Source organism: Gavia stellata, chromosome Z (genome assembly GCF_030936135.1).
Source record: "Gavia stellata isolate bGavSte3 chromosome Z, bGavSte3.hap2, whole genome shotgun sequence".
In the NCBI taxonomy this organism is placed as follows: domain Eukaryota; kingdom Metazoa; phylum Chordata; class Aves; order Gaviiformes; family Gaviidae; genus Gavia; species Gavia stellata.
The window spans coordinates 34,869,270-34,941,358 of record NC_082637.1 but is presented as its reverse complement, the minus strand read 5'-3'; positions in this window follow the sequence as shown (position 1 = coordinate 34,941,358).

Here is a 72,089-nt window from a genome sequence, read left to right as displayed (position 1 = left end):
GCCTAGGGGTGGCGTGCCAATGTCGGGGGCAAGATCGATAGCCCAGCTCAAGTGCATCTATTCCAATGCACGCAGCATGGGCAGCAAACAGGAGGAGCTGGAAGCCGTTGTGCAGCAGGATAGCTATGACGTAGTCGCCATCACAGAAACATGGTGGGACGACTCGCATGACTGGAGTGCTGCGATGGAGGGCTATAAACTCTTCAGGAGGGATAGGCAAGGAAGGAGAGGCTGTGGGGTGGTTCTGTGCGTCAAGGAGTGCTTTGATTGTATAGAGCTCAATGATTGTGACGACAGGGTTGAATGCTTATGGGTAAGGATGAGGGAGAAGGCTAACAAGGCAGATATCCTGCTGGGTGTCTGCTATAGACCACCCAACCAGGGCAAAGAAGCCGATAAAGCATTCTACAAGCGACTGGCAGAAGTCTCACAGTCGCAAGCCCTTGTTCTTGTGGGGGACTTCAACTTACCAGATGTCTGCTGGAAGTATAACACAGCCGAGAGGAAGCAGTCCCGGAGGTTCCTGGAGTGTGTGGAAGATAACTTCCTGACGCAGCTGGTAAGCGAGCCTACCAGGGGAGGTGCCCTGCTTGACCTGCTGTTTACGAACAGTGAGGGTCTGGTGGGAGAGGTGAAGGTCGGAGGCCGTCTTGGGCTTAGCGACCATGAAATGATAGAGTTCTCAATTCTTAGCCAAGTAAGGAGCGGGGTCAGCAAAACCACTATGATGGACTTCCGGAGGGCAGACTTTGACCTCTTCAGGACACTGGTTGAGAGGGTCCCTTGGGAAAAGGTCCTGAAGGGCAAAGGGGCCCAGGAAGGCTGGACCTTCCTCAAGAAGGAAATCTTGAAGGCGCAGGAGCAGGCAGTCCCCATGTGCCGTAAGAAGAGCCGTCGGGGAAGACGACCGGCCTGGCTGAACAAGAAGCTTTTGCTGAGACTCGGGGAAAAAAATAGAATTTACCACCTCTGGAAGAAGGGACAGGCAAGTGAAGAAGAATACAAGGACCTCGTTAGGTCATGCAGAGAGGAAATTAGAAAAGCGAAAGCCCAGCTAGAGCTCAACCTGGCCACGGTCATAAGGGACAACAAAAAATGCTTCTATAAATACATTAACAATGAAAAGAGAGCCAAGGAAAATCTCCATCCTTTACTGGATGTGGCAGGGAACATTGTCACGAAGGATGAGGAAAAGGCTGAGGTACTTAATGCCTTCTTTGCCTCAGTCTTTAATAGCCACACCAGGTATCCTCAGGGTATCCATCTCCCTGAGCTGGAAGACAGGGATGGAGAGCAAAATAGGCTCCCCATGATCCAGGAGGAAGCAGTTAACGACCTGCTATGCCACCTGGACACTCATAAGTCTATGGGGCCTGATGGCATCCACCCAAGGGTGCTGAGGGAGCTGGCGGAGGAGCTTGCCAAGCCGCTCTCCATCATTTATCAACAGTCCTGGTTGACAGGGGAGGTCGCAGATGACTGGAAGATTGCCAACGTGACGCCCATCTACAAGAAGGGCCAGAAGGAGGATCCGGGGAACTACAGGCCTGTCAGCCTGACCTCGGTGCCGGGGAAGATTATGGAGAGGTTCATCCTGAGGGTGCTCACGGGGCACGTGCAGGATAACCAAGGGATCAGGCCCAGCCACAATGGGTTCGTGAAAGTCAGGTCCTGCTTGACCAACCTGATCTCCTTCTATGACCAGGTGACCCGCCTAGTGCATGAGGGGAAGGCTGTCGATGTTGTCTACCTGGACTTCAGCAAAGCCTTTGACACTGTTCCCCACAGTATTCTCCTGGAGAAGCTGGCGACTCGTGGCTTAGACAGGTGCTCTCTTCGCTGGGTTAAAAACTGGCTGGATGGCCGAGCCCAGAGAGTTGTGGTAAATGGAGTGAAATCCAGTTGGTGGCCAGTCACAAGTGGAGTCCCCCAGGGCTCAGTTTTGGGGCTGGTCTTGCTTAATGTCTTTGTTGATGATCTGGATGAGGGGATAGAGTGCACCCTCAGCAAGTTTGCAGACGACACCAAGTTGGGAGGGAGTGTTGATCTGCTTGAGGGTAGGAAGGCTCTGCAGAGGGATCTGGACAGGCTGGATGGATGGGCCCAGGCCAATTGTATGAGGTTCAATAAGGCCAAGTGCCAGGTCCTGCACTTGGGTCACAACAACCCCATGCAACGCTACAGGCTTGGGGACGAGTGGCTGGAAAGCTGCCCCGCAGAAAAGGACCTGGGGGTGTTGATGGACAGCCGGCTGAAGATGAGCCAGCAGTGTGCCCAGGTGGCCAAGAAAGCCAAGAGCATCCTGGCCTGTATCAGAAATAGTGTGGCCAGCAGGAGCAGGGAGGTGATCGTGCCCCTGTACTTGGCGCTGGTGAAGCCGCACCTCGAATACTGTGTTCAGTTTTGGGCCCCTCACTACAAGAAAGACATTGAGGTGCTGAAGCGTGTCCAGAGAAGGGCGACGAAGCTGGTGAGGGGTCTGGAGCACAGGTCTTATGAGGAGCGGCTGAGGGAACTGGGGTTCTTCAGCCTGAAGAAGAGGAGGCTGAGGGCAGTCTTTATCACTCTCTACAACTACCTGAAAGGAGGTTGCAGAGAGGTGGGTGTTGGTCTCTTCTCCCAAGTGACTTGTGACAGGACAAGAGGAAATGGCCTCAAGTTGCACCAGGGGAGGTTCAGACTGGATATTAGGAAAAAATTCTTTACTGAGAGAGTGGTAACACAGTGGAATAGACTGCCCAGGGAGGTAGTGGAGTCACCTTCCCTGTAGGTATTCAAGGAGCGTGTGGATGTGGCATTGTGGGACGTGGCTTGATGGGCATGGTGCTGTGTTGGTTGTTTTTTTGTGTGGTGGTTTTCGTGTGTGTGTGTGGTTTTTTTTTTTTTTTGTTTGGGGTTGGTGGGTTTTTTTTGTTTGTGGGTGTGGGTGGTTTTTTTTTTTTGGTAATAGTTGGACTTGATGATCTTACAGGTCTTTTCCCACCTTAGTGATTCTGTGATTCTGTGACAGTTTTTTTCACTGTAGAGGTGATCAAACATGGCAACAGGTGCCCAGAGAATCTGTAGGATCACTGTCCTTGGAGATACTCAGAGATACACTGAACATAGCCCTTAGCCACCTGCTCTAATTGGACCTGCTTTAAGCAGGGGCTGGAGTTGGTGACCTCTGAAGATACCTTCCTACCCACATTACGACTCTGGTGGAATTTCACTTGCAACTTTCTATAACTGAAAAAGGCCTAATAGCTTGAATTATGGACCAAATATCATACTGCAAATCAAACTCCATAGTCACATCTTTTGATTATTTAATTTACCTCTAGGTAGCGAATGGCAAAGTTTTCCTCTCTGTTCAATCATTTACATTACCATATTAATATTTTAAGGCTTCTTTTCTCTTTGGTAATTATTTGGTTTTTACTGTAATGTGAATGTATAGCTACAGAAAGGCATTGTTATTGACTTTTTTAATTAATAAGTTAATTATTACTACATTTACACTATTGTGTTAGAGGTAAAAGGTTAGAATGGTTGACATGGCTTGCCTTGACAGTCAGAGGGATATTAGAAGGGGAAAGAATAGACTGTTTTGGAAAACCGTAAAGCACCTAGAGATGATTTTCAAAAAGACAGAGTAAGTGTACTCAGAAGGAGATACAGTGAATACAGAGTATAGAAAACAGACTATATACATCATGCAAGATCATTTTGCATAGTCTTGCACATTCCCACTCCTGTCTCTTCAGCAAAGTAAACATGAAGATATTGTGACAAACATGAGTCAGGCAGCAGATACTCAACAACCAGACCGTCATACCCAAGGGGTACGTCCATGTTTCTGCATTCTCACTATGTTGATATTAATCCAACATCATTAGTCACTTTAAAACAAGTTTACTTAAAAAAAAATAAAAAAAAACCTAGGAAAAACGCATGTAAACTTTTGTCACCCTTCTCTCAAATTTATACTAGGAGCTTCACTCCACTTCTAAACTTTCAAAACTAGAAGTGATATATCATTCTCAAGTTGTAACTCCTTATTCCACTTCCCAGCACACATTTTCTGATATGTGCCAGAGAAAAATTGCTCAGTAAATCTTATGAGTCAAGTCTTGGTTTCAATATTTCATAAGAAGGTCTGATCAATGCAGGAATGCAGCCTTATTGTTGTTTCGTAACTGGTACTGATAATTTGACCATGTTATGATAACCTCTTTCTTTTGTTTTTCTTTAATTCTTATGATCTTCCTGTTGCTTTGAAATTAGTCTGAAACATCCTCTACAGTAAAATTTCAATCTCTCATTATATCCAATAGGGTCGACTCCTAATCTTGCCAAAACGGTAACAAATTTTCTTTCCACTGGATTTGGAAGTGAAGACACCTCCATCTCCAGAGGAACTGAAAGTGAACCATCTTCATGGAAGTTGGATGACCTCTGTTTTCCAAGGTTATGAAACTAGTTAGCCAACTGTTAGGCATCAGAGATATTAAAAGAAGCCAAGGGAAATGCCACTGATTTCAGTACATGTAAATAATTAGCCAAAAGCATTTGTGCCTCCCTGAAGGGCTAACTTCCTACAGCACTTCCCTAGCACACAGATATATCTTTTAAACTCTAAAGAGAGTGATGCAGCAGTGTGCCATGTAATTGAGTGTTCTCCAGAGCTGTGTGCTGCTATGGCATAAATAAAGATTGTCTTAGAATAGAGACTGCAGGTGAAGAAGGGAATTAAGGTTTCTGCAAGTACAGAGGGGGTCTGGTTGAGGAAAGAAAAAGGAGAACATGAATAGCAGGAGACCTTAGGGGAGATATTCTGTGGGAGTAGGTAAAAGACAAGACTATAGATTGTTTCAAAGGCAGCAAAGGTGGAGGAAGGAATAATAATAGAATGGAATGGTAAAAAGAAAGATAACAGAAAGATGCCAGCACAGTTTTCTGTCCCAGATACTAGACAAAAAGGTAGAGTTCTCCTTTGAATGCAATGTGAAGATGTGTTTGATTCCAAAGTCTCATTCAATTTTGAATGTGACAACTTTGTAGAGTACCAAATCTTAGACAAAATGTAGCAATCTTACAAATCTTACACTAAGTCATTAAACGTACAACTTCATTTAATTAACACACATATATGGGTGAACCAAAAAGGTTTTTTTGTTTGATTGATTGATCATGATTATCAGTACTGTTGTGGTGGGGTAGATTTGTTTGGTAACTTCTTTTTTTTTTTTTTTTTTTTTGAAAGGAGATTCCACAACTGTGTGTAGTCTGAACTGTGGCAGTAATACTGCTCTTGATATACACAGCCACATGCCTCTCTGGGTGTAATAACAAGTCAATGCCAAAGGAAAACAGGGAATATTGTTAGGATATTGCCTCCAGCATCTAATGCCCTAGGAATCCATTTACAATTGGAATCCACTCCATTACTTATATTTTAGCATTTATTAGGAACTTCAAGATCAATTTATCAAATGCAGGCTGCTGGAAAAGAAAAGAAGACATTGCTTGACGTTCTCTGCTATATTATATTGGGATATCAGCACTTAAATGCCTGCAATATAATCTGAGCCTTGTAATTAGTGATCATTCATTACAAGCTGAAAACACCATAGAGTGCACTTGCTGCCCAAAAGGATTTGACTGCAGCTAGTGTTGTTTTATGATTCCAATAACTAAAATCTATTGACTGTGATTTTATTATGGTTTGTAAAGAAAGAAATGGAGTGTTTCTTCCATTTTTGTCTAGCCTCAGGCATTTGCTGTCTGTCTTATTTTCTGTCACCATTAAAACTGAAAATCTGGAGAGAAGTACATTTCTTTGTATTAGACGGCTGATGGAAATGAGTAATGTGCAAGCAATTGATGATATTAAATTAACATATTTAATCTTGAGTATCAAGCTGTAGTGCCCTGTTCATTAATATACTTAAAACCATATGGTTGCTTTTGTTTTTGGTGTCAGTTTGGTTGGGTGGGCAATGCTTAGGCACAACATAAGATACACTTACTGATTCTTAAAAGGTCTTTATTCACACTTGAGCCAAAGCAGCTGGTAGAGGGCTAAAGAGCACTCAAGTCACCCAAATCTCTGGATATTGCTTTCTGCTGTACCATCTGTATCCTGTTAAATATTCTTGCCTTTTGCCAAGTTTGGCCAATTTATATGTTAAATCGGTTGCTGAAAACAGGATCCAAGATACTTGTGCAGGAAAAAAATAGTATTGAATTGCAAACTCTTATACATTAATCATTTGTTTTGGAAAAATCCAATTCAAGTTCTGCTGCACAAATAATGGCAGTTAGATGTCAGATTTCTCAGTCTCCAAGACAAAAATAGGAGGACAAGTGTGACTTCATCACATTTTATTCCTAGAGAAGGGTACCATCTTCAGCCCTGAGAGGAGGTGCCGTCCAGTGTCTTGTTGGAAGAATCAAAAACCACCAGTACTGTGAAGCAGCTGTAGAATCAATTGCAATTGCAAATGCTTTTTTACCCAGTATATGCTATAACCAAATGAGTCCTAAACTGTCTAATCACTGACATTTTACTGCCTCGTAACCAACTAAACTTTGAAGCAACCCTAAGTACCATAGATTTAATGCTACTATTTGATGGTGGTAATCTGTAAGCAAGTCAGTGTTTGAATTTTCTATTAGTTTAATTTATTGAATTAGGAGACAAAAATCTAATCTCTGGATGAGATAGTTTTCCTATAAATTTGAGATCTGCTGCATTGTGTCAATGATGTTCCATTCACTGATTTTATGTCAGTCATCTCCATGCAGAAGTTGGAATTTGACTATCTCACTAAAACCTACTGAATGCACTAAACGTGTCTTTTTTTCTTTCAGAGGACACTGCTTTTGTCTTTAAAAAAACCTGTTGATTCCTGGCAAAAAGAGATTTTAAAAAAAATGCTTTAAAATATGCTGTCTGATTTTTTATCCCTTTGTTCTTCTTCTACCTAATTCTTCTTTTTATATATTTTACTTTTATATATTAAGCTCTGCCATTGAAAAGACATTTACATTTTGACTGCAGGATTTGTGTATATATTGCCAGCAGTAAGACCTTGCCAAATTTCTTATATGATAGTTTCAGAGTCCCGTTGTTCTCCCTCCCCACAGTAATACCATAAAGCATGATTTTTTGCCACATCTCACTCTTATCTTGAATGAATGTGTATTCATTTCAATGAGAATGCTTCCCTGTTGAGATTTGATGATATGCCAAAGTAGCCTAACTTCAATGCTAAATCAGTTACTCAAGAAAGTAACCGTGGGCTAAATAACAATATAAATAATTTCTGATATAAGCAAGTGTGTCAGAAATAATTCCTTATGAAAATATTTGAATATGATGTTGCACATTCTTGCGTCCACAGCTCTCTATTTGACCTGTCGTAGCTACAAGAAACAAAGCATTCAGGTCTAGAACACAAAGGCTACCATTACTTCATTTTTCAATAAAATTTCAAATTGATTCACTCAAACATTTCTTCATTTTTAACAAATTTTTCCTTTTTTTGTTACAAGAAATAAAAAGGTTTTGAAAAGGAGGAGGGGGAAAAGGTTGTCTTGTTTTAAAGGTTTATTGAAAAAGAGATAAAAATACAGTATTATTTTTTCCACAGTGAAGTTTCACAAACTCTTCCTAAATGTACAAATCAGTCAAGCCTGTACTTGATTGACAATACATGAACTGGGTGGGTCTGAAATGTAATGCCTTTGTTAATTTACTTGCACTTTTAAGTGCTTGTTTTGTTCATATATATATATATATATGTTGTAAGTGAAAATCTTGCTTAGTTGGCTTTCCTAAGTGTGTGCTCTTTTTGTAGAATATAGGCAATAATCTTACTAAAGGGCTAAGCTATTCTTTCTAGCTTGTCTAATTTCATTGCAACAAGTGGTACACAGAAGATGTGTTTTGCCTATTGGATTTCTGCACTGCACTTAACAGGCTTCTTGGTTACAGTTCATCCAGGTGAAAATACAAATCTTGAAACATAGTTACAAGTAATGACTTCAGAAAATAGATAATTAACTTATGGAACAGTAATTAAAATCTAGTAAGATCTCCATACAAACTATAAGCAACCAAGAAGAGAAGATAGCCTTTCCTTTTTAAAACTGGCTTCACACTAGGAAAAAAAAACGAAAAATACATATTTTTAAACAGCAAGTGTTGAATTACTCATTCAGCTTTCCAAATAACAAGTCAGAGATTTCACTGGTGGTGCCAGTGCTTCATGTCAAGTGCTATATCAGAATTCAATAGAATGACACCTCTACTTCATTATTAGGTCTCAACTACCTAAATTAAATTGGAGTTGTCAGCTCCTCTGATTGGGTGATGACGGCTAATTTTTCCAAATTGTTCATAACCTATTTGATATTTATTGAAGAATTAGGATGCACTATGAATGCCATATCTGAAATGAAACCACGCCAGGATTTTTAATCTTATGTATTTCTGCTGTATGAATTTTCACTAGTAATATACATTCATTTTTTAGAAATGATAATAATATTTTCAAAAAACAGATGAATACAGGAATGATTTAAAGTCTATCTCTGCTTCATTAACTCTGTGGGACAAGGATGGGGCTTAACATGAAGAAACTATTAACACTTTATAATTATCTGGTATTCAGTGATCTAGCTCACAATGATTGTGTTTAAGTAATGTCTACTGTAGTTTTACTTGATTAGCTTTAGGTGGTTTTTAAACCAATCTCTTAGATTTACCTTAAAATAAACCAATAAATAAATAATCACAAAGAAGTCCTAAACTGCTTTTGAGCAACAGTCTTTTTGAGTCTGAACATTTCAAAGTAGATTTCAATGAGAGCAAATAGATGAAGGATGAGGGGATGCGGGGACATAATTTTTAGCTCAGAAATATCTAGAAAAACCTTTGTTTACCAAATACCATAATCCTAAATGGCTTTGCTAATGATTTGGTTTCTGACAGCAGTCTTACTCTGTGTGCTGCATACCAGTACTTTTCTTTCAGGATTCCACAGCTCAGTTGTGGTTTATATGCACAGGTTGCTTAGTACTTCAGTAATATTCAGAAGAAAAATAGTTATGTATGAAGAGATGACTTAGTGTTTCTCTGTCACCCACTGGTAGCAGAAACCTGGGCATTCCAGATTACTATGTGAGATAAAATCAGGCAAATAAAAGACGAGGCTTCAGGTATTCAAACACTGTCAGGTCTGCAAGCAGTACAGCAGAAGTGTGCCAAATATGTTAGGTTTACTGTGCATATGTAAATTACCTTAACAACTCTGTCACAGCAGTTTATTTTCATGATACCCAGTACCCAGAGTGAAAAGGTAATGAATTACTACTAAAGTAATTGTCCATTGCTGAAATGAATTACCTCTGCAGGTCAGAATGTGTTTCTCAAACTGTAGTTTTGTAAAGTCTTGTCTTTTAAAAGAGGATTATAAGCAAGATGCAAATTTGTAATTCTTTCTCGCAGAAATCTTGCGTGAGATACATCTGTCTTGCCCTGGGATTACAGTTTTCATGTATTTCAGTCTGTATCTCTTTCCTAGGCCTCTAACAAGCTTAATTGCATCATAATCTTTCTTCTGCATTTCCAGAGTTTTAAACTTGAAAAACCGATACACCAAGGGTCTCATCAAAAGTATGTAGCTTAGAAAGATATTCTCAGAGCACTTGTCTTCATTTAGATAGTGACAGGACCATGGAATCTCAAGTTTTCAATGGTGAGAAAAGGAAGAATGCGTTCACACATACAGTGATCTTAGCTGCTTCACGTTACTAAAAGCTTTGATATTAAGGAGCTGTGCAAACTAGTTACATTTTTCATAATAAAATTGTGAAATATTTATATCAGTTTAAGGGATCATAAGAAAGCTATCACTATTATGAAAATGTTTATTTTATTCTCATATGCATGCTGTTCTAATTGCACTGAGCAATTGCCAGGTGCTGTGCAAGTGTAGGAAGAGAAGATTGTCTTTTCTCAGTTGGCCTTATGCTTTGAATTGACCCAATGTCATTGTTCTCTGCATGTACACTCTCACGGTCTCTCCACTTCAGGCTCCAGTGAATTACTCACATAGCTGCGCAAGTCATACACGCTAGCCTGAATACCGAAAGCAGTGGAGAAGTAACAACACAGACTGTACAGTCTAATTCATCTACCTAACATCACAGCTAGATGTCTTGTAGAAACTATGCTGGCTAACTTGTCTCACTGTCACACTGGAGCCCACTGGGTAGATACCTAACTGCCTCACAAAGATTAGCTGCTCAGGTAAAGTGCTTTAACTTCTAGTTTAAGTAACAAAGTTGGAAACCCGTTACTTACTCTCCTAAGTACCTCTAAACCATCAGTGACTATTAAATATGAGTCCACTTCAAGTCCTTCATCCTTCCATCTCTTTATTTTGCACCTGTTCTCATTCTCCTTCTTTTTCTCTCTCACTTGTTAATTTTATTTTTTTTTTCACTTTATCCTTTGGACATAATAGCAACTGTATTTGTCATTCATTTTCCATGCTGTCACTTTCTTAATGTTTTTGCACAACCCTCTGTGATTTGATCAAATGGCCATGAGGGAAGCGGATGAACTGGCACTCATTCAAAATTCTTCCTGCTAGCCTTCAAGCGTGATAAGACAGAGGGAGGGGAGGAGAATAGCTGCTGTAAAATGATATCCTGCTTTTCTGTGTTTGTTTCCATCATTGACTTCCATATCAAATTCATTTGTTCATAAGCTAAACACAGATTTTTCTAACTGTCAGAGCTACATGCTTGTCCTTTCTCTGAAAATCAAATGGAGTTCTTCTTGTCTCCTACCTCATCACTCACAATAAATATTCTGGAATTAAAACTTAACAGGCAGCTTGTGATAGTGCATGGAAAAGAATAATATATTGTTTTGTCTTTGCAGGGCTGACAGCACTAAATTTGTTGCTAATAAATTTACAGCTGCATTTCCTAAGATACTGTGGTGGTTTGACCTTGGCTGGATGCCATGTGCCCACCAAGCCGCTCTCCTCAGCACAACAGGGGAGGAAGAAAATAAGATGGAAAAAATGTCATGGATAAAGATAAAGGCCATTTAATAAAGCAAAATCAAAGACCATATGCAGAAGCAAAGGAAAACAAAAGATTTATTCTCTACTTCCTGTCAGCAGGTGATGTGCAGCTACTTCCCAAGAAGCAGGGCTTCAATACATGTAACACTTGCTCCAGAAGACAATCGTCGTAACAGATGCCCTTTCCCTCTCCCTCCTTCCTCTTAGCTTTTATTGCTGAAAAACACCTTATGGTATGGAATATCCCTTTGGTCCGTTTGGGTCAGCTGTCCTGGCTATGTCCCCTCCCAAGATCTTGCCCACCGCCAGCCTACTGGTGAGGGGGGAATGTTGGAGAGAGCCTTGAAGCTGTGTGAGCACTGCTCAGCAGTAGCCAAAACACTGGTGTGCTATCAACACCTTTTCTAGCTGCCAATACAAAGCACAGCACTATGAAGACTGCTATGGGGAAAATTAACTCCGTCTCAGCCAGATGCAGTTATGTATAGCAATAAACCAAAATATTTTCATTCTACTTTCTTTTGACCCAAACTGGGAGACAGTTCAATAAACGTATCTTGTGCCTTGAAGAGATTTTTCTCAGAAAATATTGACCCCAGATATGAATATTCCAGAGTCTTGCTTCACTCACTTCTTCAGTATCATGATGAACTGCCAGTGTGAAAACTGAGATATGATAGTGACGAAAATTACTATGATGATGATGATAATAATAATAACAATAGTAGTAATAATAATGACAGCGCTAACAGTAATAAAAGTTTCTCCTATGGCTGGAGATTTTCCTTAATTACTTTAATTCTCAGAGTTTCACAGAAAATGTTTTTAAATGTGTACAAATGTTACAAACTAGGCAGCATCTTGATCTGCTGGGAAAAAAAAAAAGAGCGAGCAACAGCTTCTTTGGGAGCTAGTTTTTTGATAAATTTATTGAGATTCTTAAGTATATTTATCAGTCCCAAGTGAGTGAAATAAGATCCAGTTAAGAAGTTTAAACAGTAGAATAAATCCTAAGGAAGAAAATAACTTCTTTAAAATAGAAGGGGAATCTAGTACTAAACATGTCAGTAACTTACATGTGATAAAACAGTTGAAAAGAAGGAAGTGAACTTAAAGTGAAGGACATGCATATCAATGATCAGTAAGATAGTAGGTCAGAGGAGATGAAGGACTCATTCATTCCTTTTACATGGAACTGAAAGTCTAGAAATGCTGACCATGTAATTTATTTTGGACAGAAAAGAAATGTTAAGGAACAAGAAGGTAAGATTACAGAGTATAAATGGGAGGAGGCCATGATACTTGACAATACTTAAACAGTAATTGTAAAAAGAAAATAAAACACAGCATCAGGAAGAAGGTGATGGATGAAGGGAGCAAAATAGGGAAAGATAGTTGAATAAAAATACTGTTTAACTAGTCCAGGTGAAATATATGTCATCAAGCTGTGGTACCATATCTGTCACTACTATTCTTTCTTTCCCGTTGTACTGGTTTTGGCTGAGATACAGTTAATTTTCTTCATAGTAGCTCATATGGTGCTGTGTTTTGTATTTTTGATGAAAATAGTGTTGATAACATAGTCATGTTTTAGTTACTGTTGAACAGTGCTTACACAGCATCAAGGCTGTTTCTGATTTTCATGCTGCCCTGCCAGTGAGTAGGCTGGGGGTGCACAAGAGGTTGGGAGGAGACACAGCTGGGACAGCTGACCACAACTGACCAAAGGGATATCCCATACCATATGACATCATGCCCAGCAATAAAAGCTGGGGGAAGAAGGAGGAAGGGGAGACATTTGGAGCAATGGCGTTTGTCTTCGCAAGTAACCATTACACGTGATGAAGACCTGTTTTTCTGGAGATGGCTAAACACCTGCCTGCTGATGGGAAGTAGTGAATTAATTCCTTTGCTTTGCAGCTTTTACTTTACCTATTAACCTATTTCACCTCAACCCAAGAGTTTTCTCACTTTTACCCTTTCAGTTCTCTTTCTCATCCTGCTAGGGGGTAGAGAGCCAGCATCTGTGTGGGGCTTAGCTGTCAACTGGGCTTAAACAACAAAGTAGTCCAAAAAAGGACTTTTGGAACCCAACGTGGTGCTTAAAGGGTTCGAGATAACGACAGATTTGATTGGAGTGTGCTAGACCAAATTTATAGCTGTTTAGCTACTAATTCACAGGTTTCTGTGCTTGCCATGGAGCTTGCTTGCCTGACTGTACATTGAAGTCTAGTGCTTGTTAGTGGATGCTTTTGCTGTTTGCTGTACTCCTTACCATCTTACTCTACTGTGCCCGGGAATGTTTTAATAACAGCCACAGCCATGCGTCTAGGCTGGCAGATGGCCAGGGCATTACTGCTCTTCATGTGCTGCTGTATGGGACAGGCTGAAACACCAGTGTGAACTTGAGTTGAAGGGACTTTGACCTATGGATAGGTCCGCATGGAACGAGGTACACTCCGAACCATCTGTGGCCATGGTTACGTGCACATCACAGCAGATACACACCTGAAGGGATTGTGGCCCAAGGATAAGTCCATGCTGGAACTGGTACACCTCAAAGTGTCTGTGGCTGTGGATAAGCTCATACTGGAACACGTTGAAGCTTCTGTGGCCATGAAAAAGTTCGCACTGGCCCCTGAAAAGACTGTGACCCATTGGAGTTCTATCAGATGATGTGACAATCATCATAAATATTATATTCTAGCATGCACAGACTGATAAGGAATAAGGAGCATTCTTCCAGTGGACGTTTGTGTCTAAGTTCCTGGATTTGTACTAGTTTTCTAACGACTAAAAGACAAGCACAGCTACAGAGTGCTCCAGGAAGCATGTTAATTTTTTTGTAGCAATTCAGGTACAGTGCATCATCCGTGTTACCATGGAAGATCAGGCAACTATTTTAACAAACAAATGTTCCTACAGATATATTTGATACCACCTTTTGGTATGGCATGTGGTCTTTTTCCACATGATGTTTTCTGAAGGTGAATTTGAAGCATACATAATGGTTTCATCTTTATACTTTATTTAAAAGCAACTTTGATAACTTTGCTTTAAATGACATTGAATGCATTTGATGACTTAATGCAACATGTCATTGCTAGATACAGCAGCAAGTTTGCCATCACTAAGAAGTTTGGACGTTACCTGAGAATTTCATTTTTCATGGTGTTTTTATTATGTTATCTACATATCTACAGTTCTGTAGTTTCTTTCTTTTCTTTTTGTAACATCTATCACATTAACCACAGATGTTTCAGGTATAGAAACTCATCCATCAAATTTTTTCAGTGGACAACTATATTTTGCTCTACAACTGGATATTCTACTTTTGTCTCAGCATATTATTTAATTTTTTTTAAAAGTTAGAACATTTCACATGACTGACGCAGCTGACATATTAGATAAAATGGTAGAACATTTTTACAGAAAAGCTATTGTCCCTTGTGAAAAAAGAACCATCCATTATTATTTTAAGATCAAAATCTTTACATTCCCCCCAACCAGGAAACCAAGTGCTTAGGTGATGTAATTCAGCACATCTCCACTGACTTCAGTAAAGCTCTACCAATTTTACACCAATTGTGAAACCACTTTCTGCATTCCTATTGAGTGGATTTAATGGGGATTATTGTCCGTTTCCAATGTAAATGCTGAAATAGTGCTTATTGTCCTTTTTAGCTGAATCTTATTGAGCACTTCTGTTGCATCGTCTCCCTTTTTGTCATTTGTGCTGCTCAAGAAAATCTGGTGTGGAGAAAATAATTTGTGACTAAAAGAATGACAAAACATTTATTTTAAGAAGAAAGAGCTCTCGGTGATCATGAGGAATAGACTTCAAAAGGATCACTCAGCTTCAGCACATATAGGCCATCTTTTTTAAAAGGGTCTAAGGGCTGCCACTCAGAAGTGGACTATTTAATTGTAATATGGAGGAAAAGCTGCATTCAGAGAGTTACAATTTTTAGCAGAAATTAAGGGTTTCAGAAACCATGGCAGGAGTCAAGGTTTACTGAAACAACCTCTTAGCTTTCACTGCAAGTTTAAACAGCCACAGACAAATTAAGAGGTCAGCATTACTTTCCATAAAGGAGCATGTGCAAATATTTATTTTAAGTGTCAGTAATAATGAGTGTAAAATTAACTCTAACTTTTAGAAAAAAGGATACAGAAAAATTAGTTTTCTCAGTCCTGGATTCCAAACTCTTAAGAATAATGTAATGGAAGAAATCAATCTCTTGCAACTATCAAACAATCCTATAAGCCCAAAGCAAAAGGCACTTACATAGACTTCAGGTGCAGAACACATTATTTTCCATGGCAGAAGTGCTTTTTTAGTGATTTAATTTTAAATAAAAGGCTCTAATATGCAAAGATGAAAAGCAGGAAGGAAATTGTTGAAACTGAAAGATGTTCCAGCACATAGCAGAGTGTTCTGTGACAGACTATGTATTATGACTTAGTATTTTGGACTGCTACCAATTAAACAAGATGAATAATGAAATAATAAGGTCCCAATTAGACATGATCATTTTATGTGATTCAAAATGAATAGTGATTTATGAGTTTCCTTCTACTACTTAATAACATCAGGTGAGTGGGTTTTTAGACGCTTTCCCTTTGGCATGATCCTAATCAAAGCAAATACATTTCCGTTCCCTCCATAATCATCTACACATTGGCAGTGGATAAAATTGTTATTTCTGTACCAAATGAAAAGATGTGTCCTCATTAATGTTTCTGAAGGAAAGAGCTGTGGCATTTAATGATCACTAAACTCAGCGAATACTGAAGTTTATAAATACCTGACTGATTTATGGGTGTAACTCTCCTTAAACTTCCAGTGGGAGTTGGTCATTCAACTGCTTTTTCTGGATCTGGCTCTCAGGTCTTATGTGATTTGCAGGAGAAAGGCTTTATTCTGTGTTAGGCTCCAGGGACTTGTTCCTGTTACCAGATCTTCACATTGCTCTGAAATGATCACATCCAGGAACAGCCACAGAACTCCTCAGGCCAATCATTCATTTGCATTACAGGCAATGTCAGTTTTGCTGTCTCAGGACCTGACTATGTTTTTTTTTTACCAGACAGTGAGGACATTGAGAAAAAAGGCTGAAAGGAAGGGAATAGTAGATTCTCTTGTACAGAAATAATATTTGAAAAATAAGCAAAATGTTATTTTTTTCCTATGTAGTGTTTAAGATAATGGTATGCTTAATGCAGATTAATAATAAAAAGAATGTCAAAAGACACTCATGAGAATGTCATCATTTAAGTTCACCATTTCTCCATTTCTTCTCGAGCTTATTTGTAGCACCTGACGAGCTATTTAATAACATTCAAAAGGTCTTTTTCCTACCAAATCTGTAAGGCTGTGATATATTCAGGAGTAAAGAGAGGCAATCAAATTGCAACAGCATAAGGCAATAAAGTAGCTGCATTTAAATGTAGAAGAGCAAGAGATTATCTATCTTCTTGTTGGTTTGCCATAAGCTTTATACCATTGACAATGCTTGTTTACTAAAACTAGTTTATAGTGCTTGTTGATAGACGTAGGATCCTTTCCTTTCTTGCATGGCTCATTCAGGTGCCAATAAAAACTCTCTTTTTGCATCATGAGTATATTAAGGTCTAGTTTTTTCCATGCGTATTGCTTCAAAGGAGAGTGAGGAAAGGCTCCAGTTTAAGAATAACTTGAGAAGTATGGTCTTTTTGTCTACGGGAAATCTTGCTGAGGGAATGCTTGAAATGCCCTATCAGGTATTTGTTCTTTAGCAAGTCTGCCACACAAAATCATATTACATCAGTGCTGTGCTAATTATTTCTTCCAAGGTCATTGAAATCGGTACATTTATTCAGGTAGTAATATCAGTGCTACAGTTACTGAACTACAAAATAAAAGTAAATTATTAATTTAATTTGTAATTTAAAAAACTCTAGGAAACAAATATGAAAATTATATAAACCTGATTGAATTTCTGTATCTTTGCCGTGTTTTCTTTAAGATACACCTTTCTTTTCTATATGACTATCATGTGACAATACTTATGAATTATCCTTTTTATTTAATAAAATTCTACAGCATCCTGCACTGAATACTTCCTGGATATCTCCTGACTAAGTATACACTGTATTTAAAGAAAAGAAGTGGATTTTGCCTTTTCAGTTGCATTTGCATAGAACAGATTGCTTGCATTTTCAAAGCTTGCATAGGGACCTGCAGTCTTTGCATCAGAATTGTTTACCTTTTTTCTTTCAGCCTCCTGCTTGCCTCTCCCCTTCCCCCAAGTAATCCTGCCAATATTTTATAATTTGCATAATAGGTAGGGAGATTGTTGGTTATTTAGCACATATGTGGTTGATTTTAGTTTTAAAGTTTTTATTTATAAATTACATTGACTGCATTTATATTTCATAATTGAAGTGTATGAATTATGTAGTCTGACACCATTTGGCTAGATATGCTTTTCTTCCCTACTGGGCAATACACTCCAGATTATTAGCTGTTTCAGCAGTTAGCTCAAATGCTGATAATTCTGGGCTGAATGGCTGTGGTTGATAGACTCTCTTCTTGCATAGTTCCTCATGCTGTCTATCCAATGTCTGGGAAGCCTTCCTGGGCCATTTTCCCAACATATGGTCCACAGTAGGCTTTCTGTGCCCATATGGTACAGGTGTTCAAGACCATTTCTTCTGGCTTCCTGCCAAATTTTACTGAGCTATACAATCAGATTAGGCAAAGTCATTTCACTGCTGGAGTTCTTTTTCCTTTTTTTTTACGTTAGTATGAGCTTATGATTGGATGTAAAATGAAAATAAATGAACACTATACATATCTCAGTAGACATTCTCTTACTTTGTTTAATCTTGTTTCTGGCACATACATCAATATATTTCACCTACTGCCACTTCATAAAATTCAAAAATGCAAACCCCAAAGTTCCACATCATAGAATTTAAGAGATTTGGCTTTAATTTAAATCAGCAAGAGAACAAAACCTATAGAGGTGAATTCTTTAACAATACAGATTCCAGAAACTGTACATGTAGAATGTGTTGTTTTGTTGCACAAAGCTTCTTAATGTATTACCAGTTATTTCAGTTATTTTCATCGCAGTTCCATTCTGGATGTCCTAGTCTTGCTTTGGCCCATTGCATTGCACTAAAGTAACTAGTACCAGGTAACTTCTTCCTAGTCACAGGCCAGAGCAACACAACAACCCCAGACAACACTACAGGCTTGGGGACGAGTGGCTGGAAAGCTGCCCCGCAGAAAAGGACCTGGGGGTGTTGATGGACAGCCGGCTGAAGATGAGCCAGCAGTGTGCCCAGGTGGCCAAGAAGGCCAAGAGCATCCTGGCCTGTATCAGAAATGGTGTGGCCAGCAGGAGCAGGGAAGTGATCATGCCTCTGTACTCGGCTCTGGTGAAGCCGCACCTCGAATACTGTGTTCAGTTTTGGGCCCCTCAGTACAAGAAGGACATTGAGGTGCTGGAGCGTGTCCAGAGAAGGGCGACGAAGCTGGTGAGGGGTCTGGAACACAAGTCGTATGAGGAGCGGCTGAGGGAACTGGGGTTCTTCAGCCTGAAGAAGAGGAGGCTGAGGGGAGACCTTATTGCTCTCTACAACTACCTGAAAGGAGGTTGCAGAGAGGTGAGTGTTGGTCTCTTCTCCCAAGTGACTTGTGACAGGACTAGAGGAAATGGCCTCAAGTTGCGCCAGGGGAGGTTCATGCTGGATATTAGGAAAAAGTTCTTTACTGAGAGAGTAGTGAAACATTGGAACAGGTTGCCCAGGGAGGTGGTAGAGTCACCCTCTCTGGAGGTATTCAAGGAGCGTGTGGATGTGGCATTGTGGGATGTGGCTTGATGAGCATGGTGCTGTGTGGTGTTGGGTGGGTTGTTTTGGTGTGGGTTGTGGTGTGTTTTGTGGTTTGTGGTTGGTTTTGGGTTTTTTGTGGGTGTGTGTGCTTTTTTTTTTTTTTTTTTAATGGTTGGACTTGATGTTCTTACAGGTCTTTTCCAACCTTAGTGATTCTGTGATTCTGTGATTCTGTGATTCTGTGATCTTTAACACCGTTGACTGCTGTTCTTCTAGCATCTTGTCACACTTTGATTTTTTCATGTCTGGCTTTCTGTTTGCTCTACCTCTCTAATCACTGACTTAAACCACTTTCAGAATATCTTTTCTGTATATTATTCAAAGCTCTCTGTCTTTCACATATCTCTACACCTTAGTAGTAGGAATTTTCCTGTGTAGAATTAGCTGCTGTTTTCTATCTTGGATCAGGATTTGGGGTGGTTTTGGTGGTTTTGTTTGGGGTTTTTTTTTTGGTCTTTTTTTCTTCCCTGCAGCAGACATGAAAAATCATTTCCTTTAATAAAACACTGTAAGGTTTCAAAATACTATTTTTTCCATTTAAAAATAAAACAAAACAAAACCCCAAAGTACTTTAAAAGAATTTAAAGAAGAAATATACACATACCTGTGCGTCCAGTATATCAAATAAAGTAGTGGATAAAGAGCATCCCCTGATTCAGAATTATAATTTAAAATATTCCATCCATATTCATCAGGCTACTGGCTATTCTGCAACAGGCAGTAGTCTTGAAGCTAAAATCAACATAGATCTGAAGAATTTTACTACTGAAAGATTTGTTGAAACATAAACATTTCTGTAAAACTTATCAGTTTCAATGAGAAAAATGCACACAGTTTTGATCTGCCACACTATTTTTACATCTTATATTTGTTATGACTTTTGGGGTCCTGTTTTCAAGGTCTACCTGTGGTATTAACGGTATTTCTACTGACTCAAAAAATTGCTGCTGATCATTTCAATATTATTAATCCCTTATTTCTTCTGTTTGTGTTTTCTTTATGGAAAAACACATCCTTTTCTAATATCAATGTCTAGCTAAATTTAGAGCATATAAAATTCAGTGTGGGGTGCTATAACAGGATGCCTAGGACTAGACATCTTTTTCTGTGAAAAGATTTTATTTAACCATTATTTGTTGTATACTCATGCCAGTGGATTTCCCACTGAAAGTGCTATCAATTAGAAATAAATTCATGGATATCACTAATAAATTAAAATATCTTTTGTTTAACTTAATGAAAATATATAGCTGCCTTATAATCACTGAACTTACTTACTAAAAAATGAACCACATTGTGAGGTAAAGAATGGCAGAATTACCTTTCTCCTGTGGAACGCTTAATATGTATTATTCAATTCTTATAATCAGTACCAAACATTTCTGTCTATTTTCTAAATTTTGTTCTGCAGATAAATGAGTGAAATTCCATCTGTGTTGCTAAACTTCGATAAATCTTAAGTAAGGATTTTTGTTTCTGATCCTGATTGGCTGACAAAGTATATTTGTAGTTCAAGTTCAATCTCTATTTGTTATTTGGAAATTAGATATTACACTTCCAGAATTATTTTTTTTTTTAATCTGATAGATTTTAGTGGAAAGTAGTAAGAAACAGGGAATTATTTTCCAAAAACGGAAATCACCTATCACAGAGATAAATCATATGTATAACCCATTTCTGTTCAGTCATGCAATCATAGTTTTCTAATCTAAGGGATACTTTCCTTAAGATGTGTAAGGTGTTCTCCTTTCTGCTAGCATGATAGACTTTAGTCAGTTTTGTCAGTTATGTTGAGGTACATGAATCTGTTTCCTCTTACTTTAAAAGACAGCTTTCTTGCTTCATTTTACTAGAATCTTTGTGAATTCAGTTCATCTCCAGTATTCAACACACTGACATGTCAGACTTTAAAAACAAAACAAAACAAAACACAACACAACACAACACTTTCGTCCTGTTTCGATTGTCCTTATCAATATACAGTATAAGTAATGGGATTTCCCACAATAAGGTATACGTTATACATATATTTTTTATATCAGGTCATGTAGGGGTGAGAAACATTCTGTCATAACCACCTGTTGTGTGTGTGATATCATTCAATGGACGGATCACGAGCAGTCAATTACTGGATTATTGAAGCCATGCACTTCTGAAATCCCAGTTTCCTTTTTCACAGAATATATGCTGGTAAAACTTTAAAAATAATCTTTACAATTAATAAATAGTAAGAATTAATAAAAGAAAAGAATGCAACATTTTTCTGCACTGTATTTGCTTTAGAACTGATAAATGTATATGTTACCATAATTACGTTTTTAGGAGTAGAATAACAAAGCTGCTCCTAGGACTCATGATAGCTATGCTGCTGACTAATTTATGAAAAAAAATACATGCAAAAGAATGGAAAGTAAAGATGACAATTATGATGCGAATTCAGGAACAGTAATTGACCAACCTCCTCTCCTGGGCACTCTCAGTGTCTTGTCAGACGATGCAGTTGCTGGTTACTGAGATCTTTTCTGGTTACCTTTTTAGCTTCCCAGCTCTTTGTAGGAATCAAGATTTGTCACTGACTTTAGATCTCAAGAAACTGTCCTACTGAGTGGATTCTATAGCTATCCTCTTCCTCATATCTGAAATCCATGGAGGAAATGCATGACTTACTGTGCTTGGAGTAAGTTTCTCAAATCTCTGATATTTTGTGCAAGTTCTTTCCAGAAGTTCTTTTAGCTATTGCAGACCTTGGCCTTCTGAACTTATTTTTCCAGAAGCCAGGTAAATGATCTGAGCAAACAGGTGTATTCTAATACAGAAAAGCTTTCCATAGTCAGAAAACACTGTAGTTTTACTTAACTGACTAAACACAAAGGTCATTTGGAACACATAAATGTATAGAAAAGCAGTACTCCACAGGTTTCATGTTGTCCTTTAATCTTTGCCTGAGCAAGTTCCTGGTGCAGCTCCCCTCATTCTGAACTAGAAGAAAAGATCCTTCCCAAATAAACTCATTACGACCTTCTTGGAACATCCGACCTTTTCTTGCTCATTCTTTGGCTGGGGAGCAATTATAAAGTCATTCCAGGAGGCTTCTTAGACACGGCAGTCTATATCTGTTAAATCAGTTCTACACAGTAAGAACTAGGCAGCTGTATAGCATATGTATTTTTAAGTAAAGGACCATTGTCTTTTAAGCCCTAAACTTGGATACCTCATAATACGGTTTCAACTGAACAAAGCTAGCAAGTAAGATCAAACCAGGCATTCCTTTAAGACGAAAATTATATTCATTTTCCCTTTTTATAATCCTCCGTACTCACAGCTGTCCTTTGCTGGTTCTGATTATAGCATTTTTATAGATACGATTGAGTCTGTTCAGCTCAATAAAGAAGGGTGGTTTTTTTCTTTTCTGGCATAGTATTCCAAGGAGTCAGTGAGCTGTGTTGACTGAGAGACAGCTGCAAAGCCAAGACAGAGAAAACAGGAGAATTACACAGCCACAAACAGTGTTGAAGTAAGACAACCTCGTTCTGTAGAGGTATTAGATAGACTCAGCCAGCTGCTGAAACCTAATCCTAAGTATAAAGAAACACATGTTTAAAAAAAAGTGGACAGTGCAAAAGTAAAAGGCCATGCATACAAAACAGCATGGGCTAAGACAGAAACAGCATTTACCATTTCATATACAATTCATAAGGCAAGATTTTGCAACATTTTTAAAGGAAAATTCACCTGTGTATCAGAAGACATTTAAGTAGTTCTGCATAATTGCTTTGTGTGACCTGCCTTCTGTTAGCCAATCACTTAAAAATGTTTTAATACATTGATGGTAAAAGAAAGAAGTCTGCCACTGACTTGTCAACTGTGATGGGTACTTTTTGTTGCATGTACACGTTACTCTGCACCATAGCCAAAAAGAGCTGCATTTATTCTTTGCATCTTTCCTTATCTGACTTTACAGTGAATGTTTCCTTTTTATATGCCTATGCTCGATCCCTCTGGCAGCAGAGTGCAGGCCACAGTTTGCTTTCACATGGAGGGGTATCCAGTACACCTGGAATCGACTGCCCCAGGGGTGGAAACATAGTCCTACCATTTGTCATGGATTGATACGGACTGCACTGGAACAAGGTGAAGCTCCCAAATACCTGCAGTATATTGATGACATCATTGTGTGGGGCAACACAGCAGAGGAAGTGTTTGAGAAGGGGAGAAGAATAATCCAGATTCTCCTGAAAGCTGGTTTTGCTATAAAACAAAGTAAGGTCAAAGGACCTGCACAGGAAATTCAGTTTTTAGGAATAAAATGGCAAGATGGGCATCGTCATATCCCAATGGATGTGGTCAATAAAATAACAGCTACCTCTCCACCAACTAACAAAAAGGAAACACAAGCTTTCTTAGGTGTTGTGGGTTTCTGGAGAACGCATATTCCAGGTTATAGTCTGATCGTAAGCCCTCTCTATCGAGTGACCCAGAAGAAGAATGACTTTGAATGGAGCCCTGAGTAGCAGCAAGCCTTTGAACAAATTAAACAGGAGATAGTTTGTGCAGCAGCGCTTGGGACAGTCCGGACAGGACAAGATGTGAAAAACGTGCTTTACACCTCAGCTGGGGATAACAGGCCCATCTGGAACCTCTGGCAGAAAGCGCCTGGAGAGACTCAAGGTCGACCTCTAGGGTTTTGGAGCTGGGGATAAAAGGGATCTGAAGCCCGTTACACTCCAACTGAAAAAGAAATATTAGCAGCATATGAAGGAATTCAAGCTGCTTCTGAAGTAGTTGGTACTGAAGCACTGCTCCTTTTGGCATCTCGATTGCCTGTGCTGGGCTGAATGTTCAAACAGAGGGTCTCCCCTACGCATCATGCAACTGATGCTGCATGGAGTAAGTGGGTCGCACTGATAACACAACGGATTTGCATGGGAAACCACGACCGCCTGGGAATCCTGGAAGTGATCATGGACTGGCCAGAGGGACGAAACTTTGCAGTGTCGCTAGAGGAGGTGACTCGTGCTGAAGAGGCCCCTCTGTATAATACATTACCAGAGACTGAGAAGCAATATGCCCTGTTTACAGATGGATCCTGTTGTATTGTGGGAAAACATCGAAGGTGGAAAGCTGCTGTGTGGAGTCCTACACGACAAGTTGCAGAAACTGCTGAAGGACAGGGTGAATCGAGTCAGTTTGCAGAAGTGACAGTCGTCCAGCTGGCTTTAGATATTGCTGAACGAGGGAAATGGCCGGTACTTTATCTCTATAGTGACTCATGGATGGTGGCAAATGCTCTGTGGGGGTGGCTACAGCAGTGGAAGCAGACCAAGTGGCAGCACAGAGGTAAGCCAATCTGGGCTGCTGAATGATGGCAAGATACTGCTGCTTGGGTAGAGAACCTGGTTGTAAAAGTACGCCATATAGATGCTCACATACCCAAGAGTCGCACCACTGAAGAACATCGGAACAATGAGCGGGTGGACCAGGCTGCTAGAATTGAAGTGGCTCAGGTGGATCTGGATTAGGAACGTAAGAGTGAGCTATTTATAGCTCGATGGGCCCATGACACATCAGGACATTTAGGAAGGGATGCAACATACGAATAGGCTCGTGATAGAGGGGTGGACTTGACCATTGATGCCATTGCACACGTTATCCATGAATGTCAAACATGCACCATAATCAAACAAGCTAAGCGGCTAAAGCCTTTTTGGTGTAAGGGCGATGGCTGAAATATCAATACGGGGAAGCCTGGCAGGTTGATTATATCACACTACCACGAACCCACCATGGGAAGCAGCATGTGCTTACAATGGTGGAAGCAACTACTGGATGGTTGGAAACATACCTCGTGACCCATGCCACTGCACGCAACACTATCTTGGGCCTTGAAAAGCAAGTTTTATGGTGACACAGCACCCCTGAAAGAATTGAATCAGACAATGGGACTCATTTCTGAAACAATCTCATTAACACCTGGGCCAAGGAGCATGGCATTGACTGGGTGTATCACATCCCCTACCATGCACCAGCTGCCAAGAAAATTGAACAATACAACGCACTGTTAAAAACTACACTGAAAGTGATGGGTGCTGGGACATTCAAGCATTGGGATACACATTTAGCAGAAGCCACTTGGCTAGTTAACACTAGAGGCTCTGCCAGTCGACCTGGCCTTGCCCAATCAAAACCCCTGTGCACTGTGGAAGGAGATAAGATCCCCATAGTACATACAAAGAACTTGCTGGGAAAACCAGTCTGGGTTATTTCTTCCTCAGGAAAAGGTAAACCTATTCGCGGGGTGGTTTTTGCTCAAGGACCTGGGTGCACTTGGTGGGTAATGCAGAAGGATGGCGGAGTCCAATGTGTACCTCAAGGTCATTTAATTCTGGGTGAAACTAATCCATAATTTGAGTTATATGTTACAGGAATTCCTATAGCAGGAACCACCTAAACCAATGAAGGACAAGCCTTACAAGAAGCAGTGCAAGTGCAGCAGTGACCTGACCTGAGCTGGCTGTGGTGCCCAATAACTCCATGCAATACAACATCTCTCTTGTCCTGAGTGACCACCATAACAGATGGAGCCCAAAGTCATGGACTAAATGAACTCAATGGACATTTGTGGACATTTTACAGCTATTTCACAGGGGTGGTCCATAGACTAAGGGAATGATATCTGTGTACTATAACAAAGGATGGGAAGGGTGATGGTAGGAAATGAGAACGTTTCGGATAGTGTGAGACCTGAGCATGATGTAAATGGTATCGAATAAGGGGTGGGGAATGTGCTGGTTTTGTCTGGGATAGAGCTAACTTTCTTCATAGCAGCTGGTATGGGGCTGTGTTTCGGATTTGTTCTAGAAATAATGTTGATAAAGCAGGGATGTTTTAGTTACTGCTGAGCAGGGCTTTCACAGCGTCAAGGCCTTTTCTGCTCCTCACCCCACCCCACCAGTGAGTGGGCTGGGGATGCATGGGAAGTTCAGAGGGGACACAGCCAGGACAGCTGACCCCAACTGACCAAAGGGATATTCCATACCATATGATGTCATGCTCAGCATATAAAGCTGGGGGAGGAAGAAGGAAAGGGGGGACATTCGGAGTAATGGCGTTTGTCTTCCCAAGTAACCGTTACATGTGATGGAGCCCTGCTTTCCTGGACATAGCTGAACACCTGCCTGCCGATGGGAAGTGGTGAATGAATTCCTCGTTTTGCTTTGCTTGGCTGCGCAGCTTTTGCTCTACCTATTAAACTGTCTTTATCTCAACCCATGAGTTTTCTTACTTCTACTCTTCTGATTCACTCCCCCAACCTACCTGGGGGGAGTGAGCGAGTGGCTGTGTGGTGCTTAGTTGCTGGCTGGGACTAAACCACAACAATGCCCCTTTGAGCGTCTCTGGTAGTGATGGTACTTCCTGTCCATGCGTTACAATATATACTGCAATCTTCTGTCGCACTATCTTTAGGCACAGACAGTGCTTTAATCTGCTGGCACCTAAAATATATCCACTTTGTGGATTCTTATTCCCAAACAATACACAAGAGAGTGGTCAACTTCAAGAAATCTGCTCATTTTTTTCATTCAAAGATTTTATGGTTTTTTTCATACTTAGTCTTAAAAAGAAGATTTTTGTTGTTTTGCAAAAGCTTCAGTGTAAACAATAATCAACAGGGCATCAAAATATAAAAGACAAAATAAGCTCTTCATTTAAAAGAGGCTGAGGTGTTTATTGAATTCTGAAGAAAGAACTTGTTATTTTCCAGTTTACACAAAGACATCCCAAATATCACCTGCATATCCAAGTTTTGATTCTTAATTGACAAAAAACAATAAATATGTATTTGTTCAGCTATCTCATTTCAGGAGTGTGAAAAAGAGGAAGGGGGAGGCATGGGACCCATGGTAAGTCCTCAAAATTAAAAGGAACAAGACAACTCAAAACTAGACATTACTTCTACAAAATGCAAGTAAAAGCATAAATGTAGCTTATATATCCTCTTCAGTTCACCATTCCTGACACAGAACCATTTTTTAATACGTCATCTGGAAAAGATGCTGATATAAAGGCATTTGATGACTTTCTTTGTCATATTCTTTATCACATTCTTTCATGCCTTATATCAGTCAATCGGATATTTTCAAGTGGCAGCAAAACTAAAACACTCAGATAAGCAGAGGTAAGGAATGAAGAAAGCAAAAATATTGAATAATTCTGCAATATTACGGAAGCATGGGTTGGATGCACTGATTTTCTCTTCAAAACTTGAAAACTAGAAAGAAACATTGCTTTAGAATTACTAAGGGTGGAATGCAGCTTTTATCTGCCTTCTTAATACATAGATAAAACTGACAACACTTTCCATAAACAGATTGTACCAATCTGAACTAATTCTTATGAGAAACAAAATGGACTTTTATTTTGGCTGGGTTTGAGGCAACATGTAAGTAAATAATGACTCCAGGCACAAAACAATAAGCTGGTCCTAAAACACAGCGTGTGAAACAACAGCCTTGTCATTGGCAGAACTTTCGTATTTTATTGGTAAAAGGTACTTTTAAGTCAGCTTCAAGATAAATGCATGTCCCTCAGAACAGTGGGAAGAAATTAGCAAAGGGTGGTCTTCCTTCAGAGGACTTCGGTAGGGGCTGGAAAAGAAGAGTGTTGTTACTGCCAGGACTGTGCTTGGACACTGATTAGCCTGTAATGACTGTCAAAGATGGGAAAGACTGCCATGCCTCAATATAATAAAGTGAAAACTAGTAAGCATAAACCTAGAGAAATATATTGTCTGCTGCTTCTCTTCTGGCCAAGAGTAAAAAAATCTACAGATCAAAACCTCTCAATGCAAAGTACACAGCTCTATCTCTTGAGGATTTCTTTCATATACCATAACCTAAAGTTCTATGATATTAATAGTGCAGTGAATATGTCTTTTTAAAAAATGTCTGTGAATAACCTGTTGGGTAAGCTGAGCGTTTGGTACTCAGCCTGTTCCTCATGGAAAATAAGGCAGACTCCCCAGATGTAAGAGAACAAAAGGATTGACGATCCTACTTTGTTTTCCTGTCAACGAGTCTATCAGACCACATCATAAAAATATAAATTAAGGTATTATGATCCTGAAATATTGCTCAGGTGTTCATATATTAAAAGTAAATATATTCTTACAATGAATACACTTTTAAGCAAGATGTTTTTAAAATTGAATTTGGAGTCCTTGCTTCAAGTGTAAAAGTAACATGGAATAAACCATAAAGAATTGATAAACATTGCTTATAATTTCTTATCAAAAACTGTATCTTTTTATTTATTTAAAGTATATTGTAAAAGAAATTTTAAAAAGTCTGCATGTATAATTAGGTATCAGTAATTGTACTCAAGACATGGTAGATTATCAGATTTATTCTAAAAATCATGTGGGATAGAGAAGGAAATTGCAACTGCACCTTGAATGTATTCCCAACATGTACAAATATATATGTTGTATAGAGGTATAAATTACACTTTGCCCTGATATGGATTTCATGCTCAAATTCCATATCACAGTTAATGTAAAACTTTTGATTTTAGAGTTTTTGCTTGTTCTCTTTTGAAAAATTGATGTAAAGGTGTTTTGTGTTCTAAAACATAACAAAATTAGAAAAAAATGGTTATATTCTGAGCATTCTTAGAACTGTGCAAAGCTTTCTGTTTTAATACTGAATTTTGGGACAAATTAAGCCTTCACTGAGAAACAGCACTAACACTGTCTTCAAAAGAAAATTCCTTTCTATTTATCTGAGTTATGAATATTTAAAAATCACATATGGCAGGATTTTTCCTAAGCACTTATTATTGGCTTAGCTGTTCCAGTGGAATTAATGGTAAGATGCCAGTTAAATTCAGTGCAAGCAAATTTAAAGCCAAGATTTTTAGTGTCGTTCTCCACAGACTTGTGCAGAAGGTACAAGTAGATTTTAAACTGCTGCTGCAAAATAGTGGATTCTTATGTGGAATGAGTTGGATTTTATTCCATCAGAGTTGGTAGCATAACAGCTGTCTTTCTGTCAGTGTAAACTAGCAGAAGCCATTTTATGTCTTTTTGTAATGAGACAGCTGAAACTATAATAGCCATGAGTGAAAACACAAGCTCATGTATTCAAGTAGAAGCTGAAATATGCAATACAAGAAGTTTTTGTAAGAATCAGCACAGCAGTGGCTGAGATGAAGTCACTGATTATACCAGAAAGAGTTGTCAATCTGATAGAGAAGGTGCCAAACTGGGAGGAGCAGATGTGTGCACTGCCATTCAGAGATCTGCAAAGCCTGGAGAAGCAGGCAAACAGCAACCTTATGAAATTCCACAAAAGAAAGTGGCACACCCAGCAGCTGAGGGGGAATAACCCCATGCATCAGTACACACTGATGGCCCATCAGCTCGTGTGCAGCTTTGCAGAGGAATACCTTGTGGTCTTGGTGGACAGTAAGCTGACCATGAGTCAGCAATATGCCCTTGCAGCAAAGAAGGACAGCACTACCCTGCTATGGTGCCCCTGTCCTTGAAGATATTGAAACCTGCCTGGACACAGGGCTGGGCAACATTCTCCTCCACATGTCTGGGTGAGTCTAGACAACCTCCAGAACTGCTGGCCAGCCTCAGTCACTCTGTAATTCTGTGATAGGTCTATCAGGAAAACCACCACCTAAAAATATCAAAGAATTAAAAGGCACAGAATCATTGCTTCGTGATTCTGACAAGGAGGACTTTTAAGCTTCTTGCTTTATAAGATATAGTTGGAGCCACTAGTGAAGTGAATGCCACCCATTGCTTGGTATCTCACGTGATGATGGAGCAAGAAGTTTTTATTCACACTTCATTGCTGTCCTTTTTGTCTAGAGATACATCTATTCCACCATCAGCATATCTTTTTATTAAAAACAGAAAACCCACAAACCTGAAGTAATTGCTCAGATCAAGAAGTGATAACAATATTTAGTTTGTGTGAGAAAATATCAAAGTATTAAACAAAATGGAGAGTTTGGACAAATCAAAACATGTTTGATCTACCTTCATCTGCCCAGCTGACATTCAGACTATTGCAGCCATGTTTACTGTATTAGAGCTATAATAACCTTTCTTAGAAATATGTAAAGCTGTATCTTTTTCTTTTTTTTGCTGTCTATTTCAATGTTCTCATGTTTTGCTTTCTTCTTTCTTGTGTTCTACAGGCATCTGAGGTGCAGAAGAGGAGGGGAAGAAAGCAAAATGGAGAACATTACAGATGTGCATATAGTCTGTAAACAATTATTTTAAACATATAGGATATCTAGAATTTCACACTATGCTGTCAGGCTGGATGAAGTGTTTTTCATTAAAAAAACTGGAGAATTTAAAATCTCCATTTAAAATAAGCTAGAGTTGTAATTTCACTGTATAAAGTTTATCAGAAGCTTACTTTTGGCAAACTTCTGAAAAACAATTGGCAATGACAGCATTGGAACAGACTGCTGCTTTGTTTACCTTTAGTAAATACTGTATTGACATGTCCCTGATACAAGCATCCTGGCCTGTATCAGAAACAGTGTGGCCAGCAGGAGGATGGAAGTGATTGTCCCACTGTACTCAGCACTGGTGAGGCTGCACCTCAAATACTGTGTTCAGTTTTGGGCCCCTCACTACAAGATATTGAGGTGCTGGAGTGTGTCAGGAGAATGGTGACAAAGCTGGTGAGGGGTCTGGAGCATAAGCCTTATGAGGAGCGGTTGAGAGAACTGGGTTTGTTCAGCCTGGAGAAGAGGAGGCTGAGGGGAGACCTTATCGGTCTTTACAACTACCTGAAAGGGGGTTGCAGAGAGGTGGGTGCTGGTCTCTTCTCCCAGGTGGCAAGTAATGGGACAAGAGGAAGTGGCCTTAAGTTGCGTCAGGGGAAGTTTAGACTGGATATTAGGAAAAACTTCTTCACTGAAAAGGTTGGCAGACACTGGAACAGGCTGCCCAGGGAGGTGGTTGAGTCAGCATCCCTGGAGGTTTTTAAAAGATGTGTGGCTGAGGTGCTTAGGGACATGGCTTAGTGGTGGACTTAGCAGGGTTAGGTTTACGGTTGATCTTAAAGGTCTTTTCCAACCTAAATGATTCTATGATTCTATGATTCTATATAGTTTCAATAGCTTGATAATAAACAGTAATTTGTTGTAAAGTTTATGAGGGCTTCTATCAGTTTACATTTATTTCTAACCAAAACGGCATGAAAATTACCTACTCAATTGAAAAATACTGTATCAATTTTTAAAATATATGTCATAGCTTGATTTACACTAACTGATGCTTCAGTCAGTTCACATTACAAGAAGGCAAGCAACATATTCCTACCCCATATTCACCAAGCAGAAGATTGTTAGTGAAGAAACATCTAAGCAAAATAGGATAATCTCTTGGCTTGTTATGGCATTGATTCTTTTTGAATGCGCTCTTTGTGTTAGATGTTTAACTTCATACCTTATATACCAAAACAAAGACTATCATGGGGGACTTTGGATGGTATTTAAAACAGTATAAAGTTTATGCAAGATGATTTTTTGCAGACCACCAGCCACTGATGCCATCTGCAGGAGGTAGGAAGATTATTTTTTTTTTAGTTTTCATGAGATAAAGTATTTCTTACAGTTGATAAGGGTACAGATTATAAATATAAGTCAATTAAAATGTAGAAACACAGGAAATATTTTAAACTGTTGTGATTCTTTGGGGGGAAAAAATACTGGTTTATTTCTGATGCTAAGAAGGCATCCTTGATAGGTTCCTTTTCCTCTGTCCTCTAATCTTTTCACCTCCCCTAGGAAAGAAAACCTACTCGTTTTCTATAAATATGGATTAAAAAAAATCCAGTGGCTCTAAACTGCTATGTATTTTTCCCTTTACAGAAATGGTATATTATGTCCATTAAATGCTTTTCCCATGAGCAATTTGAATTTTTAAGTTCTTATATAAGCCCACAGAGAGTGATGCAGCCTTTAGTCTAAATTACAATGAATATGGACTCCCTTTGTGATGCAAAATAATCACCATCACAGGCCTTCTAAGAGAAGATGTCAGCAGCTTCAAGTCACAAGAGGTTTGTCCTTTGCTGGAAAGCAACAACAATGCTATGCCAAAGCTTTGAAGGAAGCTCTGCATAAGGAAAGGGAAATGCTCAAAAATGTTACTAAACTGTTCTGCAAATCCACCAGGGAAAATAGACTTCTGCCACAAATAATTTTCAGCAGATACCTCTCATAGCTTTTCTTCCATCTCATAGGCTGCTGATCAGTAAGGAGAGAAGACACCTGAACACAAGGTGATTTAGGTCTCGTGTTTGACACCATGCATTTTTCTTTCAACCAAATAAGTAATGAAATACCCTGAAGCAAACTTTTCTGTATCGTGTTTTGATATATGGAGACAACAGTGATTCCATTGCTGCTTTCATTTCATTAAGCTGCTTCCAGAGAGAGAGAGAGAGAGCAAATAGCTCAGTCTTTCAGCTTCTAGCAGCAAAATACAACAGTCAAAGTATGTTTCCCCTGCAATAGTAGTAAAAGTTCCACGTGCTCATTAATATGGAAAACTCGCAGAGTTAAAACATTAATTACTTTGGCAGTGTTTCTTCCAATGGTATCTTACATTTGAATAATCTCACATACAGACTTTGATACTGCCCAACACTTCCCCAAAATAAACTTTGTGAAAGCAAAAAATCAGAGTGAAGAGTTAATAAAATATATAGACAAGATGCAGGTTGTGGGAGGGGGGGTTTCCTTCTTCCCCTTCCCCCCTGCCCCATGTATCCGTTTGTCTTTCATTCATCTTGTCTGCCTTATATCCTTTAATCCTTTAAGGTCTCATATCCCCCCAAAATACTGACATTTTCAAGTTCATCTGTTTTATGATACTTCAAAAACTCCTTGACATGATTTGGTGTGATTAATGGCTGGCAGTATCTGAAAGTATGTAACAAAGGGACTGCCCAAAGGTAATCACAGGAATCAAAAGTCTGCGTGGTCCTATTTCAGCTGAGCTGTCAATACAGAAATCACCAATGAATGGAGTGTTTAATTATAACTTGGGGAGTTAATTTTATGTTGTACAGTGATTTTGACATCTTAGTGCAGATAGGATTTTTCACAGCCCATGCCTTGCAAAATGGGCATAATTCTCTCAGACTGGAAAATTTATCTGTGATTTGGTTGTTTTTTAAATTAATTTTTAGGTTTTGTAATAAGAAAATAAACTGGTGGAATTCTTTAATCATTTAGAAAGATAGCATCAGGATGAAGTACACAAAATCTTAAACTTGCAGCATGGTACACAGTTCTTGTCTGCCTCATTCTTGTCAGGAAACTAGATGTTGAGATATAAATTTATTTTACTCTGTTTCAAAAGGCAGTAATCTTATATATTTCATTATGCATTCACATGATTAGAAAACATCCTGGATATTTAGGGTGTCATTGAGCTTGTAACAATCAGACAGGAGTGCCTGAGAAAGTAGGTCATGGAATAAACCCCGTAACATTGAAAATGTTATCTAAACTAGACAAACTGCATCTCCAAAAAGAGTTCTTCCCTTACCTCTGAATCCTTTATCATCAGTGACATTAGTACCACATGAATGTGTGTACAGTACTCATAGCTTTTGAAAGACAATTAAGGCAATTATTTGTGTAAGGCTTGGTGACCTATTATTTGAAAAAAAATAGTGTGTGATTGTCAGATGTAGATGCAATCCCAGAGAGTGTAATGTGTTGTAAGCAAGCCATAAAATAACTACTCCTGAGATAATCTTTCTGTAATACAGAATCGTGGAAAAATATATCTTGGAAATTTTTTCTGGTGGTCATCTGGTCCCCTGCTCAAAGCAAGCACAACTGTTCAAATCTCTGACTACCCATAATGCGCAAAAAATTTCTCATGCTACCTAGGTGAAACTTCCCTTTTGTATGTTCTCCTTCCGCTTTTCACTGTACAGCTCCATCTCCTCTATACTCTCCCATTAGATAGCTGAAGATAGCAATCATATTTCCCCTCAACCTTCCCTTTCTTAAAGGCTGAACACACCCAGGTCCTGCAGCCTCTCCTTGGATGTCCAGTGCTCCAGCCCTGATTGCCTCTGTGGCCTCTGTGGGACTTGCACCGGTATGTCAGTATCTGTGTCATGTAGGGGAGCCCCAGACTGGGCACAGCACTCGGGAGTGTCTCATGGGTCCCAGACTGCGGGACAAGATCCCTTCCGGGACCTGCTGGCTGCACCCTTGCTTTTGCAGCCCTGGATGGGAGGGCGACATTGCTGCACAGGGGCACTGGCGACCTTCTGTCCTCAGAGCCTGTTCTGCAGAGCTGCTCCCAGCCAGTTGGCCCCAGGCTGTTCTGCTGCAGGGCTTTGTCCATCCTAGGGGATGGGCTTTGCATTTGCCTTTGATGATTTTCATGGAGTTCCTGTCCACTTGCTCCTCCGCCTTTCTGGGCCCCTCTGCATATTAGCCCTGTCCTCCAGTGTATCGACCACTTATCCAGACGAGGTATCATCCACAGATTTGCTGAAGGTGCAGCTCATGCCATCAGCTAGGTTGTAATAAAGATAATGAAACAGATAATTAAATACTAGTGAAATAGTATTGATCCCAGACCAGCTCTCTGACAGACTCCCGTTGTAACTGGCCTCCAGCTGGACTGTGCCACTGTTCACAGACCTTTGATCCTACAGTCTTGCCAATTTTCCATCCACGTTACACTCTATCTACCCTATTCAGATCTCAGCACTTTTACTTGAAAGTTACTGTGTGATACTATATTGAATACTGTAGGATGCTATATTCTGATTTTCTGAGAGACTGAGCAAACAATAGTTAAGCTAAAATTAAAAAATAATTGGGACATAGACAGAATTTTCACAAAATATATATGCATAAAAATACGATCTTCTAAGCATCTTTCTATTTGCTCCTGTGAAGGACCTTCAATATCAGTGTCACAGGAATTAGAAAAGCTTATGCATGTTTTTTTCTTTTTGACTGCTGAGGTGATTCCTTGTCCTTCATTTACTGGGAAGCCATTTCTAGTTCTCTGAATTCATCATCTGTGTGCTTCATGATTGACTTAGCCATTTCAGGAAGATATTTTCTGCAGGATAGATACCAAAAATGTAAACTTTGTAATGTTAAAATAGCATTACAATGCTGACAACTGCTGAGGGTGTCTCCCTTTGTGACTTTAATCTTCCATTTGCCTCAGTTTTCTATCTATAAGGTTTAGATAAAAATTTCCTTCATCACAGGGTGGTAAGAATGTGGATGTAAATACTGAGGAAGAGAAGCTGTAGATATTAATGCAAGGAAATCTAGTAATTTCAAAATTCCATTGGCAAAACAAGTTTTCTCTTAGAAATTGTAATTATCTTTGGATTCTCCAGCAGAAGTATTGCTGTTCACAGTTTGCATTCATCTATATCATAACTCTATACACATCTTTTTGGGAGTTGGGTAACAGTATTCTAAAAAATATGTAAACAATTGCATTCATTAAAACAAGCTTGAGAGGGCAACATCCAAACTGCTGCCTGAGCCCTGCAGTAATACTCTCCGTCCTTGAAAACAACCTATCAAGTATAAGAAGAGAGACATGAAGCAAGAAAACTTTGTGGCAAATTTAACTGGAAAGTAATTGTTTTCTACATGGATATAAATGTTCAATAATCTCTTACAGAATTTGAAAGTAAAACATTCACTAAGCTAGTTCTGAATGACAGAACCAAAATGCTTTTCTTTTTCCACTGCAAGTGCACAACATTAAGATAATCTAACGCTAAACCAATGTTCCTGAAATATGTGAAAATAATTACATGTTCTGCCTGAGCTACTAAGCGGAGAAACATCCTGTCTCAAGGTTCTGTAGAGCATGTCAGTTTCCAGTTTCCATGTTCTCAGCTTTCTGTGCACAACCTGCTTGAGAATGCAGTGATTTGAAAACAAAAGCATCCTCTAACAACAAGGGATCCTGAAAATTGAGCAGATGCCAAACTACCCTGTGGACATGCTTATTAAAATAAAAAAAAATACTGGTGGAAATACACACTCCCTCAGAAGTCACAGCAAGGAACTAAAAAACCCCACATCTTAATGAGCCTAGATCTTGCTAATTGTACCTTTTGCATAGACATTGTACCATTTGTGTAGATGTTTGCATAGAGCGAGGCAGAGTTTTCTGCTTAATATGATCCATGTTCTTCCATCATGGAGATTAGGCTTCCATTTCTATGGGAGAGTGTTTCATCCATTCTGTTCAGATCAGTTTTCTTTATGAAAGAACAGATTTTAATGCCTCCAAAAGGCATTGTATCTAATTTGTGGAATAACCTGAAAGTAATATTTAAGAGAGCTTAAGATTAAGTTTAGGATAAGGTTAAGTTTAAGATAAATTTAAGTTAAGACACATAAGTTGTTTTATTTCTGGGGAAAGAGTTCTTACAAATTCTTGCCTATTACAAATCCAGGTGGTCAGTTACCAAAGCACATCCTTCTTTCTGTTTTCAGTGAGGTCAAAATCTTCTTATATGTCTAGCCAACAAGGACATGTTATGTTGCATAGGGCTGGGGCAATTAGTTTTCCAGCTTTAGTTTTAGCGTTGTTCAAGGTTTGTATTACACACTATTTGTCTCCCTTGCTTTGAAACACATTTCTCCTAAAAATAACTTATTTTTGTTCTTTTCTCTTTTATTAGAGAAGTAACAAGAGACATGGTAAATTAAGCAATATTCCTTTTGTATATACAGTGCCAGCTGTTTAACTTGCTAGTCACCTATACCTAATTCCTGTTATTGACCTTTCACTGGAGACTGTCGCACTCGTAGCATAGCTGCATAAATTAAATGGATGAGTGCTGTTACTGCACTCTGTCTCTGAATCAGACAACAGAAGCTGACTTTGCACTGAACAGAACAGGTTGCTCAGTCTGTCTTGATTAAGGGTAGGTCTTTGAAGAGGCTAGGCAGTACTAGTTAGATGGCTAGTGCAGGTCCATGCCAGAATGACTGCATGTCCTCATTTTCCTTCTATTTTAAAATTTTAATTTTAAGTAAACTTTTGCTCTTCAGTATGTTACATACTTTTCTTCTATAATTAATGTTACTTCTGAGTGGTAATTAATCTGAGAAATAATCTTGCAGTACAAACAGTTAGTTTACTGTGGTGTTTAAATAACTGCGACATGTAGAAGGGAAGAACCTGGATCAGAGTAAACATTCCTAATCTGTCTCTTGAATTTGAGGAACAGCTATTTCATCAGATGGCAGGTAAAGTGAGCACAGTTAACTCCATCTTTGGTAAACAGGCAAAAACTTGTTCCAACAAGTGGTGTTCCTCCTGGCTCTTGATTGTTCTGTTCTGACACCTGAAGAATAAGGGTTTCATTCTTTCTGTTGTCTTCATAGATTCAGCCTGATTTACATGGGAGCAAAGACTAGGTAATTGTAACTATAAAGTCACAACTGTATTATCTGGGTGATTACAGTTTGTGTATTCCTCTCATTGTATGTTTGCAAAGTTTGAAAAATGCGACTTTTAAAACCGTGTTATTGCTTTCAGAAGTCTGCATCAGTTTCCCTCTCCCCCACCTTTGTTCCCACTATCCCTAACTCATTATTTGTCTTTAATTAACACTGATGTCAAAACCCAAGATACTCTGAGCAACATATGTGTACAGAGAAGAAAGGAAAAGATCTCTGAACAGTGAAAAACTTTCTTGGCCATCAGTACACAGTCTGCATAACATACCATTATAACAACTCACATAATCTGTGGTGGCTTAAACACAGGGATTTAGAGCTTTAGGCTTCATGGAGAAATCGGACAGAATAGCTGTTGTAGATTATATTGTTTTTTAATAGCTATTCCAACCAATGCATCCATTTTAACTTCTTGTTCATCTAGGTTTAAAGCCATCTCTTAATATCTTGAATTGCAAAGTTTTTTCTGTAAATTGATTAAACATATTGAAGACATTCATGAGTAAGCAATTATTTTTTCATTTTTTTTTGGTGTCTCAATGCAAACAGTAATTTTCTGCATGAAACAGTAACAGATGAAAAATACAGAAATGCAAATTAATACAGGATGAGATAGATTTATGAAGAAGCTTCTACTTTTGTTATTATCATGTATCTTATGCTGGTTCTCATTTTGAGAATGATAGTGTGCATTCACTGGTTTTAGCCATTTTACATTCTGTCTTGGTCTGGACTTAAAGATTCTCTTCCTATGTAGCTGGACCACTAAGGCTTTTTGGCTTTTTTGAGCTTTTTGGCTTTGATCAGGATTTTTTTTAATTTGGTTGTCCAACATGAACTCTTGTTGGCCCCATAGCACCTTCCTCTGCACTATTCTGCTTGACATGGGATTTGCCTTCTGAGTTGCAAGGGGAATAGCTGGCCCTCCACCTGTCTGGAGCTCCTATTGCTCACCCAGTCTGTCTGATTGCTCGTCAGCCTATAGCCTTTCGGAAAGTAACAACAGTTTTAGAGTAAGCTCTGCTATATAATGTCTATAGTAGAGAAAAAAAAGTTAAAAAAGAAACAATAAAATACAGGCATAGCACTCTCCACCTGCTGGGTATACATATAGTTCGTATACAAAGTTCAAACTGAAAGCTTTCCTACTGTCCTTGTGTGTGCATTACTTCAGAATCATGCTATCTCTTCTTTCACGACGTTTGGCACACCACAGGAAACAATCATGTACTCGTTTGCAAGTCCTAATTAGTTCTATCGTTTCTCAGAGACTGAGAACTACTGCACTTATTGCTTAACAACAGTAATAATGTACATACATTATATTAAAAATATTTTCTTAAATGTATAGCCATGAAGTACAACATATTTATTTCATGGGAAGGCTTATTTCTGTCTGTCGGCAAGTGCAATGATTAAATCCATTGGCCATAAGTAACCTGTTTCTTTGTGTGTATTCACTAAACAAGTTTAATAATAATTGCATATACTGTGCAATTCACTGTTTTATTTAGGAGGTCTTTTTTATTTCTCTAGTGTACCTTTTCAACATGATACTTGTTGGAATTGTTTACTATGCACTGTTTAAGGGCCAGTAGGTAGAAAACATACTTTAGTTAAAAAAAAAAAAAAAAATCATTTCTCTGTCAGCTATATATTCATTTGAGGAGTTTCACAGTACCAAATTTTATGAAATGACATGGAGGAAATAGAGCTTAGCTTAGACCTGTTGGCAGTTCCTCACCTATTAGTACATAACAATTTTTGTTTCCTGTGCTTTGTCCACGTCATTGTGGAAATGATCAATAACATCAACAGCTGTTCCTCCTGTTGTTTTAGTCACAATTAATATGCATTTTATTGGTTATTAAAACAAGGCAAACAAAACCCCTCTGTGTCTATGTCATTGGAAGAAGAGAGTGCATGGAAAAACAAAAAAAAAGGACAATCATCATTTTGGTTAGGGATTTTGTAAGCAAAGGCATGGATCTTTATGAGACTATGTAATATTACATTCAAAAGACTGACCAGAACCATGCATCTGAGTAGAGACTCTTGCAAGCATTACTGGCTACAAATGCATTACAGTTCTGGAACTGACAGTTCTGCCAGTTATACAGAAATTCTGAAAATGTCTCATCTGGGTTACGAAGCAACTTTGAGAGAATGTGCATAGCATAAAATGATGTGTGTACTGAAAATCAGGGTCCTGATCTTAGTCTATTAAAATGAGTATCAGTATTCACATTCACTTGATAGGGAAGAAGAGAGCACTGTCATCTAAACAATAAATACCCAGGTCCAAACAGTGTCATAAAGTTGGTTAAAAAAAATAAATCTGGATGGTTGATGACATCTGAGCAGGGTATTCCAACAACAGCAGCTGTTTCCACAGTAGAAAAGGATTAAGCCTTCTCAACTGCTTTTGCCTGGGCTAGTGGACTGGTCTCAATCATGACATCTGACAATTCTTCATAATAAAATAAATAGTCTCATGTCATATGTTGATTTAACAGTATTAGTGTACACTTGAGGGAAAGCTGTGGCACTTAATGTTCTTTTATTTTGCTGTTTACAGTCTGATTTGTTCACGAATGTAGGTGAGCTGCACCAAGCAACAGCATACAGTGCAACTGATTACTGACAAAGCTAATAAATTAAAAAGAAACGTACACCTGTGGGCAATTAAATTAGACTTGAGGAAAGTTGTAGAGATTAATGCATGCAATCAAACTATGTGCCTTAATCACTTCCACTGTCAACTGTAATTTATGGCAGAGCTGCTTTACAATTCACTTATCTAATCTTTAAAGGCATACATATGCAGAAAGGAAGGATACTGCATTTTGGGTTGGCATCTAGTATATTTTGACAGATAACAGTTCCACAACAACAACAACAACAAAAAAACCTCAGAACAACCTCTTTTACCACTGCCAAACAACACTGAAATTCTGTGTTTAACACTAATCATCTGAATGTATACGAACAAATTTGACAAGGGTCCTGAATTAATATAACATATAGGGAGATGGAAGCAGAGATGTTTGCTAGAAAACCTGTTAGAAGTCAGTCATTCATTCACAACACTTTCTGTGCAGTACTATTTATTTACTGACTTTTCTTTTAGCTGTCTTTTGTTCAACCTAACTTTAAAAGTATCATACCCATGCTTGCTGTATAGGTAGTTGTGCCAGAGAAAAAACTGATGGGATATATGTCTCATAGAGATGACAAAAAAGGAAGTTTCAGCCTTCTAGAGTTAAAACACCTTCATTTTTAAAAGATTTTCTTTGAGAAGCCATTTTAGACACCAATAATTAATGCAATTAATTTATAGAAGTACACATGTAGGTTTCCATGACTTTTGCAAAATTATTTGTGCAGGTGTATACCTACACAATCACTTCTTTGCTACAACTGCTGTTAAAATAGATAAAATAATTGAAATAAATGTTAATCTGTGGTATTTCGACACTGGAAGACTGGAGAGAAAAAGATGTATCTTCACAGTTCCGTGACAAAAATATTCATCACTTCAAACAGGCTTATAAAGAATAGAAATTGTATACTGATACATTTTAAAATTGAGGCCTGGACATGCAAAGGTTTTGAGGCAACTAAGATCCACATAACAGTTAAGACGTTTATTTCACAAAATGTGACAAACACATCTGGATCAAAGAAGCAGATTTAGGTTGCAAATTCCGTTTTATGTGGATGCTTACTGCAGGGGATGCTTAAATTCAGGATAGAAACAGGATTTTGAACACACATTTGTCTCTCCTTGAAGTTTGGACATACTTCACTGAAGGCACTGGCGTTCCTGATGGGCATGGCTTTTTCCCATTAACTATACAGAAAACCTATGGACATATAGGAGATCTGTGAACTCTGCTCCCTTGTCTTAGTATTTCAGATTTTGAGCTATGGCATCCTTGCTGTACCAATAGGTACAACCACTTCACTGTGTCTGAACCTAGGTTTGTTCTAAACTTTAACTAAGAACATAATGTTTCATGTTTCAGAATTTTTGCTTGAGACATTGAGGTGGGTTGACATTGACCGGATGCCAGGTGCCCACCAAGCCATTCTATCTTTCCCCATCCTCAGCTGGACAGGGGGAGAAAAATGCGACAAAAAGCTCGTGGGTCGAGATAAGGACAGGGAGATCGCTCAGCAAGTACCATCACAGGCAAAACAGACTCAACTTGGGGAAATTAATTTAATTTATTGCCAATCAAATCAGAGTAGGGTAATGAGAAATAAAAACAAATTTTTAAACAACTTCCACTCACTCCTCTCTTCTTCCCAGGCTCAACCTCACTCCCAATTTTCTCTATCTCCTCCCCCTGAGCTGCACACAGGGAGGGGGAATGGGGGTTGCAGTCAATACATCACACATTGTTTCTGTTGCTCCTTCCTCCTCACACTCTTCCCCTGCTCCAGCATGGGGTCCCACCTACAGGAGACAGTCCTCCACAAACTTCTCTAACGTGGGTCCTTCCTACAGGCTGCAGTTCTTCATGAACTGTTCCAGCATGGGTCCTTTCCACAGGTGCAGTCCTTCAGGAACAGACTGCTCCAGCGAGGGTCCCCCACATGGTCACATAGCATCATATAATCCTTTAGGTTGGAGAAGACCTTTAAAATCATCAAGTCCAACCATTAACCTAACACTGCCAAGTCCACCACTAAACCATGCCCCTGAACAGCACATTTACAGGTCTTTTAAATACCTCCAGGGATGGTGACTCAACCACTTCCATGTGGTTCCACTGTTTGATAACCCTTTCAGTGAAGAAATTTTTCCTAATATTCAGTCTAAACCTCCCCTGGTGCAACTTGAGGCCATTTCCTCCCATTCTATCACTTCTTACTTGGGAGGAGAGACTGACACCCACCTTGCTACAACCTCCTTTCAGGTAGCTGTAGAGAGCAACAAGGTCTCCCCTCAGCCTCCTTTACTCCGGGCTAAACAACCCCAATTCCCTCAGCTGTTCCTCATAAGACTTATTCTCTAGACCCTTCACCAGCTTCATCACCCTTCTCTGGACACGCTCCAGCACTTCAGTGTCCTTCTTGTAGTGAGGGGCCCAAAACTGAACACAGTATTCGAGGTGCGGCCTCACCAGCGCCGACTACAAGGGGACATTCAACTCCCTTGTCCTGCTGGCCACACTATTTCTGATACAAGCCAGGATGTTGTTGGCCTTCTTGGCCACCTGGGCACACTGCTGGCTCATATCAGCGGCTGTCAATCAACCCCCCCAGGTCCTTTCCTGTCAGGCAGCCTTCCAGCCACTCTTCCCCAAGCCTGTAGCGTTGCATGGGGTTGTTGTGACCAAAGTGCAGGACCCGACACTTGGCCTTGTTAAATCTCATACAATTGGCCTTGGCCCATCAATCCAGCCTGTCCAGATCCCTCTGCAGAGACTTCCTACCCTCAAGCAGATCAACACACCCACCCAACTTGGTGTTGTCTGCAAACTTACTGAGGGTGCACTCTATCCCCTCATCCAGATCATTAATCAAGATATTAAACAGAACTGGCCCCAGTACTGAGCCCTGGGGAATGCCACTTGTGACTGGCCACCAACTGGATTTAATTCCATTTACCACAATGCTTTGGACCTGGCCATCCAGACAGTTTTTTACCAAGTGAAGACTGCACCCGTCCAAGCCATGAGCAGCCAGTTTCTCCAGGAGAATGCTGTGGGAAATGGTGTCAAAGGCTTTACTAAAGTCGAGGTAGACTATATCCACAGCCTTTCCGTCATCCACTAAGTGTGTCTCCTTGTCATAGAAAGAGATCAGGTTAGTCAAGCAGGACCTGCCTTTCATAAACCCATGCTGACTGGGCCTGATCACCTGGTTGTCCTGTACGTTGTGCATGATGGCGCTGAAGATGATCTGCTCCATAATCTTCGCTGGCACCAAGGTCAGACTGACAGGCCTGTAGTTCCCTTTACTTACACAAGTCCTGCCAGAAAACCTGTTCCAGTGTCGGCTTCTCTCTACAGGGTCCAGTTCCTGCAAGGAGCATGCCCCAGTGTGGGCTCTTCACAGGGTCACAGATTTCTTCAGGGCACATCCACCTGCTCTGGCATGGGGTCCTCCATGGGCTTCAGGTGGATATCCGTTCCACGGTGGAACTCCGTGGGCTGCAGGGGAACAGCCTGCTTCACCATGGTCTTCACCACGGGCTCCAGTGCCTGGAGCACCTCCTCCCCCTCCTTCTTCACTGACTTTGGTGTCTGCAGAGTTGTTCCTCTCACATATTCTCACTCGTCTTTTCCAGCTGCTGTTGCGCAGCAGGTTTTTTTCCTTTCTTAAATATGTTATCACAGAGGTGCTACCACCGTTGCTGAGTGGCTCAGGCTTGGCCACCAGCGGGTCTATCTTGGAGCCGGCTGGCATTGGCTCTATTGGACATAGGGGAAGCTTCTGGCATCTTCTCACAGAAGCCACGCCTGCAACACCCCTGCTACCAAAACGGTGCCATGCAAACCCATCAATGAAGTCTGAAAGCAGGGAGGGTTGATGTTAAGTAAAAGGGTTAAAAATCTATGTTTCTTCCTTAGCCTAAATGTTAGTTCTTTGAGTCGGGGTACAGACTCAAACCAAGGCCCAAATAATCACTTTCTCGGAAGACTTCAGTATAACTTCAGCTCATTTCTAAATAATATTAAGCCATTGACGCAGAGTATAGTATAATTTGACAGTTTATGTTACTGAGGATATGCCTTTCAGAAGCTTGAACAAGGCCTACTTAGTTTTAATGGAACAGATGCTATTCAGTACAGCTAGTTGAGGCGAAAGCTGAGACTGAAAGGTTCAGTTGCTGGAGTAACATTAACTGTAAGTCAGCTCTTACTCGCATTCATTTCAACTCAGACAAACATAATTCTGCCTGTTGGGAATTCAGACATATTGAAAACTTGACCCTTTGTTTGTTTTTTAATATTTTTTTTGGTGGAACATAGGAATTTTATAATGTCTTCTTATTATCGTGTCCTTTTTAAAGACACGATAAACTCATTGGACAGATATTTTATGGTATAAAAATTATTTTAACATGGCTATGAGATATGAGGTATGCATAAAATTAGTACATAGTTTGAAATAACATATTCAAATATTATGGATCTTCAGGACTCTTGTTAATAAGGCTTTATTTCACATTGCTGCTGTTAGGATTCATCTGGAGGCTTTAAAACAAAATGATATCAGTTTTCCTAGTACAGGCCTCTACTTTTGAAAGTCAAGTTTTTTAACCACAAAAACAAAGGAAACTTTTCTCTCTTTGTCTATAGGTCTCATGAAGTTCATGCCCATTCACGAGATGATAATTACTTCAGAAGGGGTTGGGAGTTGCCTTGTTCTCTTCATGAATTTTGTGTGTGAAAAAAATCATCTGATTAATCACAACATTACAAATTTTATTTGGCAAACCCCACTTTCACATAAATATGCATTTGTGCACTTTGTGCTGAGTGTGGCTGCTCTTATCACTGCTGGGACCATCTAGTATCTCAGAGCTGTCATAGTACAGAAGTTATTTGAGATAAATCACTTAACAGCAGCTGCAGGTCCTTCCAAAGTAACAGATTAAATACAGTATATGCAGGGTAATGCAGAGTGAAACAGAGTGACTGAATATCCTGGAATCTAAATCAGTAGCATCCCCCTCCCCAGTTAAAGCTCAAACCTGGCAAAGTGTCATAGAAGCTGGTGAAGATGATTCTTCAGTAAGGTCAATGCAGTCTGGAATAAGAATATACTGAGCCAGCAGAGCAAATACATTGTCATCACGGACATATTTTGCTGCTCTTTTCCTTTTCTGACAGGTTCATTTTTTACTCTGCTTTCACTGTTAACACCAATATGGCTGAGGATCATTTCCTGTGCACAGCGTTGCTCTCTAGGAGGGCGTAATTACGACAGGACAAGCCAAAATAGCTGGAGAGCAGAATAAAGTTATTTTGATGCAGTTCATAATGATTTCATTGCTGGTTTGAGATGAGTGAAAGAAAACTTACTCTATTCAAATGAGATTTACAAACATTAAAGCCAAGCTTCAGCTCATGGTTTAACAAGGAAGAGTAGGTCACAATACATATGGTTTTGTTTAGAAATGGATAGTACTGCCTAACAACAGGGCACCTGCATCACACAAGAGGTGTCAACAAAATCAAGAGAATTGGTTGGTACACCTTGCTTGCAAGTCCTCTGCCTCTGTTATAAGTTATGGGATGTGTTCAGAGAAGAATACAACACATAACTTTTCATTTGCTGCCAGACATGGTTAGAAGAAGATGGGGAATTTTATCATCAAGATTTTCATTTGACACATGCAGGACTGCTATCCTTTTTCTTCAACCAGTAATCTTAAGTTTGCTTAAAACAATTTATCTCCTCACAAATTCCAGCATTCTGAGGGTTTTTAAAGTCCAATCACCTTGTCCAAAGTATATGTACTCAATGACCACATACAAAAAGTATGTTTTCTAAAACTAACTTTCTGCACCCAAAATGGCTGTCAAATTGTGGCAAGAAGTATAGTTCATAGGGAATTTTCCCTCTAAAAATGGAGAGAAAGCAAACGGATGTGGAGAAAATGCAAGCTTTAAATTATAGCAGGAGGCAATTAAACTTAAGGGGAAAACATGGTAACTGTTGTAGCGGGAAACTTTGAAGTGTAGTAGGAAACCAAGGAGGGAGGTTTAGCATAATAATGCTAGTAGGCATAATAATATTTCTCTTATGCTATAAGAGCATACGAGAGCTTGTGTGCTATGAGAGCATATTCCTTTTTGAACGTCAAAATGCTTGTCCTAAGATGTGTCATCCAGAGATTTGGGCAGATATTAAGATACAGATTTATTTCTATAAAATATATACCCAAGTTGTTAATGGTCAATAAATTCTCTGAAGTAGTGGGAAAATAGTTAATTATTCTGCCTTGGTCATCAGTCAATACCAAATGCCATCAAACATTTTTGACTTAACTTCAATAAAGCTTGTCTTTAATTTGCACTGAAAGAACAAATAAAATCAGTTTGAAGCATTTTTATATAACCCACTTTCAAAAGGGAGATTGGTGTTTATTGCCATTTATTTATTAATCTTTTCCTAATATGAAGGAGAAGGATGAACTCTTTAATTTGTAGTTTGTATTCACATTGCTGTGGCTTTATTTTCCTTCATGAATCCTGGTTTAATAAAAGACAAACCCAGAGGATCTGCATCCAAAAATTCAAAAAATGTAGGGATGGTCATATCTGGGTCTTGATAAAGGTTCAGGTAATTTGAGAGAAACTCCCTCTCAGGAATTCTTAAATCATGAAATTTCAAATGAGCATAAAGGTAGGTCATTGACTTACTAGATCTTAATGGTTATGCAGTTAGATGAAGGAAGTTCAGAAAGCCGGTTAGATCGAACAAGGAGAATCATTGTGTACTGTAGAAAGACGGCAGTTAACAGTGGGAAGATGCACAATGAAGATCTCTCTGGTAACTTTTAAAAACCAAAGGGACCTGCTACAACAAAGAAGCTAGCAAAAATATGCATCTTGAGTAAAAACAATGACTCTGTTATCATGGTATACAAAAAAGGTATTTTAAAGAAAAGTCACCTCAGGCTGAGGCGGGACATACTGTACAATTCCAAAGAGAAACTATATCTGTATTATATAAAGGAAACTTTAGCTACTTTATAAAATTCACTCTAAAATTCAGTCTAAAATAAGAAACTGAGACAGAAAAAGTGTTTAGTTAAGTTGGCATTGTCTAGCTGTCTGTTTTTCTTACACCCAGTAAGAAATATTTTAGTTTATAGTTCTGCACAAAGTCTGTGTGTCAGAAATGCCCACCCCATGTCCTGGGACAGAAAACTGTGTCTCTGATATGGCTGCTTAATCTGTTGGAGAGCCTTAGAAGCTGGACCTTAGTAGAACACACTACAAAGCTTTTGGGCCACAGGATCTTGTGCTAGACAAATATGTGCCTTGGCAATGTCAGTCCATAGACTAGAGGCAGGAGCAATACCAAAATTTCAGATATTCACAGGTTTTGGAAGCTTATGAGGCTTAGCGTGATGGGTTCCAAAGCCAACAGTGAACAAACATTTTGATATATTCCCTGCTCTTCTGGTGGATGGGTGGGTGGGGGGTGTGAATGTGAACTTGGACACTCTTACATGTGTCTCTGTGGGTGGGAGGGAGACATCAGTCTACTGTTAGTCCAGAAAATAATGCAGTCATTCACATGTAATATTTCACGGAGTTACCTTCTTATGTTTCCTGTGAGGCAGAGAAGCGTACCCTTTTCTGTTATTTTCTCTGAGTAGATGGCTTTTCCCATTTTCATTTTAATTTTCTTTACTTTCTCTTCCTCCCAAAAGATAAATGCTCTCTCATTTTCACATGCACTCCTGCTCCCAGCTCTCATTACAGTCCTGGCTGTGCCTTACATCTGGCAAGCTTAACATGTCACTATCTGTCCTCAGAACCAAAGTGCACTGGAATACTCAATAAACCAAGAGAGTTATCTGACCCATATTACCCGACAGACCATGTGCATGTCATTTCTGTAAAGCAACTTGCATGCCTCTGCCAGCCAAGAGCCTTCATGTATTCCATCCATTTTAAAATAAGCATCCCTTGTGTAGCAGCATGTGCACCTTTATACATATTTTACCATCTACTCTTGTTTTAACTGAACCTAGACGATTTTCTTCTGACATTTGCAGACTTTAAAATATCTTTGACTGTCAGAGTCCCAGAGCTTTCAGATGCATAGACATTGTGGCACTCTAAAACACACACAAAAGACAACTGTGTGTGTGCAGTAAATGGATTATGAATTTCAGAGAATTATCTCCAAGCACTTCACCACCATTGGAATTCCTGACTATCATTTACTCTACTAAAAACAATGACCCTCCCTGCAGCAGCATGAGTGGGTTTTATAAAATTTAAACTAAGTTCTAGCTAAGTTTAAACTGACATTCCACTGCTGAACTGCTGCTCTTGCATGGAGCAGGAACAGGTCACAAGCAATTATCCTTTCTAGAGTAAAGTACATGGGCTACAAAAAACAGGCAAGCCACAGGGAAAGGGTATTTTAAACAGTGAATTTCTGCTCTATTCACCTTTGTTAATATACTTTCTCTTCCTCTCCTTTAAAAATAACCAAACCAAACACAAAAATTAATGCTGAAAGTTTTTAATTGTCACTCATCTTCCTCTGCCAAAAGACTTCATCACTTTTGGATGTTGCACCACTTCAAACCATGCCAGACTTTAATCTGAGCTGCACCACTCCTGAAAGGGTGGGACACAAACTGAGAGTCCTCTGACTCCTCATGCCTGCTGTTCACATGGACAGTGGGCAGAGAGGGGCAGGGGGATTTGTGCAGTGTCACTCCAGTTCTTTTGACAGAAGTGCTGAACAACAAAGGCATTTTTAAAAGATATTTTTGAATTCACCTTTAATAAAGGTCTTCAGTCTAAAGTATGACAGGGAAGTAATTAAGATGTATTAGGAGTTACAGTTGTTAAACAAATATTCTGTGATTTCCTTCAAAATGTTAGAGCAAGGAAGCAAGAATCTTGAAACACATGTTCTTACTTCTTACATTATTTTTTCCTTTTTCTCATATATCACTGAAGGAAACAAAGTTTCAACAGGTTTGCTACAGATGTTTCTTAGGTAAATCACTGGTTTAGGTAGCTTAAATCACAAATCACAGGAAAATAAACCACCAAGAGATTTGTAATGACTCATTCTGTGGCAGAGGCTTGAAAGTGTATTCTCTCTATAATATTAGTTGCCCAGCCTGTCCTTGAAAACTCATTTGAAAGTCAGCCAAGGAAAAAAAAAGAAAAAAGAACAAAAGACTCTCTTCATTTCCTTTGTCTTGTTCTTTTATTTTTCCTTTTTACTTTTCAGTTCTAGGGGTGTCTTATGTGTTTCAGGAAATATTTAGCATTATTAGTTAGTTAGTTATGCTGCATGCTATGTTGATGTCATAATTGCTACTGGACAGAGAATATTCCTTAGCATGATTATGTGTGCTTTGACAGTTAATTTTGAGTTATTATTGTTACTTGTGATAGTTTCTATCCAAGATGCAAAGGTAACAATTGGAGAGACAGAAAATAGGTGTCATTTTATATATTATCCTCCTCTGCCTAGTCGAGTTCAGAAAAATTTTACAAAGTACATATTACTGTTGGAAGTTGGGGTGTAGCTCTAAGCTATTCATATGTGCAAGGACTTCCCCCTCTTCTGCTTTTTTTCTGTTCTTTTGCTGGTAAGGATTTAGTACCAGTATCTATGTTGCACAATACTACTTATTTGTCCTTCTCCATGCATAGTAAAAGGGTGGTCTGCTGTATTTTCAACAATGCCTTTTCTTATGTACTAAAGAAACGATCTTTCCTTTCTCCTCATTCTATTCCCCACCCCTGAAACATAATTTCAGGTACTTCTGTTACAAGTTTAGACTTCTGATTTGGGCAACCAAATACTATTGTTGAACCTGCCTTCATTGAGAAGCTTTCACTAGAGACAATATGACAATACAGTAAACTTCCATGTGATTTTGGAGGAAATGCTAGACTTGTTCTATAATACTCTGTCACAATGTTTCTGGATGGGCACCACAAGTCTTGAAGCAGAATTGGATGTGTGTAGCCTTGCTCATACTTAATTCTCACCGAAACATTTCTCAGACAGCCTGCTTTGCTGAGGGCCCATGCTCCCTGTTTTGACTGGATTCGGTTTAAGTCAGAATAGAATAGAATAGAATGGAATAGAATAGAATAGAATAGAATAGAACAGAACAGAACAGAACAGAAAAGAATAGAATAGAGTACAACAGTTTAGTTCCAGACCTACAATTACCATCTAGTCCAACTACCTGACCGCTTCAGGACTGACCAAAAGTTAAAGCATGTTATTAAGAGTATTGTCCAAATGCCTTTTAAACATTCACAGGTATGGGGCATCGACCACCTCCCTAGTGTTGGGAGTGTTCGACAATCCTCTTGCTGAAGAAATATTTCTTAATGTCCAGTTTGATCATCTCTTGATGCAGCTTTGTACCATTCCCATGTGTCCTATCACAGGATACCAGGGAGAAGAGATCAGCACCACCCTCTCCACTTCCCCTCCTCAGGAAGCTCTAGAGAGCAATGAGGTCACCCGTCAGCATCCCTTTCTCCAAACTAGACAAACTAGCTCAGTCCTTAGCTGTTCCTCATAGGATAGGCCTTTCATCCTTTCACCAGCTTTATTGTCCTCCTCTGGATGCATTCAAGTACCTTCACATCCTTCTTAGGTTGTGGAGGCCAGAACTGCACACAGTACTCAAGGCGAGGCCACACCAATGTTGAAAACAGTGGGACAATCTTCTCCTTTGACCAGCTGCTTATGCTGTGTTTAATGCACCCCAGGATGCAGTTTGCCGTCTTGGCTGCTGGAGCACACTTCTGACTCATATTGAGCTTATTGTTTTCCCTTTGTGAACCCATATTGACTGTGCCTGGTGATTGCGTTGTCCTTCAAATGCCTTTGAGTAGAACTCAGTATGATCTTTGAGAGATAGTATAGTTCATGAAGTTTGTGTCAGCCACTCACATATGACTGTTCTAGCCTTTTTGGCTAGACCCTTTTAGTCTAGAAATAGTTAGATACCACCTGTGTGCTAGGAAATGTTAGAGTAAATTGCAAACTTGCCATAGCAGCCAGATCTCTCAAAGAAGCAAAATCTAAGCTCCAGATGCTTAGATGATTTATGCCACTAGATTTGGGACCAGGTTTTGGGCCAAAAGTTTTAATAATTATTATGTTGAATCATATCTTTAGTTCGCCTTTGTTGTCACTTTGCTGTTTCTTAAATGTCCTCAATACATTTTCTGTAGGAAAACATTTTGAAGCACTATTTATAATACTTTGTTAACATTTTTTTACAGATTAAGATATATGTGCTTAAAAGTTACTTAGTTACCAAATGGATTTTAGGCACTGTAATTTTCAAATATTCACAGGCAGGATACGACAGATCTTATTATTTAATAAGAAGATTTATTTATATTAATATAACTTTTCTGTTCAGACCATAATGTTGTGCATGATGCTTAATTCTGAAGATGGTAATGGGTTAAAATTCCAAACAAATGCTTCCTTTTTTCAGGGTGTCAAATAAACAGAAATACTGGCTGTCTATCATGACATCCCAATAAGGTTCTTTATAAATTTTTAACCTCTCTAGAGAGGAATGAAACTAGAAGAGACATTAACTTGAGATGACATGTTACAGTCATCTCAGTGTCTGTATATAATAAATAATAATAAACATTAATTACAAATATTAGCAGATTGCTAGAGTTATGATTGGGAAATGATCCTAAGTACCTTGAAAAGTAAGACTTTTAAGATGTTAGATGTTAGAAATCTATTGCAGTGGTTAAAGTCTTCTGTGATAAGAAGCATTTGCTTACTTCAGTACTCTGTATATCTGACTTTCATAAGCCCTTGAGTCTGACGGTAGAGAGTATGTCTTCTGAAAGTGAGTCTGATACTTTGATTTATGAAAATGTTGTAGAAATAAAACAACAAAAAAAAAAGAAAAATGGGCCACCTGGAGGAATGATACACAGCAGTGTAAATGTAGGGGGACAAGCCAAATATCTGAAATATACATCATGCTCTGAGATAAACAGTCTTCCTGTTTTTTCTTACAGATGAAAAAATATAGTGCAGAGACACCTGATTCACATGCTCAGCATACCAGCAGTGTTGTTAATGTAACTCAAGTTGAGTGAGACTGACTTTGCAGAGGTAGCACTATTCTGTGTGTTGAATTTGACATAGCATGCTGTGGATGTTCATACTGCATGTTGGGCTTTACTGTGAAAAAAATTGAGGAAATTATTCTATAGAAGTAGAAAGTAGAGTTTTGTAGGAAAAGATTCAAACCAAGCAAAAATAAAGCCTGTGTGACACCTTAATGATGAATAAGCCTTGCTCCAGCTGTAAGACTTGGAGTGAATTTCAACCTCAGCAAACAAATGATGAATGGGCAATGTCATCTAATTGTTTTCGTGTTTGACAGATCAAAACGGTAAGGCACAGTTCAGGAGTGAACTACACAAACATTGCTATCAGGAATACAGTTTTAGAAGAGTGAATATTCACCAAGGATGCCAGGGAGAAAGTTGATCAGTAAATGCACAGAAGTGACAACCCCTGTCCCTCCTTCTCCCCACCCCTGAAAAACACCACATGTCTCCTCCTAGCCCCACCCCAGCCAGAACAAAGATTCTAAGATAAAATAATCAACCATTGAAGGCTAAAATAAGAGGGGTTGTAGAAACACGGAAGGCTTTGTATGCCTTATTTGTAAAGTCAGGTCAACATGTGAATTGTAAAAGTATGAATTACCTAATTGTTCACTAAAATGAAAGAATATCAGAAAAACTTTCCTCATTGCACCCAATAATTGTAATCAATATTTATTTTGCACATAGGAAAACAGGGAGGTTTTAAAACTTTGTTAGTCCATTAAACCAACATATTTTTTTAATGATGTGAAAGGGTCAAAAATGAAATTTGAAGCCTTAGTCAGGCACTCCTGAACTCCAAACTCATCGAGGATAAAGGAGATAATACATTTATTCCTGAGCTGGAATTATGTTCTATCTATTTTGAGTCTGCCCACAGAAATGTGAGCCTTTCCACGAAGAAAAAGCTTTCTATTCTGGTAATGCTGTTGGAGAATGCCCATCTAAAGCGAGTCACATTTAGGAGCAGTTGTATTTGCTGACATGTTTGAAGTGTGTCTGCGAGTAAGCGTATTTACAATATGTCCTTTTCTCTTGAACTGGTACAGAACCACCAGAAAATCATGGCAAGGAGAGATGCAAAATTGGCCAGCATAAATGAAACATATCAAGAAGAGCAAGGTTATGAAGTAAGCATTGGAAGATGTTTTATGCAAGACAGAGCTCATGGCATGGATTTTGTCAGCTGAGATTCCATGATGAAATTCATGATTCAAATCCCAACACTTGATAGTAAGTGCTGCAAACTATTTACTTGGGGTAATAGGGTGAATCGTGAATATATTCTACCCACTGTCACTGTGTAAAACATCAGAAACATTGTCCAGGATTTTGTCTCAAACTAGAATGCACTGTAGAAGCAGGAATATGTCTGAAAGAGACCTGTTGGATAAAGGATCATTCTTTAATTATTTGGACTGGAAGATCGGCTTATATTAAATGCAAGCTGTCTACTGCTTTAACCAGGGAGATCTGACAAATTCATATTATAGGGACTTTGTTATTTTGCAACTATTAGAATACTTAAATGTAAAGTAATTTTTTTTTAATGAGGCCAATATATATTTTTCAAATTTAGGAATGCAGGTTTTTTTTCATTGCTCTGTTTTTATTAACACATTTACTTGACTTTTAAGATTTATACATTGTAACAGTTCAGTATGTACTGGATTGTTTCATCACAATGGAACAGGGCAAACAACAGAAAGGATACAGTTTGAGTAATAGCCTGCTTTGGGAAGCATAGGAACTTGAAACTTATGGAATAAAAATGAATTGACAGAAATGAAACTCGTCTGATATAGCTTAGTGGAATCAGTTATTGAAATCTGATTGCTGGAGTGATCAGTGACCAAAATTAGACCATAAAAACATTTTTAAATTTGCCACCAGTATGCAAAAAAACACATTCAAAATGCTGAGACTTGTAAAAAGGAAAAGAAATAGAGAAAATGGAATGAATATTAGAAATAAATTATTGCTGAAAGACCCTCCATTTTCCAGGAATACTAACTAAAACATTGGAGAATAGGTATGAGATTTGTACTTGGGTATTGTATTTGTATTTTCTGCTTCTGTTTTGTGTTTAATACTGTCTCTTTTCAATATCACCTCTTCCACATCAGGAACATATCCTGCAAGTTGCTGAATAATCTGACACCTAAATCTGTGCTTGTTACACTGGAAAAAAAACAAAAAAAGGATTATCAGCAGCATGAACAAAACAAACAAGCAAATAAATGTGTTAAAGCTAAGAACACCGAACAAAAGCTTCAAGAGCCGCCAAACACGTTCCAAAGAGGAATGGAGGTTAAAAAAAAACCTGCTGGGCTACTTTTTGTGAAGTGAGCAAGAACGGGCAGGGAAAAGATAAGAACAGGTAAGAGCAGAACTGACTATCCAATGGTACTTATTAAGTCTGGATTGCAAGGTGTCTGTCTGGCTCAATAGTATTTCAGTTTTGAAATCCTGCCTGTCCAGAAACTTAGCCTACAATGAGACAGATTGTGACAAGTTGCATCTGAAAGTGTTGCAGCTAAATTAGCGATTAATCAGAGAAAATGTGTTGTTCTAGCTAGACTATGTTTGGAAAAAAAAAGGTTGAGAAGGAACTATAGTGAGAAGTTGCTAAAACAAGAGATGTACGTTTGGGGAAGTATTTTTTGCAGTTTCAGATTTATTACACAAAATAAATTAAATATAGACTCTAGACTATCATATAGTGCATTGGAAAACAGGAAATTCATTCAAGCCACTTTGTCCATTCCCTGTGGTAGCTACTGTTCAATATCCACTTACAAGTGTTAAATTTCACCCTAGGTGGGATGCCGGATCATTCATAGTGTATATAAAGTAAAATATAAAATATATATTTAATATAAAAGTAAAGATGTATTGGCATTTCAGAAATTTTACAAAGATGCAAATTGCTTATAGTTAAGTTTCATAATGTGAAGACATCTCAAATTGAGTATTGTTGTGGATATGTATTGTTTAAATTTGACCACAAATTACGTAAGTACCTGGGTACAAAGCAGAGCTTTCGTCTTACTATACTTGGTTGTTTTCAGATATCAACCTCATTTTCAGCTGACTCTGAAAGTACTAGTGTGGTGGGTTAACCTTGGCTAGTTGCCAGGTGCCCACCAAGCTGGTCTCTCACTCTCCCTCCTCAGCAAGGCAGGGGGAGAAAATAAGATGAAAAGCTCACAGGTCAAGATAAGGACAGGGAGATCACTCACTAATTACCATTGCAGGTGAAACAGACTCAACTTGGGGAAGATTAATTTAATTTATTGCCAATTAATAACAGAGTAGGATAGCAAGAAATAAAAACAAAACTAAAACCACCTTCCCTTGGCCCCCACCTTCTTCCCAGGCTCAAATTCACCCCTTCATTCTCAACTTTTATGCCTCCTTCTCCCATCCCAAGTGGTGGAGTGTGGGGTGGGGGATGGGGGCTGAGGTCAGTTCACAGCACTTCATCTCTGCCACTCCTTCCTACTCACTCTTTTCCCCTGTTCCACTGTGGGGTGCCTCCCACACGTTGCAGTCATTCAAGAACTGCTCCAGCTTGGGTCCTTTTCCGTGGGGTGCCATCCTTCAGGGACAGAATGCTCCAGCATGGGTCCCCACAGGCCTCAGATCCTGTGAGAAAACTTGTTCCCGCATGGGTTCCTCTCCACTAGCCTGCTCCTGTGTGGGTTTTCCGTGGGCTGCTGTTCCCTTCAGGGCACTTCCATGTGCTGTGGTGTGAGGTCCTTCACGGGCTGCTGTCCAGGGTGAATATCTGCTCCGGCATGGTCCTCTATGGGCTGCAGGGGGACAACCTGCTTCACCATGATCTTCTCCACAGGCTGAAGGGGAATCTCTGCTCCAGCACCTGAAGCACCTCTTCCCCCTCTTCTTCACAGACCTTGATGTCTTCAGGGCTGTTTCTCTCATGGTTTTCTCCTCTCTCCCAGCTGTTGTGCAGTGTTTTTTACCCTTAAATATGTTAACACAGAGGTGCCACCAGCATTGCTGATGGGCTTAGCTTTGGGCAGCAGCAGGTCCAGTTCAAGGGGCTGGCTAGAACTGGCTATGTCCAACACAGGGGCATCTCCTGGTGTCTTCTCACAGGAGCCACACCTGCAGCTCTTCATCGCCTCCCCCGCTGCCAAAACCTTGCCACATAAACATGTGGTGGTGCATTCCTTCCCCCCCTCCCTTTTTCTTGGGCCGCTCTACAATCTCAGGAATTCCAGCTAGGCCTTGGCCTTTGTGCAATCAGTTGGGCAGTTAAGCATCCCTTGACTGTACCAGGAACTGTTGCATGGCTAAGGTGGGAAGCAGCCCACTGTTGTGATTGTAGTAAATTCTATCAACCCACTTTGCAAATGTTAAACTAATCCATGATTAAGTGTTGCTAAGATCTTATGATTTACCTTAAACTGTGAATGAACCTTAGATTGCTGCTAAATACATATAATGCTTTAGATATAAACTGTTGACCAAGTCTGAGACTAGGATTAGACCTAGCTGCACCTAGACTCCTCTCTGAGAAGGAGTTTAGAAAGCAAGGGTGTCTATTCTGAACCTCGTGACTCAACGGGAGGATTTCTTTGTCCCTTGTGTCCTTCCTTTCCTTTACACATGAACCGTTGACCAAGTCTGAGACTAAGTCTGGATTCAGCTGCACCTAAAATCCTGTCTGAGAAGTTTGGAAAGCAAGGGAGTCCATTCTGGACCTCGTCACTCAATGGGAGGGTCCTCTTTACCCTTTAGTTTCTCTGGTCTCTCTGTATAAATCATTCTAAGTTGCTTCTAATTTGATTTTCCTTTATATGTTTTAGTAGGTAATAGAGTGGACCTTGGCATCGAATTCTGTTAAGTCACATTTTTATAAACTTCTATTAAAATCACTTTTGCCAATATCCTTGACGGTGATTCTTTAAGCAGCCTAAACCACTCATTTACGACAAAACCCAACACAACTAGACAGCCACACTGATTTCCAGTTTGATCTTTCATTCAACCCATTTGATCCTAAACTGGGGACTTAGACTAATATTGTTGAGAGATTCATTGAGGCAGACTTTGAGAATTCATTCCTTCCCAAATTACACAAGGTGCTGTACATAACAGTGGGACAGTATCTTATGAGAAACATTAATTTACATGCAGGTTAAAATGTATTTTTTGCCTCCTTTGGATGCAGCAGATTTCCAAGAAACAGGACTGGTATGGGAGAAGTTGAGGTACACAGGCCAGGGAGATATTGCTGATAAGCGTAAGGGGTCTTTCACTGTTCAGTTCCATCTCTTGCACTATGCAAGCAGTGATACGGGGTAGTAGCCAATATAGCAGAAATATTCTGGGTTCTTAAATTTACCAGGCTTCAGTATCAAACAAGCAAATCTACAAGGTTTAACAGGGTAAATGCTGGATCTGGTTCTACAGAACTAAGAAAACATGATTGTTGAATTCACTGATGATATGAAACTGGGACAGGCAGTAGTGATTTAGAAAAGCATCATTTCACAACAGTGTTTAAGTATTGACAAAAATATAAGCTAAATTAATTAATATTATTATGAAATTCTACACTCAAGAAATTCTAGATCATGGAAAATAGACAGATATGTAGTTTGAAAGACAGAAAAGGAAAGGAGTAATACTTATAGTAGTAATATTTATACATTGTCATAAGCAGATCTAGTGAATTTCGTCACATCAAACTGTTTCCAAAGAGCAAACGTTATACTGAAATGTTATTTGAAAAGCACACGAACTTTTATACTTGACTGATGCTGTTAAAGCTTTAGTTGTGTCCAGTTTGGGTTATTATAGCTTAAGAATTGCAATTTATCCAAAATAAACTAAGAAGGTTATCAAACATCTTGAAAATGAAACCTATCAGAAAATACCAAGTTTTGGTATTTTGGTGTTTAGGTTATCATGCCAATTACCCTTTCAAAGCTATTTCATGTGATTATCAAGACTGGAAATTCCTCATGTCAAGATAGTACCCCTTGGTATTGAGTAATGAAATATTCACTGGGACAGGAGGCATACATGTTATAACCAACCGGTCATGAGGAATATGATTTATTCCGTGCTCTCCAAGTCTATTCTATCTAAGCAAATTTCTTCCCAGCAGGCTTTGTAGATTTTGTGGCCTAACAAAGATATCAAGCTGTTTCTAAGCCAGGAGTTCAAAAGCATACTGGAAGTCTGGGACACTCAAACTTGAAGCCTTTGCTATTACAGAGTTGAATGGATGTCAACTTGGTTTAGTTTATTTTTTGTTTGTGTTTGTTTGTTTGTTTTCGTGGTGGAGGTGATGGTAGGCTTATAAATTTTAGAATATATATGCATCTCAAAAATGGCAGCAGTAGTACAAAGAGCAAGAAAGCTTCTATAAAATACCTGGGAGACAGTTTCTTTGAAAGGGTTCTTCATAAAGAGACCTGGATTGAGGCACTCTATTGAAAGCAAGAGGGACATGACTTGAGTCAGGGTGTTTGCAACTTTACAGTGTGACTACAAGAACACCTCAGACAGCAATAAGAAAGAAAGTACTTGAGAAAAGGAAGGAGTGGAAGCTTTTGTATGCGTATGCCTTTTTTTTCTGACTCAGATGGTAATAGCAGTTATCAGTGGAGTACCCACATATGGTTATTGCCAATTCTTCAGAAACCATTCACAGTTTGTTGTCAAACAATCCTATGTTTTCTAGTAGATCTTATGGTTTCTCTGGGGGAGTTCTGGAGTGTCCACTTAAGAAGAAAAAGGGTGTCATATCTGAGTAAATGGGGACTCATCTGACTTGGAAGCTGATTTGCTTCAGCAACATTTCCAAAACTGTACAGTCTTTCTAATGGATTTCAAACCCACCAGTAATGTTTATGATAACAATTCATAGGAACTAAATCACTTGCTACTAATCTATAAGAAGAGATTCCTTTGAGGTGAAGGATTTTTTTTTTTCAATTTTGGAATATTTCTTAAGGCTAGTGAGGAAAAGAACCTGTATAAATAACTTCAATAGCTTTGGCTTCATGTTTCTAAGCCTCTTTCAGTATAATTTACTGTTGAGCAATGCTTTTAACTTGACTAGTAAAACAAAAGTACACTGAGTTTGGAATAACAACATTTTGCTAATCCATTATAGTGAAGTAGGTAATTCAAGCAGTAGACTGAATTCTTACTAACTCAGAAAGAAGCGTGTGTGCATGTGTATTGATATGGAGCTGAGCGTCCAGAATGTCTGTTTCTCCTTTTCTGAAGTTTATGCCTGAGATAACCCAAAAGAGTACAAATTCCCTCCAGGTGAAAGGGTAAAGGTCCTCTCTTCATGTCACATTCTGATTTATTATTTGGAAGGGCTGCTGAAAATGTAGCCATACTGTATGTTTATAACTCACCTTATTAAATTAATCCCTCCCAAGACAATAAGAAAAAAAAAGTTGTTTGATTATTTGTTTATTTATCCTAGGCCCACAGTAAGCAGTATGGTGGTTCAAAACAATACTGCTATTAGCACCAATCCAATCAAATCTGATCAGTATAACTGTAGAAAGCTTTTCAGCAACCTGGTGCAATAGATATATATTTGTATGTATATAAGAAATATATATATATATAAAAAATCTATATACATATATATAGAAAAGTAAACATCAGGTTTTATTTTGTTTTTAGAAAAAGCATTTGACTGATAGGCTGTGAATCGTTGAATCAGCCTCCATATGACATAAAAATATGACTCTTTCCCAGCTATCCCATTTCTTTTCCAAAGAGTTTGAGCATATGTTGATGCATTGATGCTTTATCCCCTAGGGGATTTTATTCTATAGATGGGGTCCCAGTTACTGTCATGGTCACTTGCAAATCTGTTTATCAGTACAATGCTAGGATTTCATGTTGTAGGATCATTGGTTAAGCAAGATTGTCCAACTGTGATCTGATTGCAATTGTAGACGTTAAGCATTATACTTTCAAGCATTGCCTTTTTAAAAATTTACAAGTTTTTCTTACGAGCATTTTTTCACAGATGGTTGCTGCATTAAATATTTTTCTATTTTTGTAGTTGTATTCTTACCTAAGCCCCCAAATAAATATAGCAATTTACTTTTCTTCTCATAATTCTAAAGTACCATACCATTTTAAGCATTAATAGGTGTAGAATGGGAAGGTATAGGTCTCTAAAATGGAATTTAATTAATTAAACTGATATCATCTTTCGTTGCCATAGCGACTAGCCATCTGCTTATAATATTTTAAAAATAGTTATTCAGTATGCCCCTTTTGAGAAACAGAATTACTAATTCAAAAATACAAAAGTAATCTGTTTTCCTCTTTGGTTTATACTGGAAAGCTATGGTGCAATTTTAAGTAGAAAAACATGGGTTTTTTTAAATTAGAATCATACAGAAAATAACCTTTTGACCCAATCTTCCTTAAAGATTGCAATTTTAAGTATTGTTTTTATAGCACAAGGAAGCACAAAGCAAAAGAAAAACTTTAAACATCCCTTATAGGTTCAGACTTTCGGCCCAGCCGTAACAGCAACTGCATTACAGAAGTGGAACTCTCCTATTTGAGCTTGTTCAGAAAGTCACCAGAAAGGTATTGTAATTCATGTGAATCTTATTTTTACTGCCTAGTTAGCTCTTGCAGGTCAACCTATTTTATTATTTCCATTTCTGCAGCCTTCTCAGCTGTGTCGGTGATTCAGCTACTGGTGTATTTCCCTCCCAATCAGTAAACAAGCCAAGCTGTAGTCACTGTGCAACCAGAGAGGCCATCTTTCAAATAAGACATATGAACAAGGTTATGATCTCTTGATAATTTGTAATATCGCACAGAACAAGTTGCAAACCTGGGAACTTTTTTTCTTTTGCCCTAGGCTTAGCTTGCTGGGACTGCAATCAATATTAAATTTGACTCAACATTTTGTAAAGTGTTCCTGAATTAAAATAGCAAATATATTGGTATTTGTCACCATTTTAGATGTATGTTGCCTGATTTGCATGTTACGAGAGACACACATCTGAACATCTCTTTCTTCCTTTAAAAAGTATTAACAATCAAATTTCTCTGTTTATCTTCACCATTGCTTTAATGTTGCTTGTCTTTTGACTTTACACTGAACCTGTTCTTTTTCTTTCTTCAGAGTACAATAAAATATTTAATCTGTAAAAAAAGTGTGTTAACTCTGAAACCTCAGTAAAAATTCAGTATTTGTATCCAATACCTTGTACTCCTATAATACCTGTAACTGTTTAGATATCAAAGGGCTTCAAGAACCTTAAGTAAAGACATTAAATTAAAGTTGAAACCTCCTATTAATGTCTTCAGGTTAAAATTTTTCTGTAATCTGCTACATATGTCTTTGGGATTGTATTTTAGTATTACAACATGCTTGTAAGGTAGAAAGGTAAAATAATCTCCGTTATACTGACATAAGTGAAACCTTGCACTCAGTTACACAGAGAACTCAAACTCAGAACAATTTCACCTAGTCTTAGTCATAGCTCTCCTCTTAAAGTTTTAAACTTCAGACAATCTCCTGCAATTCCATCTGCGAATTGTTTGATTGCATGTCAAAGCCATTAGATGGGATTGATTACAACACTTCTCATATTGTTAAAAAAAAGCCATATTTTACCTCAGAAGCAGCACCACACTGATGATGGGTGAAGTGTCTTTTTCATTATATATTCCTTGGAGACTAAAAAGCTAAAAAATATGTTAACAGTTTCCGTAATCATCTTACTGTAAAGGAGGTTTCCTATCATTCTTGTATCTGTTTTCCCTAAGTTTTCCCTTCCGTGTTTCCATGACATTTTAAAAGTATGTCAATGAAATAGCTTTTTCAATAGTGTTCCTTGCAGTGCCATGTATTAAAAACAATTCTGCCATGTTCAAAGCCCTCCCTCACTTTTATAGAAGAAAGCCACTGTATTACTCTTGAAGTTTAGATTCCTCCTAATGTCCTTCTCAGTACCAGAGCTTTCACTAGTACTGTTCTTTGTTCTATTTGTACAAGCTATATTTCAGGTTTTCAGTTCTGTTCTTTTTTTATTAATTTATTTATTAGCGTGACACTGGCCAACTAAAAACTCAATACATTATTGGGTACAATCACTAATTCCAGATCAGAGGTGTGAATGGTGTCTTTGTAGTGAATTGATAAATAACTCTATTATTTCTCCATCTGAATTTTTTCGATAACAAATCCTTTATTTTGTTTGCAAATAGTGGTTTAATATATTTTATAGAATTTTTATGACAAGCAGTCCTTGCAAGACAGCGTGGAGTTTTTCTCAGCAGATAATGATATCCTCTTCATGTGTTGAAAACTACTGTGTAAGTTGTTTTCTATTATTATTCCTTAAAACACTAATCAAGCATTTAACTAATGTTTAAAACAAATCTATACATTTCATTCCCATATTAGGGTGTCTGGCACTATGTTTTCTTCCATACATATGAGAATCCAAAATATTTTTTATAGATGAACTGTGATATTCAGACATGCATGGCAGAATGATGATATTTTTTTTCTAACTGTATCTTCTACCCTTGTTTCATAGTTATTAAGCACATAGATAACTCACCACTTAAAATTAGAATAGATTTAAAATAATAATTGAGGAAATTTGATTTTAAGTGTTAATAAATGTTAATATTTTGCATTTAGATATCTGTATTTTCTTGGAATTATCTTGTAGCACTTCCCTAGCTAGGTAAGTCTCATCTTCCCCATTGTTCTAATGTTAATCCCAAAGGATGCATCATCTGTCACTAAATGTTCAATATAAAACTGCTCATTTTGTTTCCTTTCACTCACTGTGGAAGCAGACCAAAAAGCAGTCCCTCTGGCATGTTCATCAAAACTGTGATCTCGCTGATTAAAATGCAGAGAAACTGGCTTTTTTTTTATCTGCAGTCCATCACATCTTTATTGTTTGAATCTCATTAACATTGCGTTTCTACTCTCTCTTTAGCATTGCTATTTTTGTTTTGGTTTTTTGTTGGTTTCTTTCCCCACTTACAGGAAACTAATTAAATAGACACAACCAAAAATATTGCATATAGTTTTCTCAGGTAATTTTCTGTGATAACATTTGAAACATATATTCCTAGTATTTATGTAGTCTTCTATTATAATTTGAAGGTTAAGTACAAAATGTGGTGTCATTTAAAACTGCATGCTTTTATGTAAAAATCATTAGTTCTTAAATATTTCTTAAATGTACTTTATCCCCTTTTGAACTTTTCTTCCCTTTGCTTTTCAGATTTTATTGTTAAGATAAGAAAATTTTTTAAAGTTATTTCCAAATCTCTGTATTGCTCTTGTGACTTTATTATCTTTTTAACAGGATATTCCACAGTATGCTCTCTATAAACATCTAAAAAGTCAGCTTTGCTTGCATACTGCTTCATCAGGCTGTTTAGAATAAGGTGCATCCCATTTTGACCTAGCTCCAGGGGCCACATTTTTGCATGTAGTCCCACTACATAATCTTAACATTATACTTTTCTCACATTGGAAGTAAGATATCAAATCTATGATCTTCTTCCAAATTATAATCAAACAGAAATGTTTTAGTCTTATGTTGTTTCCAATGATCATCTAAAGACTGAACTAGATACACATAAATTCTCCATCTATGTATATGTAGATGCGTACGCATATGCATATGGGTATGTGTATGCATAAGTAGAGTAAACATCACTTTCATGGTACTATATCCTGGGGTTTTTTATGAATGTCCCTCTTTCGTGGCAGAAAAGAGAAGCTTGAATTTTGGGATCAAAATTGACAGAGGTGAATCTACTCTTCCTCCTTTTTTCTCTTGTGAAATCAATCCAAATAATTTCCACAATAAAACTTAAAGAAAAGAAGAAGTTATGCACATCTTTCTTTAAAACCCGGAATTCACCACTGAACATGGGAAAAGGACAACTTGTGTTGAATATTTTTGTAGTTATTAGAGTAAAATATTTTCTTTATCTCTTTGTCTCATCTTGTGTCTTGAAAAGTTTGGCATCCAATTACTGCTATGAATGTGAAAAAGCACATATTTTTCCAAATCAATATGTTTATTCACTTAACCCACAGCCATAACAAAGAAGTACCTATTGATCAGCAAGCTGGACCTCATAGAATTTTCTATAGCTTTTATATGACTTGGCTTACAATAGTCCCTGAAGACCTTATTATCATTAGATAATAAGAGTTAAGGATCATTAGAGTAATGAGTGATTTGACTATGTCTTTACAGTCATTTGTAAAGTCATTTTGCTTCTTACAGTCTTCCTCAAAGACAAAAACCATCATGAACTATATACTGTGTTATTTTGGATAATTCATTTGCATGTATGTACATGCGTAGGGTTTATACCTATTTAAGACAAAACAGTCCTCACTGTGCAACAATTCTTGAGCCGTAAGGCAAATATTGCATCTTTGCAGTGTTTGGCCAGTGAATAAGGGAGTGTGTTTCAAGTTCAGCAAACTTTGTATTGATTGCTTATTCTGGAACATCCCTTCTTGTGCAGTCTGTCAACTGTATCGGAAGATGCTATGTAGCATCAACTTGTACTTGGTATGAGTAAATAAGCAATTTGTGTAAGCAGGAAGTAAAGGATTAAAATGTCTTTTAACTGAGACTGGCTAAAGACTTTTGAATTTTTTCTCTTTTTTTTTTTTTAAGTGTGACTTTTATTAGAAATTTTGAAGGCCGCCTTCTTTTATTATTATTTCTTCTTCCATTACAAATTATGCATGGTTTTCATAATATTTCCTCTGAATATATTTCTTAAAATAAACTCAAATCTTCATTTCAAATCCAAATGGAAACTGACCTCAAGTATTTAACCCTTAGTTTCTGTTAGCACTGTATTTTTAGAGGCATTAAAAATGTTTTGTAGTTTTGATCAGTAGTTTAGTTCCATTCCTGGTGAAAGTTGTTATGTACATTAGAAGACAAATTACCTGCAGAAGTAAGTCCAATAATTCATTGGAGTTGTATTAGTGAGGAATGTAACTGGAAATACTCCCTTTCAATACTTCTCAAATACAGTAGTGTCTCTCAATTTTTATTGCATTACGAGAATATCTGTCACTTGGGCTTTAGCTATAACTGCTTTCCTTTTTTCTACCCATACTATTTTTCTGTGGATTTTCACAAGCTGATGACTAAGATCTATGAGTGATACATGAAAATGATAGCATAAACTTCACTTGAGTTCATTTTTCATGAATTCTTATTAGAAAACATTTAGCCTTCAAATTGTTATTTCTGTCATGTTCTTGTGGTATAATGTCCTCTCCTAATATTCAGAAATAATAGACAATAATTGGATGAAAAAAAATAAACAAGTGACAATTCCAATTTTATATGGCGAAAGAAAATTAGTGTGCATTTTCTAAACTGGACAGTGCTTGAATAGGACAAAAATAATTTATGTTTATGATAAATGAAGCAATTGCATTTCACACAGCGAGTGAAAGAAACAACATTAAAAAAAAAAATTATATCAAAAGACTAAAGCCTGGAGCAATAAAACTTCCATGTAGGAAACCTATCTGATCTCTCCTGTTTCGTGCTGGAATTAGGAGGACTGTTCCTCCAAAAAGAAGGGGTGGGACAGTCATTTGAATTTGGAGGGGGAGGGTGGGGAATGGTTGTGATGTGTTATTATCTCAGTTAACCGATGCATGGGATCATCTTCTATTACTGTAGGTACTCCTGAGTTGAATAGAAACACAGGTTATTGTTTCCTTTTAAGCCTACCATGCAATATTTAGACAAAGGCTTTATAACAACAATAGATAGGCATATTGGAAGCATGGACTAAAAATTCTTCTAATCAGGAATGCTTTAACATGAAAAGCTGGCAAGAATCATTTGATTTCCTTTCTAACATGACACTAGACTACTTTTTGCTTAAAACAAATGAGGTCTTACTTAGAAGTACCTTGGTCTATGAGAATTGAAAAGGTCAGGGAAGATGTCGGTAAAAATTAAAAAACAGAAAAAAGGGAAAAAATAATTTCGGAGGTATCCTTGGAAACTCCTGATATCTGAACTTGGCAAGTTATTCAACATTCTGACATAGAATAATTAAAGATACTTGCGTTAATATAATGTCCTTATGAAAAGTCAGCATGGCTTTTGTACAAGGAAGTTCCCTTTAAACTCTATTGGACTATTCTGAAAAGGTGAATAACATATACCTAAGGGTAATTCAGTTGATACGCATGAATTTCCAAAAACTTTATTACAGCCTACTTCACCAAAAGTTACAGGGGAAAGAAAGTAGCCATGGTAGGGAGGAGGTAAATATTTGGAATGTATTAATAACTATTTAAAAGACAGGAAACTGAAGGTAAGGATAAGCGGTCAGAAGGGAAAAGTGTAACCAGGGAGTCCTGCAGTGATACGGGTTGGGAGTTGTTCTATTCAACCCGTTTATACCAGCCTAGAAAAGAAAGTGAGCAGTAAGATGACAAACTTTTCTGACGATGCTAACTTCTTCAGGATAAAATCAACAAAGGACAAGAATGACTGTGAAGAATTACAGAAGAACGTTATAAAATTAAGTGGTTGGAAAATGAAATTGCAGATGAAATTCGGTGTGATGGACTTGCCAAAGGATCCTAACATTTTATTTAAGGAGTGATTGTCTCTGTGTTACCATTGTCACTCAAAAAAACCTTGGCAGTGTAATGAATTCTTCCTTGAAATGTAAGCTTCAGTGAGCAGGAATGATAAAAAAAGCAAGTGAAAGAGTAGGAATCATTAGGAAAAGATTGGAAACAAAACAGACGACATCACTGTGACAGTTTTTAAATTTTCATTTTGTTGGCCTTTTGAATACTGAATGCAGCTCTTGTCTCCCCTTCCAAAAATGACTTTACAGAACAGAAAAATTTTCAGGGGGAAAAAAATCAAAGATGTTCAGAATTATGGAATGACTTCTGTATAAAGAACAATCAAGTAATCTAGGATACTACAGATTGGGAGAAAGACATCTAAGGACAGTTATGATACAGGGCTATAAAACTATAAATGGACCAAACAGAAAAAAATATGTATTGCTCTCTCCTTTGGCAACAAGAACCAGGGTATATCAGACGAAGGCAGGAGGAACTGATTCAACACAAAGAAAAGGAACTGTTTTGTTGCACCTTTAGCAGCAGAAACTGGACAAGGGACATGCTGATTGTTGGCATGGGTTCAAATAAAGACTGGACTGATCAGGGGAACAGACATGCTCTGAAGCATACTTAGAAACCACATGTGGCCTAGAAAGTCCAACATAGGAACTTTTGCTAGAGACATGGAGGATATCCATGGAAAACATTGTATTTGACTGCCTTGTTCTTACTCTTTCCCATACACCACTTACGGCCATTGTGCAAGAACACAGATTTGAACTGGACAGAAACTTGTTTCATCCCTCCCTGTTCAGCCATTTGCCTATTCCTTACTTCTTTTTAAACCCAATGTTAGACTCATCTGCATCACAATATCTGCAAAATCCTGCAAATTCGTATTGGTAAGTCATACGTGAAATTGTATTTTGTATTCATTAAACTTTGTTTCTTTAGCCTGGCCCTAACTGGCTTTTTTTATCTTATTTCTCATCTTTAACAATGAAAATATAGGAATAAATATATAAGCATAAATGAGATAATAGAAATATGTCTCCTTCTTTTGTGCTTGTAAAGCATCTACCAGCAAGGGTCACAGGATGTAGGCTGAAGCCTTGTACATTGTAGCAATAGATCAACATTTAAGAACTTCATTGCTTTGAATATGTAAGTATTAGTTCCTTAGAAAGTTTTAGTGGAAGTATTTTACCACACAGGGCAGAAAAGCAATGTATTTGGAGATTTTAACACTTAAATGTCCTCTTGAGGTGTATGACTAAAGAGTTTATTATTTTGTTTGGTTTTTTAAACAAATTCTTTATTTTGAATTCTTCCCAGTCACATGATATTTCCATATCTAGACACAGATTTTAGAATGGCAATATTTTTCCTTAATTTTTTTGAGATTATATTTAACATTTTCCAGTAAAAGGCTGTTTTTCCTTCTGATAAACCTGAAATTTTTCTTTTCATGCTTCTGCATGCTAGATTAAAATAAAATGAAACAAAAAAGATAAAAAACCTGTCCACACCCCCAGACTCCCTTTATTAGGTGTACAAAATATGACCGTTCAGTATCCTTCTGAGGTACTACTGGAATGCAAAATGAGATGCCACATATAGTAGACTCAGGATTGAAAATTTATTGTCCTCCAATATTTGAGTTACTCTAAAGAACAGAAATACATTGTGGTAAATCCTACACAAACAAAAGGCACAAAATAATGTCCATTAAAGGGATGTTAGCATTCTAATAGCTAAATGTCACTTCTCTATCACATCTTCTCTGCTGGATATCTCAGTGGTGTCATCACACTGGACCCACTATATTCCTGCTGCTTATCTTGGTCAAGGATGTTTCTGTTCATGCTTTCTTATATAAGGTAGGGAAGGTGCCCTTTCATCAGAAATTCAACACACTCTTTTTAACCTGCAGGAAGTAGAAAGAACCCATAACATAGCCCAATGAATACCCTGTTCATCTCTTAAAAAATTCTACTACTGCATTCTTTTCCATAATGTTATCTTATACAACCTTCACATAACTTCCAGTAGTTAAAATATGAAGCAAATAATTCCAAAGTTCAATCTTTAAAAAAACTTACAATAATGCAAATTTACACATTGAAACATAGTATTAAAATGCTCACATGTCATTATCAGCCTTGATTTTTTTTTAACCGTTTTACTATAGTCTTCAGAAATTAACAAACCAGCTTCTCAACATTCAAAAACATTTCTGCTGATGCTTTCTCCTCTGGAATATGTAACTTTTTCTATCTTCTTTGGTCAACAACCCTTATTGTTAAATTTTTCTTTAAGCCAAATAAATCCTCTTCTCAGTCTGAAACCCTTTGTTCCTATTTATATCCCTGCTTTTCAATATTCAGAGCATAGTTGTTAAATTTAATGATTTCTTTAGTTTGCTTTGTAGCTTCTTCCACTGGGCATAAGTGACATATGTCAGGGTCCTTGTCAGTCTCTGGCTAACTCATTACACATTGTAGCAGTTTTTATAAAATTAACACAAATTCATAAATTACACATAGACAGAATCTTGAAATTGCCATAGGAAGACAGGAAAGGACAAAGCAAAATGCATTCTCGTTTACAGCATTTAACCTGGAATTCTTGAAGAAGTTAATAGATGAACACTTATCATCTGTATCATTAATGAAAATATATGTAAGAAAATGTTACTAGAATTTACATTCCTAAGGCTCTTTTGAAAATGGATCTCAACTGCCTAGATCACTTTTGAAATCTGGTTTTAATTCTGCTGCCAACAGCTTGTAGGAAAGGAATGAAACCCCAATCTCACAAAATCTAATCTCACAGTAAATGAAACTGTAACTTCATATGAGAAGGAGGAATTGCGTATATAATGATAGTTCTTAAATGCAATTTCCTGACAAGAAACAGTGTGTTGCTGAAATAATTACTTCAGCTGTCCTCCACAGACTGAGACTTGCTATCTTGCAAGGCTTTTAGAGAAGGAAGGGCAGAAAAAAAATAAGTCCAAAGGTCACTAAGGCCATGTAGGGTTTTAATTCATTTCTTTGAGCATATTGAAAGAAAAATCCTTGGGAAATCATAGTTCACATCCTCCTTCCTGATTTCTCCCCAGTATCTTGTTCTGGCCTGTACATCAGAACAAAAGGTAACACTATGCTCTCCACAGTACCAAACCTCATTTTTACAATAATGGGTCAACTGGAGAGCTGTTTCTCCCTGACTATCCATTGCACTGGCCCGTATTTGTTGAGGGACACTTTCCCACTGTCTTGGCATATAACGCTCCATGTCTGTACCTGGTTTTTCTTGGGTATGTTTGAAGATCTCTCTGAATCTTCATTCTGTCATTTCCTTAAGCAATGTCTTTTGTGTCTCATAATTTCCTTCAGGACATTTTTCCTGGTTTTCTCTAATAAACATGTTGGGGTTTAATAGTTAATTTTGATCAATGACTGTGATGGCATCCACCCAAAGGTACTGAGGGACTTGAAGGAGGAACTTGCCAAGTCACTCTCCATCATTTATCAACAGTCCTGGTTAACAGGGGAGGTCCCAATTGGCTGGAGGCTTGCCAAAGTGATGCCCATCTACAAGAAGGGCTGGAAGGAGGATCCAGGGAACTACACGCCTGTCAGCCTGACCTCAGTGCCGGGGAAGATTATGGAGAGGTTCATCTTGAGGGCGCTCACAGGACACGTGCAGGACAACCAAGGGATCAGGCCCAGCCAGCACGGGTTCATGAAGGGCAGGTCCTGCTTGACCAACCTGATCTCCTTCTATTACCAGGTGACCTGCCTAGTGGATGAGGGGAAGGCTGTTGATGTTGTCTACCTGGACTTTAGTAAAGCCTTTGACACTGTCTCCCATAGTATTCTCCTGGAGAAACTGGTGGCTCGTGGCTTAGAGAGGTGCACTCTTGGCTGGGTAAAAAACTGGCTGGACGGCTGAGCCCAGAGAGTTGTGGTGAATGGAGTAAAATCCAGTTGGCGGCCGGTCACAAGTGGAGTCCCCCAGGGCTCAGTTTTGGGGCCGGTCTTGTTTAATATCATTATCAATGATCTGAATGAGGACATCGAGTTGGGTGGGAGTGTTGATGTGCTTGAAGATAGGAAGTCTCTGCAGAGGGATCTGGACAGGCTGGATGGATGGGCCCAGGCCAATTGTATGAGGTTCAACAAGGCCAAGTGCCGGGTCCTGCACTTGGGTCACAACAACCCCATGCAATGCTACAGGCTTGGGGATGAGTGGCTGGAAAGCTGCCCAGTGGAAAAGGACCTGGGGGTGTTGATTGTCAGCTGGCTGAATATGAGCCAGCAGTGTGCCCAGGTGGCAAAGAAGGCCAACAGCATCCTGGCCTGTATTGGAAATAGTGTGGCCAGCAGGAGCAGGGAGGTGATCGTGCCCCTGTACGCGGTGCTAGTGAGGCCGCAGCTTGACTACTGTGTTCAGTTTTGGACCCCTCACTACAAGAAGGACATGGAGGTGCTGGAGGCGTGTCCAGAGAAGGGCGACGAAGCTGGTGAGAGGTCTGGAGCACAAGCCTTATGAGGACCGGCTGAGGGAACTGGGGTTCTTTAGTCTGGAGGAGACTGAGGGGAGACCTTATTGCTCTCTACAATTACTTGAAAGGGGGTTGCAGAGAGTTGGGTGTTGGTCTCTTCTCCCAAGGGACTAGTGGTAGGACAAGAGGAAATGGCCTCAAGTTGTGCCAGGGGAGGTTTAGACTAGATATTAGGAAAAATTTCTTTACAGAGAGAGTGGTGAAATACTGGAACAGGCTGCCCAGGGAAGTGGTGGAGTCACCCTCACTGGAGGTATTCAAAAAACATGTAGACGTGGCATTGTGGGAGATGGTTTAGTGGGCATGGTGGTGTTGCACTGATGTTTTGACTTGATGATCTTACAGGTCTTTTCCAACCTTAGTGATTCTGTAATTCTGTGATTCTATAGCTGTAACTCTCTCTCTTCCTTTTCCTTAGAGTTTTGTTACCGAAAGCAAATACAATATTCAAGAAGCTTAAATGAGTGCAGAATCCAGCATTATAAGAATTTTATTACTTTCAGCAGCCTTCCTCCAAG